This window comes from Choloepus didactylus, chromosome 19 (genome assembly GCF_015220235.1).
Source record: "Choloepus didactylus isolate mChoDid1 chromosome 19, mChoDid1.pri, whole genome shotgun sequence".
In the NCBI taxonomy this organism is placed as follows: domain Eukaryota; kingdom Metazoa; phylum Chordata; class Mammalia; order Pilosa; family Megalonychidae; genus Choloepus; species Choloepus didactylus.
This window is the reverse complement of record NC_051325.1, coordinates 37,711,496-37,783,584: the sequence shown is the minus strand read 5'-3', so window position 1 is coordinate 37,783,584 and position 72,089 is coordinate 37,711,496. Positions and strand designations below refer to the sequence as shown.

The 72,089-nt window shown below is 41.6% G+C and overlaps 1 protein-coding gene across 1 annotated transcript; it reads right to left on the bottom strand.

Annotated features, from left to right (window-relative positions):
* Positions 1-37,800: 37,800 nt before the first annotated feature.
* Positions 37,801-71,346, bottom strand: LOC119515379 (agouti signaling protein). Its single transcript, XM_037811268.1, has 4 exons — positions 70,297-71,346; positions 47,850-48,019; positions 40,265-40,326; positions 37,801-37,977 (listed from the first exon to the last, which is right to left on the bottom strand). Exons 2-4 carry the CDS (start codon positions 48,007-48,009, stop codon positions 37,801-37,803), a joined length of 399 nt encoding a protein of 132 aa, XP_037667196.1. The 5' UTR covers positions 48,010-48,019; positions 70,297-71,346.
* Positions 71,347-72,089: the final 743 nt, after the last annotated feature.

Sequence of the window (72,089 nt, the reverse complement as noted above, 5' to 3'; positions counted from 1 at the left end):
AGAGGTTTTTGGATGCTATAAGCCATCCTTCAGTGAGGGTACCCTGTTGTTGATGCCTTACCTTGGATACTTTATGGCCTTAAGACTTAAGACTTAACTGTGTAACCAAATAAACCCCCTGTATAAAAGCTAATCCATTTCTGCTGTTTTGCATAATGGCAGCATTAGCAAACCGGAACAGACCTATACATAGAAAATTACATAACTTTACTAAAAGAAATAGAAGGGGAGCTAAAAATATGGAAAAATATTCCGTGTTCATGGATAGGAAGGCTAAATGTGATTAAGATGTCAATTCTACCCAAACTCATCTACAGATTCAATGCAATTCCAATCAAAATTCCAACAACCTACTTGCAGACTGGGAAAAGCTAGTTATCAAATTTATTTGGAAGGGAAAGATGCCTTGAATTGCTAAAACATTCTAAAAAAGAAAAAGTGGGAGGACTTACACTTCCTGACTTTGAAGCTTATATAAAGCCACAGTAGTCAAAACAGCATGTTACTGGCACAAAGGTAGACATATTGATCAATGGAATTGAATTGAGAATTCAAAAATAGACCCCCAGATCTGCGGTCAACTGATCTTTGATAAGGCCCCCCCAAACCACTGAACTGGGACATAACAGTCTCTTCAACAAATGGGGCTAAGAGAGCTGGATACCCATATACAAAAGAATGAAAGAGGACCCCTACCTCACACCCTACGCAAAAAATAACTCAAAGTGGATTAAAGACCTCAATAGAAGAGACAGCACCATAAAACTCCTAGAAGATAATGTAGGGAATCATCTTCAAGACCTTATACTAGGAGGTCGCTTCTTCTACCTTACACCCAAAGCACAAGCAACAAAAGAAAAAATAGATAAATGGGAACTCCTCAAAATTAAAAGCTGCTGTACCTCAAAAGAATTTGTCAAAAAAGTGAAGAGGCAGCCAACTCAATGGGAAAAAAATTTTGGAACCATGTATCTGACAAAAGACTGATATCCTGCATAAAGAAAGAAATCCTACAACTCAATGACAATAGTACAAACAGCCCGATTGTAAAATGCGCAAAAGATATGAAAAGACGTTTCACTAAAGAGGAAATACAAATGGCTAAAAAAACACATGAAAAAAATTTCGTCTTCACCAGCTATTTGGGAAATGCAAATTAAGACCACAATGAGATATCATCTCACACCAATTAGAATGACTGCCATTAAACAAAAAGGAAACTACAAATGCTGGAGAGGATGTGGAGAAATTGGAACCCTTATTCACTGCTGTTGGGACTGTATAATGGTACAGCCACTCTGGAGGACAGTCTGGCGGTTCCTTAGAAAACTAGATATCAAGTTACCCTTCAATCCAATAATTTCACTTCTCAGTATATACCCAGAAGATCTGAAATTAGTGACATGAACAGATATTTGCACACTGATGTTTATGGTGGCATTATTCACAATTGCCAGGAGATGGAAACAATCCAAATGTCCTTCAACAGATGAGTGGATAAACAAAATGTGGTATATACACATGATGGAATACTACGCAGCATTAAGAAGGAATGAGGTTGTGAAACATATGAAGACATGGATGAAACTTGAAGACATAATGCTGAGTGAAATAAGCCAGACACAAAAAGAGAGATATTGTATGTTACCACTAATGTGAACTCTGTGAAAAATGTAAAATAAATATTTTATATTGTAGGATGTAGGGGACCTAGAGACAGCAACTAGTGAAGGGGAAACGGTAATCTAATAAGAACAGATAAACCATTCAGGGTAATCGCAATGTTATGGAATGCTCAGGAATGATTATGGTTTGTAAATTTTCTTGGGTGTGGTAGGAACATGTTGGAAGCCATGTAGTTATTCTAGGTTATTTGTTTTTCTTATTCCTTTGTTTTGTTTTGTTTAATTTTTTTTTTAGTTTTCTGATAAAGTAAAAAAAAAATATATTGAATTAAAAAATTAGCTTCAATGTAAAAAAAAAGAGGTTCTCTTGAGGTGACTCTTAGGCATAATTATAAGTAGGCTTAGCTTCACTATTGCAGAAATAAGTTTCATAAGGGCAAGTCTCAAGATTGACGGTTTGGCTGATTAAATTGGGAGTCCCTAATGCTTGAGAGAATATCAGGAATTCCCTATGTGGGGAAATTTTAATAGTTCCACCTTTTTCCCCAGTCCCTCAAAGGGACTTTGCAAATACTTTTTTTATTTTCCACCCAAAAATAGTCTGGAATGTGTTGAGGTATTGCATTAACCTGTACAGAATAACAAGGACTCATTCCCTAGTCTAGATTCCATGTAATTGTGTTGTTTCAATAAACTGCCCAGACAGGTTAAGTTAGTGTACTACAGAAAACTTAAATTTTGGACAAAATAAACATCTCTTCCTTTGGTCTCACACAGAAGTTGAAGTTTTAAAATACAGACAATATCATCTTTTACCCTGTATTCTGATTTACCTTGGTCCTAATCAGGTCTGTTTCATTCACAGCTGTAACTGAAGTCTGATCTCTTTTGACAGTTGCTGTATGGAATAATGCTGACCTTCAGAGCTGCAGAACTCTTAACTCTGAGTCACAGGTGTAACACAGATACCCAAAGTTCCAGGGATCTACCAGGTTATACACAAAGAACAAAGCATCTCAGAATTTAGAAATAACAGTTAAAACTCAGGAACAGATGAACTGCTTGCTATAAGAGCTTACAATCTAGGAACCTTTACAATGAGCCTTATTGAAAATTCTGTATTCCTTAATCATTGATTATACAATCTCTGCTCACTTTTTATCCCTATAACATACGCTCTCGAATTCAATTCTCAGAGTTTGCTCGTTATAGCTAGTTTATATTAGTGAGATTTTCTTTTTTTTTTTTAATCATTTTATTGAGATATATTCACATACCACGCAGTCATACAAAAGAAATCGTACTTTCGATTGTTTACAGTACCATTACATAGTTGTACGTTCATCACCTAAATCAATCCCTGACACCTTCATTAGCACACACACAAAAATAACAAGAATAATTATTAGAGTGAAAAAGAGCAATTGAAGTAAAAAAGAACACTGGGTACCTTTGTCTGTTTGTTTCCTTCCCCTATTTTTCTACTCATCCATCCATAAACTAGACAAAGTGGAGTGTGGTCCTTATGGCTTTCCCAATCCCCTTGTCACCCCACATAAGCTATATTTTTATACAACTGTCTTCGAGATTCATGGGTTCTGGGTTGTAGTTTGATAGTTTCAGGTATCCACCACCAGCTACCCCAATTCTTTAAAACCTAAAAAGGGTTGTCTAAAGTGTGCGTAAGAGTGCCCACCAGAGTGACCTCTCGGCTCCTTTTGGAATCTCTCTGCCACTGAAGCTTATTTCATTTCCTTTCACATCCCCCTTTTGGTCAAGAAGATGTTCTCCGTCCCACGATGCCGGGTCTGCATTCCTCCCCGGGAGTCATATTCCACGTTGCCAGGGAGATTCACTCCCCTGGGTGTCTGATCCCACGTAGGGGGGAGGGCAGTGATTTCACCTTTCAAGTTGGCTTAGCCAGAGAGAGAGGGCCACATCTGAGCAACAAAGAGGCATTCAGGAGGAGACTCTTAGGCACAAATATAGGGAGGCCTAGCCTCTCCTTTGCAGCAACCGTCTTCCCAAGGGTAAAACTTATGTTAGAGGGCTCAACCCATCAAACCACCAGTCCCCTATGTCTGTGGTCATGTTAGCAACCATGGAGGTGGGGTAGGCGAATACCCCTGCATTCTCCACAGGCTCCTCAAGGGGGCACTACATCATTTTTTTTTCCTTGTTTTTCTTTCTTTTTTTTTTTTTTTAACTTTCCCTTCTTTTTTTTTTTTATCATCATTTTATTGAGATATATTCACATACCACGCAGTCATACAAAACAAATCGTACTTTCGATTGTTTACAGTACCATTACATAGTTGTACATTCATCACCTAAATCAATCCCTGACACCTTCATTAGCACAGACACAAAAATAACAAGAATAATAATTAGAGTGAAAAAGAGCAATTGAAGTAAAAAAGAACACTGGGTACCTTTGTCTGTTTGTTTCCTTTCCCTACTTTTCTACACATCCATCCATAAACTAGACAAAGTGGAGTTTGGTCCTTATGGCTTTCCCATTCCCATTGTCACACCTCATAAGCTATATTTTTATGCAACTGTCTTCGAGATTCATGGGTTCTGGGTTGTAGTTTGATAGTTCCAGGTATCCACCACCAGCTACCCCAATTCTTTAGAACCTAAAAAGGGTTGTCTAAAGTGTGCGTAAGAGTGCCCACCAGAGTGACCTCTCGGCTCCTTTTGGAATCTCTCTGCCACTGAAGCTTATTTCATTTCCTTTCACATCCCCCTTTTGGTCAAGAAGATGTTCTCCGTCCCACGATGCCGGGTCTGCATTCCTCCCCAGGAGTCATATTCCACGTTGCCAGGGAGATTCACTCCCCTGGGTGTCTGATCCCACGTAGGGGGGAGGGCAGTGATTTCACCTTTCAAGTTGGCTTAGCCAGAGAGAGAGGGCCACATCTGAGCAACAAAGAGGCATTCAGGAGGAGACTCTTAGGCACAAATATAGGGAGGCCTAGCCTCTCCTTTGCAGCAACCGTCTTCCCAAGGGTAAAACTTATGTTAGAGGGCTCAACCCATCAAACCACCAGTCCCCTATGTCTGTGGTCATGTTAGCAACCATGGAGGTGGGGTAGGCGAATACCCCTGCATTCTCCACAGGCTCCTCAAGGGGGCACTACATCATTTTTTTTCCTTGTTTTTCTTTCTTTTTTTTTTTTTTTAACTTTCCCTTCTTTTTTAAATCAACTGTATGAAAAAAAAAGTTAAAAAGAAAACAAACATACAATAAAAGAACATTTCAAAGAGACCATAACAAGGGAGTAAGAAAAAGACAACTAACCTAAGATAACTGCTTAACTTCCAACATGTTCCTACTTTACCCCAAGAAAGTTACATAATATAGCAACCTTTCTGTGAACTTGTTCCTACTATATCCATCAGAAATTAACAGACATGCCTCACGACTTCATTCCTTCCTACAGCTGCTCAGTATTCCATTGTATGTATACACCTGAGTTCACCCTTCCGTTCATCATTTGGTGTACCCTTAGGCCACCTCCATCCATTGCAAATCGTGAATAATGCCACCGAAAATACCAGTGTGCAAATGTCTATTTGTATCCCCGTGCTTTTAGTTCTTCCAAGTATATAATAACGGGGATGCAGGATCACATGGCAACCCTATACTTAGCCTCCTGTGGAACCACCACACTGCCCTCCAGAGAGGCTGCACCATTCTACTTTCCGACCAACAGGGAATAGGTACATCCCCTCTCTCCACAATTTCTCCATGCACTTGTATCTTTCTGTTTTTTTTTTAATCAGTTTTATTCACACACCATAAAATCCATCCTTAGTGTATAATCAATGGCTGTCCCAGTATAATCACATAGTTATACATTCACCACCACAGTCTATATTGAGAACATTTCCATTTCTTCTGCAAAGAAAGAAGAGAAAAGAGAAAAAAGAAGAGAAACAACAACAACAAGAATCCCTTACCCCTCCCTAAAATCCCCCTCTTACTGACACTTAGCTTTGGTAAATTGCCTTTGTTACAATTAATGAAAGAACATTACAATGTTACTGTTAACTATAGACTCTAGTTTGCATTAATTATATATTTTCCATATACCATCCCATTTTAACACCTTGCAATGATGATATTCATTTTTTCTCTCTCATGTAAAAACTTTCTTATATTTGTACATTTAATCACCATCATTGTCCACTCTAGGTTTCACTAGGTTAGTTATACAGTCCCAGTTTTTATCCTCTATCTTTCTGTCTGGGGTCATACATGCCTCTTTCCTTTTACTTTCAACCGTACTCATACTCTGCTTTGTTCACTATACTTACAATATTGTGCTACCATCACACAGTATTGTGCTATCAATTTCTGAATGTTTACAATCGATCCTGTTGAACATTCTGTACTCCTTCAGCATCAAATGCCCAATCACTACCCTCTTTCTATCTCTTGATAACCTCTATTCTCAGCTTTAACTCTTGGAGTTTGCTCATTATGGTTAGTTCATATTAGTGAGACCATACAGTATTTGTCCTTTTCTTTCTGGCTTATTTCATGCAACATAATATCCTTAAGGTTCATCCACATTGATTCATGAGTCATGACTTTATTCTTTCCGCTGCGTAATATTCCATCTTATGTATATACCACAGTTTGTTTATCCATTCATCCATCGATGGCCATTTGGGCTGTTCCATCTTTTTGACAATCGTGAGTAATGCCACAATAAACATAGATTTGCAAATGTCTATTCGTACTCCTGCTTTCAGTTCTTTCAAGTATATACCTAGTAATGGGATTGCTGGATTATATGGCAATTCTATACTTAGCTTCCTGAGGAACTGCCAAACTGCCTTCCAGAGTGGCTGTATCATTCTACATTCCCACCAACAGTGAATGGGTGTACATATTTCTCCACATCCTCTCCAGCACTTGTAGTTTTCTGTTTTGTTTTGTTTTGTTTGTTTGTTTTGTTTTTTGATAATGAACATTCTAGTAGGTGTGAGATGATGTCTCATTGTGGTATTGATTTGCATTTCCCTAATAGCTAGTGAAGTTGAGCATCTTTTCATATGCTTTTGAGCCATTTGTATTTCCCAGATCCACTTTCTACCAATTCAGCAGAGATGAGCATGATCCTCAGAGGCATTCCTGACCGCAGAGATTCCAACAAGCATGTTGATATGGTGTAAAAAATGGCGCCATCACCATCAGAGCAGACAATATGACTCCTGACTAGCTCACCCACACAGAGAGCTGCATCCTGAATGCAACATCATGAGGGCCCACGCAGAAGTGTCTCCTGGAAATACTATGCATTGGGTCAGCAATTCATAGTTTTTAGAGATAGTTCACAAACATCTCCTCATGTCTTCACAACTCTGTGACATGCCTTTTTGACCTTGGAGAACTTCTCACTGCACACATTAGAATTTGCCTGTTTGATAGTACGGGTGCAAACGGCAGAGTAGGAAGTTTAACAAATCACTCCCTCCACTAGAAAAATGAAACAGCTGAAAAAAGAGACTGGAATTAACTAGCTGGTAACCCTGGAACCAAAACGAACATTGAGAACAACTACAGGAGTGCCAGAGGAAGTGAGACGCTGCTGAAAGTTCAATCTTTTGTTAGGGAAAGCACGAATCAGTGACCAGTGTTCATTGTTCACCCCTACAACGGCAGCTGCAAATGGCTGCAGGTACAGCAATGCAAGCCAGGTTCCAGGAGAGTCAGCTGGGGCCAGGGCTAGCAGAGGAAACCTCCTCTAAAATTTGGGGTTGAGGTTCAAGATGGGTCTGGCAACCCCTGAAGGACCAGTATGGAAGCTGGCCTCAGTTTCGGCCCCCTGGCAGCAACACTTTCAGCCTCCCACCAGCATCCACCTGGGCTGTTCCTGACCTGGCAGATCCCTGAGAGCACAGCATAGACTCAAGCCTTGATATCAGCCCTCTCAGCCAGCAGCAGCTTCTGGCCTCACATGCAGCATCTACCAGTCTTAAAGACAGAGTGTACTTTTTCACTGGTTAAGTTTCTTCTTTCTCTTTCTTGTGTTGTTTAGTCTGGCAGAGCCCTGAGGGCCCACTGCAGATGCTAGTCTCAGTTTCTCTCAGGGACAGCATCTTCTAACCTTACACCAGCACCTACAGGGACATAAAAAGCCAATACAACTGTTTTCTTTTGATTTTTTGGTTGATTGTTTTTTGTTTTTGTTTTTTCTTTCTCTGTTTTTTTTGGGGGGGTTGGCAGATCCCTGAGAGAAAAGCAAGCACACTGGCCTAGGTTTTGGCCTCTAAAGCAGCAGCTTCTGGCTTCTCACCAGCATATAACAAGAGACTTGGAAAGGCAATGTTCATTATTTTTTTCATTGTTTTTTTTTTGGGGGGGGGGGGTTGGTTTCTTAGTGTTTTTCTCTTTTTTTTCCCCTTCCTCACTCTCTTTCTTTCTTTCCTATTTTATTCCATCTCTCTTTCTTTTATTTTTTTTTCTTCTTGTTCTTAGTCTTGTGAATGAAGAGTGAGAGAACTAGGTTTCCAGAGTGACCAAAACATAATGCTCAGAATGTCCAGTTCTCAACAAAAAATTACAAAACATACAAGGAGACAGGAAAGTATGGCCCAGTCACAGGAAAATAAGATTTGAGGGAAAGTATTCCAGGGGCGCATAGTCTCTGGAATTACTAATCATAGATCTTAGAAGAACTCTCATAAATAGAATCAATTAACTGAAGGAAAACCTAAAGAAGTAAAGGAAATCAGGATAAACAATATGAACAGAATGAGAATTCCAATAATAAGATGGAAATTATAAAGAAGAACCAAGTGGAAATTCTGAACTCAAAAGTACAGTAACTAGAGTGAAGAATTCAATAGAGGGGTTCAAGAGCAGAATGGAGGAGGCAGAAGAAAGGATCAGTGAACTTGAAGACAAAACAATTGAAATTGTCCAGGTTGATGATCAAAAGAAAAAAGAATGAAAAAATAAATAAATAAACAGAGCCAGAGAACCTGTGGGATACCATCAAGTTTACCAATATATGCAGTGGATTCTTTGCCTGATACGCTCAAACGACCAACTCCTGAGACACCATGGTTTCAAAGAGAAATGGAGTTTTCTTGCTAGGCACAAAGCAGGAGAGTAGATGACCTATCGGCCCAAAATCTGTCTCTTCGGTCTGCAGTAATTCTGATAGTTTCATAGCATCAAAAGATAGGCAGGTTTGGGGATAATGAGCACAATGGCCCCAGATGATGTTGTTGGAGGTGATCTAATTATTGAGCAGGCACAAATTGATTATGTGCTTAGTCACAGAACATATGTAAGAAAATGGCAGCCTTAATATGATAATGGGATGATTTTTAATATTATAATGAGGTATAAGTGACTTAGAGGTTAAAGTCTAACCTCCTGCACATGTCAGGCAGGCCCATTTTGGTTAGATCTAGCTTTGTTATCAAGATAACAGATGAGACAATGGTGTTCAGGTAGTTTATGTGGCTTTCCCAAGATTACAGAGAAAATGTAACAGCTAGAACTGGAATCCAGATCCTCTGCCTCCTTTTCATATCTCTTTCCAGTTGCCCATGTCTCTACAAACCACCAAAAATAAGGATAAATCTTTGGAGGGCTGTGCCACTCTCCTACCCCACCCCTCCACTCCTATCCCTACCAAACAGGCAATGCTTGCTGCTTCTTTCTGCAGAGACTCGAAGCTTTACATCACCCGTTGGTCATAAATTGTAACCCTATGAATTCTAGTTGCTTCAAGTAACACCTTGGTGAGTAAGGAGAAGAGAGTAGCCTCAGCCTAATAGCTTACAGGGTTAGCAGAAGGGCAGTCCCTTCAACTGGTGAAAATTTATAGAGAAATCTGGAAATTATGAGACAACATTGCAGAAAGTCCCCAAAGAGATTTTACTAACAAGACAGGCTGCGCCTCAGCAATCTGCCCATCTATGATTTAATTTCTCCACCAAGTGCTCCTTAGCCCACCCAGAATTTCTGAAAGAAGCAGAGTTAAACCCTTCTCTGGTAGGATTTGTTTTTCGAGGTTGACCCCCTAGGCCAAAACTTCTGTCTCCTGGGATCCATTCTGAATTAAATTTGTCATTGAATCCTGCCCATGGAGTATCCTTAACATAAGCACTTCCCCTCCGCCGCTTCTAACCTCGGTGTCAACACCAATTCTAATTCAAAGACTGGGGAGAAATATAGGGAGAACACCACAAAACTTATTGCCACCAGGAGAATATGAAGACACAAGTTTTGCTTGGCTGAAAGCGAAGAGATGAGACGGGGAATCTAGCTGCTCGGAGTTCCTGTGGTCTTTAAAATGTGTCGCAGCAACACACCTTGCCTCTGGACAAGAAAAGACGTCTAAGGACAGGAAAGACGCTGTGCTCTGGCTTTCCTTGGAAAGGCTGATAAAGGGCATAGTCACTTGAGCTGTAAGTAGGATGCAAACAATTTTATTTTCCTCTGCTACCTACAGAGATACTATTTCCTTCTCTAGCTTTATGTTTCAATATACCTGGGTTGCTAGAAATTCTCTTTGTAAAATAAAGACTCCCCTTTACTTTTGCTTTTTTCTGAATCAGAAAATTCTGTATTGAGCTTTGAATATCTGCTGTCCTGCTTACCTGCTGCTTTTGAGCTGATGAAACATTTCCTCTTTTCACTGTGGATTTGTGAAAAGCTTCCTGCCCATGAGACGGAGTGAAGTTTGAAGTAATATTTGTAGTATGGTTTGTTGTTTTCATGCTCTTGTCATTGAAATTATAGACAAGCAGCAAGCCTCCTCTGTTGCAAGGTGAGAAACAAAGTTCCTTTGGCCTCTGTTCTTTTGAGAGAAGCATGTGAGTTAGTTGGCAACTTCAGTTTGCTTCCGAAATGAATCAATCGGCTGCTACTTGGCATGTTTAAAGAGTTTGCCAGCCATTCCTCATTTCTTGGTATTCAGGAAAGTTAAACAGATTTGTTTCACCTGTGAGTCAGCATAGTTAAGAGGACTTTAGCATAAAGAGAGCAATCTTTCTTTTTCTAACTCGTGGCTTCTTGTTTCTTTTTACTCTGGTTTTTCCATTTCTTTGCAGTTAAAAAACAAAATGGTCCTAAGAAAGAAGTGCTCCAAAGTATCAGCCCTGACCCCAGAGGCACATTTTAGTGCCTCTTTAAACATCTTCATATTTCAATCAGATTCCTATGACTCTCAGCGAGCAGAATTTAGGATTTGGGGTCAGTCTGCATGTATAGCAGACTATATATTTTGTACTTACTGAAGGCAAAACAGATTACTAAGATTCCCTTTATTGGAAAACCTCCTTTTCCTTCCTAAGTGTGCTTATTTTAATTTTTCATAGTGAGTGCCCATGTCAACACATTTTAATGCCCATTAGGGGAAAGCTCAGATTAATGTTTTTAATTGTGAATGAGTTTGTTCTGCTTCAGTGACATTCAACATGACATGTCCATTGGAGAGGCTCAGGAGGCTAAATGGATGGTACATTTGAGTCACTTTTGATTTTCTTTGGTTATTTGGGGGGACTTAGTGAGATCAAGAGATCGACCTACTCCAGGAAAAAAAAAAAGCACTTTCATAGGTGTCTGTCTCAAAACCTCTTTTACTTTCTCTAAACAGAACTAATTCATAAATAAGTTTAAGATTCGCTCAGCTGTATTTTCTTGGTTCTGCCTTGATCCTCCTCTGCAGAAAATTTTATCTGACATCACAGTCTCTTCCCTTCTTTCTTCTGTAAAGTTGTTGAGAGCTGTAGCAGACAATCTAGTCAGTTTCATAATAGGCTTAGTGAATGCAAAATGTACTCCAAGCAAAAGGAATTCACAAAATCAAAAGATAGCATATTTACTGGGGCAAAGAAAAGGAGAGCAGTGGTTTCTAAAGGGCAAAAACAAAATCAATCAAGTACCCAAGAAGGCCTTTGGTGATTGATAACTAAATCAGTCCCAAGAAAAAAACACAATGTCAATAGATAAAAAGTAATCATTTTAGCAGCTCCTACCAACATGTATTCCTTGTACTCTGTGGGAATGAATATCTGGGAGGCCTGAACTCTGATCCCAGATTCAGTGGGATTGGGAGACAGATTTCATACTGATAAACAGCTGCCCCGAAGATTCTCTCCTTTTGCTTCTTGAGGAGGGACACAGACTCAAGGCTACTCAAATTCTATTCAGGGGCCCTAGGCAGAGCCTAGCCTGCGACATGATTCTTGGTCTTACAAGAAGAGTCCTAAAGCAGGCTGTCTCCAAAAGACTCAAATCACCCGTTAGAATATTTGTTCAATTTGGCACTTGTTAGTCATAAGTCAAATGGGTGTGTGTGTGTAATACTGTCCAAGAAATCAAATCATTTTGGTATCCACAAGCTTTTATCTCTTCCCTCTTTTCTCGTCCTGCTCCCCCAATCCAACCACCTACAAAAGAGAAGTTTCCAATTCCTTCCGCTAGTCCCCTCCCTTTTATCTTCCAGACTCTCTCATGATCAAAAAATATAGAATGCCAGACTCTCACAGCTCTAGGTCCAGCCTCTCAATTAGCAGATGTGTCTCTGATTGATTCCAGTCCCTGATTGCTAGGGTCGGTTTTGTTCACTTCCTGATGAAAGAGTCAGGGCCCTCCCTGCTTTGGGAAACTTGCTCCCCAGATGTGGGAAGCCAGGCATGACAGACCTACTGGCAACATTTGCAGTTCTCACCCCTAGGGAGAGACATGTCTGTAGAGGAGGAGGAGCTAATAATTAAGCAAACATACCACCCTCCCCTTGGCTGGCATGTTTTTAGTTAATCAGACAGTCAACAACTTTCACTGGTGGAGCACTGTGTGTACAAAACTGAGAGGTTCTAAAACCAGGGCTTGAGAAGTAGGGTAAATACTGTTTATTTTTTCTACCATAGCAAGCTGGACTGGGCTGGGATGCCAGGACCCATTGCCCAGGCCTCCAAGCCAAGGAGATAGTCTTCTTCCTTTTTATTTCAGGGAAAGTTACAGTCTTCTTGTGTGCTCTGAAGTTAGGCAGACCTGGGATTGACCCTCTTTCTGACACTTACTATCTCTATGACCTTGGGCTGCTCTGGATTTCATTTCCCTCAGCTGTAATATGTAGCTTATTAAGAGGATGTGCCTAGAGCAGAGCCTGGCACATAATAGGCATTCAATAAATGGAAGCTATCATGATTTGTCTCTGGCTTTCTCACTAATTAGCAGTTTATCTTGTCTTACAGTGGAAAAAGTAGAATACTAGAAGAGGTTCCAGTCTTGAGTCTTAGTGATTTGTCTGCTTGGGTTTACTCTGGGTCTCAGTTTCTTAATCTGTAGTATGAAGATGGATGGACCAAATCAGTGTTTTTCACCCATGCTGTACATCACAATCACCTGGAAGCTTACTACAAATATATCTCCTGGGCTCTATCCCTGGAGATTCAGATTCTGTGTGTCTAGCAGGCTTTGGGATTTATATTTTGTAAAAGCTTCCCTAAGAGAATAGATGTAGAAATGTGTAAATTCCTATAGAAGAACACTACTTAGCAATAAAAAAAAGAACAAACTATGAATGTAGTCTGTTGAGCAAAAGAAGTGAGAGGCAAAAGACTACATTCTGTTCTATTCCATTCATGTGACGTGCAGGAACTGGCAAAACTAATCTGTGGTGGTGGGAGTCAGAATAGAGGTTACCTTTGAGGAGTACAAAGGGGTAATTGGCCAGAAAAAAGGGCACAAGAGAACTTTCAGAAGTGAAAGAACTGGTTAATGTCTTGACCTCAGTGGGGCTACCCAAGAGTACACATAGGTTGAAATTCTTCAAGCTGGATACTTAAAATTTGTACATTTTACTGTATGTAAATTATATCTTAACAAAGTAGTGTCAGCATGGGAGAAAAAGCTTCCCTGTTTGCTTCGTTGCATAGCCAGGTTTAAATTCCCTGGACAAGATGATCCCTAAGGTCTTCCCAGTCACTTGTCAGGCACTTTTATCCACAAATTATCTTTTTTTACCATTCTTGGTCAAAGATGTGATCAAAGATGTTAAGAAAAGCCAGAGTCCTAAACCTATGCTAGGAATCAGTTGCATACTCCATATAAGGGATGCTAATGAAACCTAAGTATCTTCCAAGCCATGGTATGGCAGGACAAAGGCCAGGGAAAGGACATTGAATCACCACCAAATCTGACTTGTAACCTGTCCTGTTATCCCGAAGAAGCCAACAAATCTGAGGATTTTTCCATTGCTGCTTTTCTTTTCTACCCATTCACTCATTCACCAAATATTTATTGACTGCCTGCTTTGTGCCTGGCATTGCTTGTATTTGGGATAGCAAAGTAAACATGACAACAAGGCCCCTATCCTCATGGAGTTTAGATCTACAGTTGAGAGAAAGCCAATACAAAGATAGACAGAGATAATAAGGAATTGTGATAAGTGCTATAAAAGAAATAAAATGATGGGATAGTGAGAATCTGTGGAAGGAGACTTTTAGATAGAATCTTCAAAGAAGGAGATGGTATCCGTGCAAAGACCCAAAGGTTGCCTATGATCCAGTCTTGTGAAGAGTTGAGGAAATCAAGTTTGAGGACAGGTAAAAAACATTTAAGGTCAAGGGGGCAGCAGGTGTAAAAGCCCTGAGATGAAGAGTTTGGCATATTCAGAGAACAGAATGGAATGCAATATTTCTGGAATGTAGTGATTGAGAGGGAGAGTCTATCAGATGAGGTCTGAGAGGATGGCAGGGCCTCACAGGAAATTTGGATTTTATTTCAAGAACAATGGGAAGTTGTTAAAGGTTTTAAGCAGGGAGTGACATGATTTAAATTGTGTTCCGGGGGGTGGGGGTGGGGGGAATCACTCTACTATATGGAAAATGAATAGAGCAGGAGAAGATGGGGGCAGGGATGTCAATTAGGAGACATTTACAGTTTTCCCTGGAACAGTGATGGTTGCTTGGCCTAGGGTCGCTGTAAGCCTTTGGTCAGTGGTTCAGCAGAGATTCTGAACCTCTGGGTCTAAGTAAAACAAAGACAGAGAGAGAACTACCAACTTCAGATGTTGGTGGATTCCTCATGCTCGCTTGACCTTGTCTTTCTAATGTTTTCACCCACACATGTCATGGATGAGGCTGATTAAAGGATCCCTTGGAATGTTGCTCAGTCCCTGAAGTACCTTTCTTCAGACCTATTCACAAGGAGGAAGTCTTGAGAGGCGAGCCAAATTTATGACCAGGTCTTCTTCAGACTAATTTTCATCGATCCCTTCTTCCTTTTTGATATCCTCTCTTCAGCCTCAGCAAAATCCACCCTTCTACCCCATGCCCCAAAGCTCTGTAACCGAGAAGTTAGGATTTAGGGGATGATTATGATTACTGAATCATTAGATAGCTATTCCTTTTACTTTCTGGTATATTAGAATAGACAGAGAAATGCCTGAAATCTCTGACTGTAATCCAGCTGCCTTGATCTTTGATAAGGATTGTATGGCCTTTATCTTGTGCCCTTGTGATTGCTAAAACCTTGTGACTAGCCTTCACTTCTTTTATCCGTTTTTTCAACTTTAGAGTCTTATGATCACTAAAGACAGCCCCTAATGTTTATTAATGAAGATTCTTGGGTCAGACCAGAACTAACCCACCCCAAGTCCAAAGTTACCTTGATAACTGAAGCTGGATCTAACCAAAATGGGCGCACCTGACATGCACAGTAGCTTAGACTTTAACCCACAAGTCACCTGTACCTCATTATAATACTAAAAATCACAACCATCATCATAATAAGGCCACCGTTTTCTCACATACATTCTGTGACTACGCATGGAATCAATCTGCGCATGCTCAATAAATAGATCACCTCTAATTACATCATCTGGGGCAACTGTACTCATCCTAAAACCTGCCCATCTTTTGATACTATAAAACTATTAGATTTATTGCAGTTCGGGGAGATAGATTTTGGGACCAATAGGCCATCTGCTCTCTTGCTTAAACCCCGATGTCTCAGGAATTGGTCATTTGAGCACATTGGGCAAAGAATCCACCACCACTGTCTGGCAAAAGCTCTTTAGACCTTTCTTTCTTTGCTTCTCCCTCTCCCTTCTCAGAGCTCAGCCCTTTGGTTGGAAAACAAAATTAATCCAGTGTATTAGTTAGGGTTCTTCAGGGAAACAAAATCAGTAAGAGATATCTATGAATATAAGATTTATAAAAGTGACTCATGCAACTGTGGGTATGCACGAGTACAAATTCCGTAGGGCAGTCAGCAGACTCGCAACTCCAATGAAGATATTCCATGAACTCCTCAGTAAATCAACTGGCAACTTTGACGAACTCCTCAGGAAATGAACTGGGATCTTCAGTGAATATCTTCGATGAACTCCTCAAGAAATGAACTGGCAACTTCGATGAACTCAGGAAACGCTTCACTGGGCAGCTGAAGAAGTGAAGATCCTCTGTCTGTCTTGCTTAAAAGTCTTCAACTGATTGATTGGATTAAATCCAGCCAACTGCATTCTCTCATTGTGGAAGACACACCCTTAGTTGAGTCATCAGTCACAGCTGCAGCCAACTGACTGACGATTTAATAAACCAGCCTGTTGGTTTATTAACCAGGCACAAACGTCCTCACAGCAATGGTCAGGCCAGTGCTTGCTTGACCAGACAGCTGGGTACCATCACCTGACCAAGTTGACAGATGAACCTAACCATCATATCCAGTAAGACTAATTGCTACCAACCTCATCATGACTGAGAACATTTGTACTATTACCCTAGTGGCCTGTAAAATATTCTGGCAGAATTAAGTAGGTGATATTACTGCTTTATCACCATACCTGGATAGTGAGGGAGAGATATTTTGATGCAGAGTGTGGCTTAAATCCCATTTTGTAAATTATATTTGCTGTCTTCCCATAGAACTTGGGTGAGCGAAGAGAGTTTGTCTAAAGAAAAGCATTAACTGGAGACATTGCTTATTTTGAACCTTTGTGGCTTGGGTCAGCAGGTAGGGGGATTTGGGATAACACAGGAAGCAACTGTCCCTTGCAGCCCTTAGGCAGATACTCCTGTTGTCTTGCAAAGACAAAAAGAACTCAGCAGTAGGTTAGAGAACAGCAACCTGAAGCAGGCTCCTGAAGAGGGAAGGGTAGGATGGGGAGTAGTAGATGCAGAACGGCAATGGCATTCAACAAGGTAAAAAGAAACTTATTTGCAAACTGGAAACTTCAAGTCCAGAACTGCACAACTCGGACCTTATCTTGTACCGTGATTATGGAGAGGTGTGCTGAAAGTCAGAGCAGAAGCTCGTGTTTCACCAATTCTGACTGATGCTCATGGGGCTGTGTTTTCCTTCCCTCACACCTCTCACCACCTGGGCAAGCTGGTGCCCACTTAGGTATGAGCAACACCAAGTCAAAATCCTGTTCTTGAGGATGGGGTGAGCCATGATTTTATTTTGGTTAAAAAGAGTCATCCTATTCAGAGAGAAAAAGAACCTCAGCCTTGGCTTGGCTATAAATAATTGCCTCACTCTTGAAAAGACTTAAGAACTCTGAACCCCTAATCAACATTTCAAAGGGCCATAATCTACCACAAACACAAAGCCAGAACAGAGTACAATTTACCTCTTCTTTTTATTTTGTGTTTTTTTCCTTTTTTAAATTGTGAGGATTTTTTTTTATTGTGAACTTCAACATAAACACATAACAGTGATAACTTTCAAAGCACGAGTCCACAAGTTGTTAGAGAGCAAATTTCAAAGAATGTCATGGGTCACAGTTGCACAACTTCAGCTATTTCCCTTATGGTAAAAAAATAACATACAAGGGTGGGGCAAGATGGCGGACTGGTGAGCTGTATGTTTTAGTTACTCCTCCAGGAAAGTAGGTAGAAAGCCAGGAACTACGTGGACTGGACACCACAGAGCAATCTGACTTTGGGCATACTTCATACAACACTCATCAAAACGTGGAACTGCTGAGATCAGCGAAATCTGTAAGTTTTTGTGGCCAGGGTACCCGCACCCCTCCCTGCCAGGCTCAGTCCCCTGGGAGGAGGGGCTGTCAGCTCCGGGAAGGAGAAGGGAGAACTGCAGTGGCAGCCCTTATCAGAAACTCATTCTGCTGATCCAAAATCCAACCATAGATAGACGGAGACCAGACACCAGAGAATCTGAGAGCAGCCAGCCCAGCAGAGAGGAGACAGGCATAGAAAAAAACAGCACAAAAAACTCCAAAATTAAAAGCAGAGGATTTTTGGAGTTCTGGTGAACATAGAAAGTGGAAGGGCAGAGCTCAGGCCCTGAGGCTTATATGCAAATCTCGAAGAAAAGCTGATCTCTCTGCCCTGTGGACCTTTCCTTAATGGCCCTAATTGCTTTGTCTCTTAGCATTTCAATAACCCATTAGATCTGTGATGAAGGCCCTTTGTTTGGTTTTGTTTTGTTTAATCCTTTTTTCTTTTTCTAAAACAATTACTCTAAGAAGCCCAATACAGAAAGCTTCAAAAACTTGCAATTTGGGCATGTCAAGACAAGAGCAGAACTAACAGAGCTCCGAGACAAAATGCAATAATCCAGTGGCTGAGAAAAAACACTAAACACCACAAGTTCCCAAGAAAATGGGGCTGTCCGCTCACAGCCATCATCCTGGTGGACAGGAAACATTCCTGCCCATCGCCAGCCCCATAGCCCAGAGCTGCCCTAGACAACCAAGTGTGACAAAAGTGCTTCAAATAACAGGCACACACCACAAAACTGGGCGTGGACATTAGCCTTCCTTGCAACCTCAGTTGATTGTCCCAGAGTTGGGAAGGTGGAGCAGTGTGAATTAACAAAGACCCATTCAGCCATCGTTTCAGGAGACTGGGAGCCTCCCTACACAGCCCAGGAGCCCAGAACTGCCCTGGGGGGACAGCACTCACCTGTGACATAGCACAGTCATCCCTCAACAGAGGACCAGGGGGTGCACGGCCTGGAAGAGGGACCCACTCACAAGTCACAGGAGCCATACGCCAATACCAAGGACTTGTGGGTCAGTGGCAGAGACAAACTGTGGCAGGACTGAACTGAAGGATTAGACTATTGCAGCAGCTTTAAAACTCCAGGATCACCAGGGAGATTTGATTGTTAGAGCCACCACCCCTCCCTGACAGCCCAGACACACGCCCCATTTACAGGGCGGGCAACACCAACTACACACGCAAGCTTGGTACACCCATTGGACCCCAAAAGACTCACTCACCCACTCACCACAAAGGCAAAGCAGGGGAGAACTGGCTTGTGGAGAACAGGTGACTCGTGGACGTCATCTGCCGGTTAGTTAGAGAACGTGTACTCCACGAAGCTGTAGATCTGACAAATTAGATATAAGGACTACAATTGGTCTACAAATCCTAAAAGAACCCTAACAAGTTAAGCAAATGCCAAGAGGCCAAAAACAACAGAAAATTATAAAGCATTTGAAAAAAACAGACGATATGGATAACCCAAGCCCAAGCACCCAAATCAAAAGATCAGAAGAGACACAGCACCTAGAGCAGCTACTCAAAGAACTAAAATGAACAATGAGACCACAGTACGGGATACAAAGGATATCAAGAAGACCCTAGAAGAGCATCAAGAAGACATTGCAAGACTAAATAAAAAAATAGATGATCTTATGGAAAATAAAGAAACTGTTGACCAGATTAAAAAGATTCTGGACACTCAGAGTACAAGACTAGAGGAAGTTGAACAACGAATCAGTGACCTGGAAGATGACAGAAAGGAAAATGAAAGCCTAAAAGAAAGAATGGGGAAAAAAATTGAAAAAATCGAAACGGACCTCAGGGATATGACAGATAATATAAAACATCCGAATATAAGACTCATTGGTGTTCCAGAAGGGGAAGAAAAGGATAAAGGTCTAGGAAGAGTATTCAAAGAAATTGTTGGGGAAAACTTCCCAAATCTTCTAAACAACATAAATACACAAATCATAAATGCTCAGTGAACTCCAAATAGAATAAATCCAAATAAACCCACTCCGAGACATATTCTGATCACACTGTCAAACACGGAAGAGAAGGAGCACGTTCTGAAAGCAGCAAGAGAAAAGCAATTCACCACATACAAAGGAAACAGCCTAAGACTAAGTAGTGACTACTCAGCAGCCACCATGGAGGCGAGAAGGCAGTGACACGATATATTTAAAATTCTGAGTGAGAAAAATTTCCAACCAATGATACTTTATCCAGCAAAGCTCTCCTTCAAATTTGAGGGAGAGCTTAAATTTTTCACAGACAAACAAATGCTGAGAGAATTTGCTAACAATAGACCTGCCCTACTGGAGATACTCAAGGAGCCCTACAGACAGAGAAACAAAGAAAGGACAGAGAGACTTGGAGAAAAGTTCAGTACTAAAGAGATTCGGTATGGGTACAACAAAGGATATTAATAGAGAGAAGGGAAAAATATGTATGACAAACATAAACCAAAGGAAGATGGCTGATTCAAGAAATGCCTTCACGGTTATAATGTTGAATGTAAATGGATTAAACTCCCCAATTAAAAGATATAGATTCGCAGAATGGATTAAAAAAAAAATGAACCATCAATATGTGGCATACAAGAGACTCATCTTAGACACAGGGACACAAAGAAATTGAAAGTGAAAGGATGGGTAAAAAATATTTCATGCAAGCTAAGCCAAAAGAAAGCAGGTGTAGCAATATTAATCTCAGATAAAATAGACTTTAAATGCAGGGATGTTTTGAGAGACAAAGAAGGCCACTACATACTAATAAAAGGGGCAATTCAACAAGAAGAAATAACAATCATAAATGTCTATTCACCCAATCAAGATGCCACAAAATACATGAGAGAAACACTGGCAAAACTAAGGGAAGCAACTGATGTTTCCACAATAATTGTGGGAGACTTCAACACATCAGTCTCTCCTATAGATAGATCAACCAGACAGAAGACCAATCAGGAAATTGAAAACCTAAACAATCTGATAAATGAACTAGATTTAACAGACATATACAGGACATTACATCCCAAATCACCAGGATACACATACTTTTCTAGTGCTCATGGAACTTTCTCCAGAATAGATCATATTCTGGGACATAAAACAAGCCTCAATAAATTTAAAAACACTGAAATTATTCAAAGCACATTCTCTGACCACAATGGAATACAATTAGAAGTCAATAACCATCAGAGACTTAGAAAATTCACAAATACCTGGAGGTTAAACAACACACTCCTAAACAATCAGTGGGTTAAAGAAGAAATAGCAAGAGAAATTGCTAAATATATAGAGATGAATGAAAATGAGAACCCAACATACCAAAACCTATGGGATGCAGCAAAAGCAGTACTGAGGGTGAAATTTATAGCACTAAACGCATATATTAAAAAGGAAGAAAGAGCCAAAACAGCAAAAAGAACTAATGGATCAACTGAAGAAGCTAGAAAATGAACAGCAAACCAATCCTAAACCAAGTACAAGAAAAGAAATAACAAGGATTAAAGCAGAAATAAATGACATAGAGAACAAAAAAAAAATAGGATAAATATCACCAGAAGTTGGTTCTTTGAGAAGATCAACAAGATTGAGAAGCCCCTAGCTAGACTGACAAAATCAAAAAGAGAGAAGACCCATATAAACAAAATAATGAATGAAAAAGGTGACATAACTGCAGATCCTGAAGAAATTAAAAAAATTATAAGAGGATACTATGAACAACTGTATGGCAACAAACTGGATAATGTAGAGGAAACGGACAATTTCCTGGAAACATATGAACAACCTAGACTGACCAGGGAAGAAATAGAAGACCTCAACCAACCCATCACAAGCAAAGAGATCCAATCAGTCATCAAAAATCTTCCCACAAATAAATGCCCAGGGCCAGATGGCTTCACAGGGGAATTCTACCAAACTTTCCAGAAAGAACTGACACCAATCTTACTCAAATTCTTTCAAAACATTGAAGAAAATGGAATACTACCTAACTCATTTTATGAAGCTAACATCAATCTAATACCAAAACCAGGCAAAGATGCTACAAAAAAGGAAAACTACTGGCCAATCCCCCTAATGAATATAGATGCAAAAATCCTCAACAAAATACTTGCAAATCTGTCCCGGCCGGCGGGACGTTCAACGGAAGCTCCAAATCCTGTGAGGGAGGAATGGTATGGGACAAGAGATGCGAGGAACGACAGCAAGACAGGTTTCTGATCAAGCTGTAAAACTTTATTGAAGAGGCAGGGTATATATACTCTAAGGTAGAGGGAGTGGCTAGTACGAACGAGTGGCGGCCTAGGATTGGTGGCTGCAAAGGCAGGTGGCAGTCTAGGATTGGCTGCTGCTGTTGCTAGGGCAGATGGCAGATGTAAGGCTAGCACAGGATTGGTGGCTACTGTTGCTGGGGTAGAAGGCAGGTAGTAAAGCTAGCATTCTGGGTGCAAATCTTAGGCGCGAATGGCTATCACTTCCGTAGAAGGCTGAGGGCAACTTAAGCCGCTATTGCATCAGTCCTAGCGGTCATGTTGCATATCTCCGGCATCGCTGAGGGTGGATTTTATACATGCTACCTTAATCGTCCCCAACATCTCCTCCCTTTGTTTTTCAAAAGGATGGAGGAAGAATGCTGATCGAGCACTCTTTTGGCATTAACCTGCTGGGGGAAATAGAGGCCTCATTCCCCAAGTTGTTTGTGGCTCTGTTTTTCTGGGGAGGGGAGTTTTTGGCAGAGCAAAACCCCTATGCAAATGAGGCATATTTCTCAAGGAGCTCGAAAATGGCCTTTAATTGCTTTGGCCCTCCTTTGCAGTGCTTTGCCTCGCACCCAGCGGTACCAATCATAGCATACGCTAGAAGCATACTTTCGAGTTATATGCTGCTCCCGTAGGAGGGGGTTTCTTACCCGTAAGGGTGGGTAGCAGTCAGATGATCTGGATCCAAACCCTGGTCAGCGAGGTGAAGCCGGTGATAATGCACTTGAATAGGCTTGCTTAGGGCAGAGTCAAGTTGATCCTTAACTAGCTGTATTATTCTTTTTATGGCCCAAGGAGCAAAAGATATTATAAGGATTATGGTTACTAAGGGGCCTAGTATAGGGAGGAGGTAAGGGAGGATTCCATTAAGCCCCCAGGAGATACCCCCTTGGGTTTCTCACTCACGTTTGCGATTTTCAATTCCTTCCCTAAGTTTGGTCATGGAATCCTTAACTATGCCAGAATGGTCAGCGTAAAAGCAACATTTCTCACCTAGCGCAGCACAAAGCCCTCCTTGCTTAAAGAAAAGCAGATCTAAGCCTCTCCTGTTCTGGAGAACAACCTCCCATAGGGACATAAGGGATTTTTCAAGATGGGTAATGGAGGTTTCAATGCGGGCTAAATCTTCGTCTATAGCAGCTCTTAGGTGGAAGAAGCCTTGGTTTTGGAGAACGATAGAGGCGATTCCGGTGCCTAGGCCAGTAATACCTAAAAGAGAAGCAATAGTAACAACCGTAACAAGTTCTCTTTTCTTTCTCAGCGTGGCTGGAGATTGCGCGACCAAGTGGTGATAAAGGTCTTCCTCTGTGTGAAAGAGGACATGGGGTAACACAGCCACTAAGAGGCACATTTCCCCTGTTTCAATTAGGGCTTTTGCTGATACGCAAGGAGTAAGCCCCGTGGAAGAGCACAGCCATTTTGCCCCTGTTGGGGGGATATAGAATTTACCAGGCGATGGAAAGGACGACTGTGCACAGACTGTTTTTAAGGAGGCAGAAATATTACCAATACAATGCCCAGAGTGAAGAACGGATTGCATAGTGAGACCGATTTTTCTTGCATTCCAAGGGCATTGGGAAGGATTGTCTTCATTAGAAGTATTAAATGTAACATTAAGAGCTATAGCATCATAATAAGGAGGCTTGGCAGAGAAACACAGCCAACTACTACGAGTAAAATTAGGCTGGGAGGAGTTTAGAGAGAGAAAGGTGGCTTGGAGTAGTGACCAAAGCGGGCTGTCAAATGATATGGACGGGCTTGAGGACGACAATATTGGGATGCTAATAAAAGGGGGAGTAGTGGGGTGAATTTTGGAAAGATTTTTGCTTGGCGTGCTTGGGATAGGAGGGGTAGCTGGAGGCATGGGTTCTATATTTGGTCCAATGGCAGAAGGTTTTTCCTGTACTGCTTCCTTCTTTATTAGAATAAGGCTTCCTGGGTCGGTCCCTTTCATGTAAATCTTAAAGCCCCAAGTTCGACCGAGGAGCCAAGAGGGATCAGCAGGGAGCTGCACGGTGAGATTTAAATGTGAGCAGCTACCTGTAGGTGCAATGTGGTGATGACTTCCATAGATACCACAGGTAATGGGTTCTTCAGGTGGTTTGCAGTTTAAGGGGGCCCATTTCAGAGTTAGGTAATGATTAGTGGCGTAAGGCTTCCAATGAGTGGCTAATGTTTCACATCCCCAATATGCACAGTAGTATTGGTTGGGAGCATTACAGTACGGTTTTCCGGGGTTTGAGGATGGGCACATGTAATATTGGGCTTGATTCCAACCAGTGGGGCGTACGGAAGGAGTGGGAAATAGATCAGTTGCGTTGACAAGAAAGGAAGGTCGCCCGGCTGTAACTTGGGTTTGTATAACTGTGGAATCTTCCCATCGTGCCAAGGTCCATTTCCAAGGCTGATGGGGGTTGGAGTTGCCGAAGGTGGCATGCACACTTTGCAGGAGAAAATATAAGGTGGCAACTTTAAATGGCAGTAGGCATAACAAAGCCATACTAATAGAGGCTATAGGTTCTTCCCTGTTAAGGGAGACAAGCTAGCAAAGTAATACACCCTACAATGCACAAATATGCTATAACAAGCAGGGATCTTTCTAACGGATTCCAATCTTTTGGGGCAACGGTTGCTAATCCGGCTGCAAACAGCAAAGCCAGAAGACCAATTAAGAAAAGCCAATAGTAATTTAAGTGGTAATTCATGTGATTAGTGATGGAATAAACCTGTAAGCAGGATTTCTTTCCACTTCCGGTTGTGTGCGGGCTGGTCGTCTCCGGATGGGTTGCATGGAGTTATTGATGCGCTGGAAGAGAAAAGAAAGACATTTTTCTCAGGGAGAGGCTTCTACCCTGGAAAGGTTATTATTAAGAGGAGGGGAAGGAAGTGTCTCAGGGGTTTGTTTCGGCAATGAAGAATTAATATGTTTTATCAGCCGTTCTGGAAGCCAGCGAGGACCTTCCCTCTTTTGATTGTATATGCAAGCAGAGCCTCGTCCCCAAATAATCACGGGGTCAGGCCCATTCCATTCTGACGTTAAGGGGTCACGCCACATAACAGTGGCTTGTTGCGTTTGTGTTTTGGGATGCCAATGTCTGTCAGCTGCAGATTGTCCTTCATCATCCAGAGTTAGGAAGTTAAGAACAAAAAGAGCATGATGTAAAAGGTCTCGAGGTCGTTGTTTGGTGAGATTGAGAGTGCTTTCGACTAAGCGGCACAGGGCATTTTTTAAGGTGCGATGTGCTCGTTCTACTATTCCTTGCCCCTGGGGGTTATATGGTATTCCCGTAGTATGCTTAATTTGTAATTGTTGACAGAAGGTTTGAAAATTTTTTCCAGTATATCCAGGCCCATTGTCTGTTTTAATGATTTTAGGTTGGCCTAAAATAGCGAAGCAATGTAGTAAATGAGAAATAACATGCTTCGAAGCTTCTCCTGTTTGCAAACTAGCTTGAATAAATCCACTATATGTGTCAATACAAACATGGATATATTTAAGTTGCCCAGAACCGGCAAAATGGGTGACGTCCATTTGCCAGATTTCATTTGGGATGAGTCCTTTTGGATTGACTCCCAAATGAGGGACTGGCAGTTGGATCACACAATTTTTGCAGGTTTTAACAATTTCCCTTGCTTGTTCCTTTGTAATATTGAATTTTAAGCGAAGGGTATTTGCATTTAGGTGGTGTTGAGCATGGGCTTGAGAAGCTAAAGTTAGAGAATTAGAAAAATTGGGACATATTAATTGGGTGGCAGCATCTGCCATTGCGTTGCCTTCTGTTAGAGGGCCTGGCAGGTTTTGGTGGGCACGGAGGTGTCCTATAAAAAAGGGACGCTGTCGTTTAAGAATTAGTTTTTGTAACCTTGAGAATAAGGGAACTGCATTGGTGGATGGTTTGATAAATGGAGTTGTTTCCAATAGCGGTACAGACTGAGCTATATACGCGCTATCGGTGTATAAATTAAAAGATCGGTCTTGGAGATGGGAAAAGACCTGCAGTACTGCATAGAGCTCCACAAGTTGAGCGGAGGTATAGTGAGAGGGCATGGAAAATGCCTGGCCTTGGATGACATATGCTGCGGTCCCATTTGCCAAACCGTCAGTAAAGACCAAAACAGCAGGGTTTATTGGTTTTGTTTTGGTGACCTTTGGGAAGGTGAATTGATGAATTTTAGCAAATTGGATTAACGGATCGCTGGGATAATGGTTATGAATATCACCCAGAAATGAAGAGCATGCGATAGCCCATTCGTCGTCGGTTTGGAAAAGCCAATGGATTTGATCTTGGGTGTACGGGACGATAAGGGAATCAGGGTCTTTTCCAAACAACTGGCGACTAGTTTGTCGGCCTTTAGTTATGAGGGCAGCTATAAGAGAAATATACGGTGAGAGCACCTTTGTTGGAGTAGCAGGGAGGTGAACCCAAAGCAATGGGTGACCTCGCCCGTTTGGTGATTTTAAATTAGATTGCCAGGAAGACACCTGTAGGTGTGTGGGTTGTGGCAAAGAACTATAAAAGGTCTAAAGGCTGGGTGGTAGCTTATTTGATAGCAAATTTGATTTTGGATAGCCCTGATTGAAGATGGGTGAGCGCCTCTGCCTTGCTTCTGGAGTTACGTTTCTGGGAGAGGAGGGGTTTTTGCATCTCCTCTTTAGAATATTATTGAGCGGCACAAGAGTTTCAGTGGGTAGCTTTAGATAGGGGCGAAGCCATTGAATGTCTCCTAAAAGTTTTTGGAAGTCATTTAACGTTAATAGATGGGAGATTCACAGTTGAATGCGGGGTGTTAAAACTTGCTGGTGCCAAAGTTCGAATCCTAGATAGGAAAAGGGATCTGAAGTTTGTATTTTATTAGGGGCTATTTGAAGACCTTTTTCTGTTAGATGTTTAAGAAGGTTCTGAAAGCAAGAATGCAGTTTAGATATGTCCTGGCCAGCTAATAGAATATCATCCATATAATGGAGAATGTAAATTTGTGGCCATAGTTGTCTGACAGGGTGTAACGGCTGTCAGCAACAAATTTTTTGACATAAAGTTGGACTGTTGGCCATGCCTTGCGGTAAAACCTTCCATTGAAATCGAGGCATAGGGCCTTGAAAATTAATTTGGAGGAACACTAAAGGCAAAATATTGTCTATCTTCCGGGTGAAGGGGTATGGAGAGAAAAAACAATCTTTTAAATCTATAACTATTTTGTGAAAAGTAATAGGGATAGCAACTGGCGAAGGGAGGCCAGGTTGCAGTGCTCCCATAGGTGCCATAGCTTTGTTTACGGCTCGCAAATCTTGCAACAATCTCCATTTACCTGATTTCTTTTTTATAACAAAAATAGGAGTGTTCCAAGGGGACTGAGTAGGTTCAATATGTCCGGCATTAAGCTGTTCCTGTACTAACTTTATAGCCGCTAGGGTCTTTTCCTGAGTCAGAGGCCAGTGATCAACCCACACTGGTTCCGTAAATTTCCAGGAAATTTTTTCAGCATGGGGTACAGGGATGTCAATGGCCGTTAGGATAAATTTTGGGAGAACCCAAGTCCTGTTTTAGCTATATTAGGTGTTACAGAGATGGGCAGTTTTATCCCTTGATTAGTCTTGCCCAGGCCTTTGCCAGGGAGAAAATTCATTTTAAGCAATTTGAGCAGTAACTGTATCACTAGGGCTGCACATAAAAACTTTCATTTGAGTTAGGATATCTCTACCCCATAGATTAGCGGGGAGATGGGGGATAACATATGGTATAACTGTACCAGTGTTTCCTTCCTCATCCTCCCATTTTAGGGTTTGTGAACTCTGTAAAGGATTTGCGGTTTCGCCTATTCCTTGTAAGTAGGTGGCAGCGGCTGTAAGAGGCCAGGATTTAGGCCAGTGATTTGAAGATATAATTGTGGCGTCAGCCCCTGTGTCTAAGATACCTTCGAATGATTTACCATTTAATTTTAATCGCAGGATGGGCCGATTATAGGATATTGGCTGTGCCCAAAAGATATCGGAAGATCCAGGGGCCTCTGTAGGGCGCTGGAGTTTCTTGAAGTTCGAGTTAACATGCTGAGCGGGGAGTATGATAAGTTGCACTATTCGAGTGCCAGAAGGAATAGAGATAATATTGTTTGAGGTGGCTGCAATTATTTGTATTTCACCTCTAAAGTCATTATTTAGCACACCTGGGATGATTTGAACTCCACGCAGGGTGACACTAGCTCTTCCTAGAATAAGACCAAAAGTATTAGGGGGTAAAGGTCCATAGACTCCTGTTGGTATGAGGAGAGGACTGTTTTCTGGGGTTAATATTGATTCGGAGGCGGTACAGAGGTCCATTCCTGCGCTCCCTGCTGTTGCTCTCCATAAGTCTGAGATATAGCAGCGTGGTTTATGATTGGGAGCGCAGGTACTGCGACTGGGGATGGCTGAACAAACCGTACTGCCCCTGGGTTCGTTCTGGTTGGGGCCTGGGGCCGGCCCCATTGGAAGTTTCCCTGAGGCTTAGGCTTAAGGGGTTGGCCGTTTATGTCTGTCTGAGAATGGCATTCAGACGCCCAGTGAAACCCTCTTTTACAGCGGGGACAAATAGAGGGCGGCAGTAGGGGTTTGTTGATAGTGGGTAAGGGGGAATTAATCCGTGGCACAGGGCAATTTTTTTGAGAAATGGCCAGGTTGCTTACAGTTATAGCATGTTGGAGGCCTTGCTTGTGCCGCAAAATTTTTGTGCTGCACTGCAAAATTTTGAAGAGCGGCGCCAATAGCTATTCCAAGGGTTTGAGTGGGCCCGATGCCAGAACAGAGCTTTATATAATTATTAAGATTAGTATTACGAAAGGGACGGATTGCTGCTTGGCAGGCAGCGTTAGCATTTTCATAGGCCAGGTGTTTAATAAAATCACTTTCGTTTTCGCTAGCCCCAAATAAGCGCTCAGCCATGTTTTGCAGGCGGCTAAGGAAATCGGTATATGGCTCATCAGGCCCCTGTCTTAATTTAGCGAGAGAGGCAGTGGCAGCGCCCTTTTGCGGAAGTTTTTTCCATGCTCTAAGCGCGGCCGTTTGTATTTGCGCTAAGAGACCTGGGGGGAATTGAGCCTGCTTATCACTTTGATGGTAGGGACTTTGACCTAAAAATTTATTTAAGGTCCAAGTTTTAGAAGTGGCCTTACGGGCATTGCGGGTGGCATATTTTTTACAATGCTCCTCATAATCAGATTTCCATAACAGGAAATCACCCCCAGACAAGGCAGCTCTGGCTAGCTGGAACCAATCGTTAGGAATAAGTTCCTTTTCACTAAGGCTTTCCAGCAGGGCGAGCGTGAAGGGAGCGGTAGCGCCATAATCACTCACTGCCTTTTTTAATTTCTCTAGATATTTTAGACTAAGTTTTTTATATTTAGCTGTTGAGGTGGAACTAGCTTCCTCCTGCTCTCCTTCGCTAGAGTCGGGGGAATCTGATTTATTATTCTCCTCGCTTTCACTACTAGAATCGCCATTTTTGGAGCCGGCAACACCATGTTGAGAACCGGCGGCGCCCTTTTGGGAGCTGGCGACGCCATTTTGAGAATCTCGAGTCTGACTACGCGTAACTGGAAAAGCATAGGCGCGGCGAGTACAATGGAGGCGCGATGAGCGGGCATTTTCTGGAAGCGAAAGGGCTGCAATGCTTTGAGTTGCCGACCGGAGGTCGGTGAGCAGATCGGCAGTATGCTGCCGCTCCTGTTTAAAAGTTTCTCTAAAATTATCGGCGTGTAGCCGGAGATTTTCTGTGGCTTCTTCTAAAGCGCGAAACTGAGATAAGGGCGTGACTGGATAAGAATGAGAATATGGTTTGAGAAAATCGGGTGCGTAAGGGGGTGGCCGAAACGGAGGAAGGGAGTTATTTTCTAAAGAGGGAGAAATTTTAACCTCCGGTTCCTCCAAAGAGGGAGAAATTTTAGCCTTTGGTTCAATTTCGTGCTGATCGGGTGACAAACTGACTTGACTGGTTGGGGTATTTGGCCTATCCCTGTTAGAATTTTCGTTTAAGGGATATTCAGGCATGTTAATGACTACTGAGCCGCACGCTGAAGCAGGGCGAGAGTGCTCTCTCAAAGCTTCCTCTCCTAATTTACAGAGGTTTTGAACGTCTGGAGCTGACGAGTGGACTTTTAGAATTTCATTAATTAGGTTCCAATAAGAAAAGGCAGTAACCGGGACCTTTTCAGGACCAAAGGTTCGAAAATAATCTCTTAAACAATCTCCAACTCTTAGCCAGCACTGGTGATCTATAGTACCTTCTCGAGGGAACCAAGGGCAGGTTTGTAACAGGAAATTAAAAAAGCGCGTGAGATCTTTTTTCTTAACTCGTGTTCCTCGTGCCTTGAGTGATTGCTTAACTTGACTAACATATAATTCGTGTTGGGAAATTCCTTGTCCCATGATGAGGGTGGGGGCTTATCTTTCGTTGCTTTCTTTCCTTCTTCTTCTTTCCTTTCGCCGGCACTGATCGACTGCTGAACGGATCTGTCTCGCGAGCGCGCTTCCCCGCGGCAATCCCGGGTGCGGTGAGTGTGAGAGGCCTCTCTCTCCTTGAGTGCGGCGTTCCGTCTCTCACAGAACTTTGAGCCCCACGTTGGGCGCCAGTTTGTCCCAGCCGGCGGGACGTTCAACGGAAGCTCCAAATCCTCTGAGGGAGGAATGGTATGGGACAAGAGACGCGAGGAACGACAGCAAGACAGGTTTCTGATCAAGCTGCAAAACTTTATTGAAGAGGCAGGGTATATATACTCTAAGGTAGAGGGAGTGGCTAGTACGAACGAGTGGCGGCCTAGGATTGGTGGCTGCAAAGGCGGGTGGCAGTCTAGGATTGGCTACTGCTGTTGCTAGGGCGGATGGCAGATGTAAGGCTAGCACAGGATTGGTGGCTACTGTTGCTGGGGTAGAAGGCAGGTAGTAAAGCTAGCACTCTAGGTGCAAATCTTAGGCGCGAATGGCTATCACTTCCGTAGAAGGCTGAGGGCAACTTAAGCCGCTATTGCATCAGCCCTAGCGGTCATGTTGCATATCTCCGGCATCGCTGAGGGTGGATTTTATACATGCTACCATAATCGTCCCCAACACAAATCGAATCCAAAGACACATTAAAAAAATCATACACCATGACCAAGTGGGGTTCATTACAGGCATGCAAGGATGGTTCAACATAAGAAAATCAATCAATGTATTACAACACATTAACAATTCGAAAGGGAAAAATCAAATGATCATCTCAATAGATGCTGAAAAAGCATTTGACAAAATCCACCATCCATTTTTGATTAAAACACTTCAAAAGGTAGGAATTGAAGGAAACTTCCTCAATATGATAAAGAGCATATATGAAAACCCCACAGCCAGCATAGTACTCCATGGTGAGAGACTGAAAGCCTTCCCTCTAAGATCAGGAACAAGACAAGGATGCCCGCTGTCACCACTGTTATTCAACATTGTGCTGGAAGTGCTAGCCAGGGTAATCCGGCAAGACAAAGAAATAAAAAGCATCCAAATTGGAAAAGAAGTAAAACTGTCATTTTTTGCAGATGATATGATCTTATATCTGGAAAACCCTGAGAAATCGACGATACAGCTACTAGAGCTAATAAACAAATTGAGCAAAGTAGCGGGATACAAGATTAATGCACATAAGTCAGTAATGTTTCTATATGCTAGAAATGAACAAACTGAAGAGACACTCAAGAAAAAGATACCGTTTTCAATAGCAACTAAAAAAATCAAGTACCTAGGAATCAACTTAACCAAAGATGTAAAAGACCTATACAAAGAAAACTACATAACTCTACTAAAAGAAATAGAAGGGGACCTTAAAAGATGGAAAAATATTCCATGTTCATGGATAGGAAGGCTAAATGTCATTAAGATGTCAATTCTACCCAAACTCATCTACAGATTCAATGCAATCCCAATCAAATTACAACAACCTACTTTGCAGACTTGGAAAAGCTAGTTATCAAATTTATTTGGAAAGGGAAGATGCCTCGAATTGCTAAAGACACTCTAAAAAAGAAAAACGAAGTGGGAGGACTTACACTCCCTGACTTTGAAGCTTATTATAAAGCCACAGTTGTCAAAACAGCATGGTACTGGCACAAAGATAGACATATAGATCAATAGAATCGAATTGAGAATTCAGAGATAGACCCTCAGATCTATGGCCGACTGATCTTTGATAAGGCCCCAAAGTCACTGAACTGAGTCATAATGGTCTTTTCAACAAATGGGGCTGGGAGAGTTGGATATCCATATCCAAAAGAATGAAAGAAGACCCCTACACAAAATTAACTCAAAATGGACCAAAGATCTCAATATAAAAGAAAGTACCATAAAACTCCTAGAAGATAATGTAGGAAAACATCTTCAAGACCTTGTATTAGGTGGCCACTTCCTAGACTTCACACCAAAAGCACAGGCAACAAAAGAAAAAATAGATAAATGGGAACTCCTCAAGCTTAGAAGGTTCTGCACCTCAAAGGAATTTCTCAAAAAGGTAAAGAGGCAGCCAACTCAATGGGAAAAAATTTTTGGAAACCATGTATCTGACAAAAGACTGATTGATATCTTGCATATATAAAGAAATCCTACAACTCAATGACAATAGTACAGACAGCCCAATTATAAAATGGGCAAAAGATATGAAAAGACAGTTCTCTGAAGAGGAAACACAAATGGCCAAGAAACACATGAAAAAATGTTCAGCTTCACTAGCTATTAGAGAGATGCAAATTAAGACCACAATGAGATAGCATCTATCACCGATCAGAATGGCTGCCATTAAACAAACAGGAAACTACAAATGCTGGAGGGGATGTGGAGAAATTGGAACTCTTATTCATTGTTGGTGGGACTGTATAATGGTTCAGCCACTCTGGAAGTCAGTCTGGCAGTTCCTTAGAAAACTAGATATAGAGTTACCCTTCGATCCAGTGATTGCACTTCTCGGTATATACCCAGAAGATCGGAGAGCAGTGACACGAACAGATATCTGCACGCCAATGTTCATAGCAGCATTGTTCACAATTGCCAAGAGACGGAAACAACCCAAATGTCCTTCAATAGATGAGTGGATAAATAAAATGTGGTATATACACATGATGGAATACTACACGGCAGTAAGAAGGAACGATCTCGTGAAACATATGACAACATGGATGAACCTTGAAGACATAATGCTGAGTGAAATAAGCCAGGCACAAAAAGAGAAATATTATATGCTACCACTAATGTGAACTTTGAAAAATGTAAAACAAATGGTTTATAACGTAGAATCTAGGGGAACTAGCAATAGAGAGCAATTAAGGAAGGGGGAACAATAATCCAAGAAGAACAGATAAGCTATTTTACGTTCTGGGGATGCCCAGGAATGACTATGTTCTGTTAATTTCTGATGGATATAGTAGGAACAAGTTCACAGAAATGTTGCTATATTATGTAACTTCCTTGGGGTAAAGTAGGAACAGGTTGGAAGTAAAGCAGTTATCTTAGGTTAGTTGTCTTTTTCTTAGTCCCTTGTTATGGTCTTTTTGAAATGTTCTTTTATTGTATGTTTTGTTTATTTTTTTTTTCATACAGTTGATTAAAAAAAAATAAAACAAGGAAAAAAATATGTAGTGCCCCCTTGAGGAGCTGGTGGAGAATGCAGGGGTATTGGCCTACCCCACCTCAATGGTTGCTAACATGACCACAGACACAGGGGACTGGTGGTTTGATGGGTTGAGCCCTCTACCAAAGGTTTTACCCTTGGGAAGACGGTTGCTGCAAAGGAGAGGCTAGGCCTCCCTATAACTGTGCCTAAGAGCCTCCTCCCGAATGCCTCTTTGTTGCTCAGATGTGGCCCTCTCTCTCTAGCTAAGCCAACTTGAAAGGTGAAATCACTGCCCTCCCCACTACGTGGGATCAGACACCCAGGGGAGTGAATCTCCTTGGCAACGTGGAATATGACTCCCGGGGAGGAATGTAGACCTGGCATCGTGGGACGGAGAATATCTTCTTGTCCAAAAGGGGGATGTGAAAGGAAATGAAATAAGCTTCAGTGGCTGAGAGATTCCAAAAGGAGTCGAGAGGTCACTCTGGTGGGCACTCTTACGCACAATTTATACAACCGTTTTTAGGTTCTAAAGAATTGGGGTAATTGGTGGTGGATACCTGAAACTATCAAACTACAACCCAGAACCCATGAATCTCGAAGACAATTGTATAAAAATGTAGTTTATGAGGGGTGACAATGGGATTGGGAAAGCCATAAGGACCACACTCCACTTTGTCTAGTTTATGGATGGATGAGTAGAAAAATAGGGGAAGGAAACAAACAAACAAACAGACAAAGGTACCCAGTGTTCTTTTTTACTTCAATTGCTCTTTTTCACTTTAATTATTATTCTTGTTATTTTTGTGTGTGTGCTAATGAAGGTGTCAGGGATTGATTTAGGTGATGAATGTACAACTATGTAATGGTACTGTGAACAATCGAATGTACGATTTGTTTTGTATGACTGCGTGGTATGTGAATATATCTCAATAAAATGAAGATTAAAAAAAAAATGTTACCGTTGAGGAAAACTGGATAAATGTATATTATTTCTTTCAAATGCATGTGAATGTATAACGATTTCAAATAAAAATCACTGAATAGCAAAAAAAAAAAAAAAAAAATTTCAACTGAGGAAGAGGTTTAAAAGCCACTGACTCAGATTATGTTGCAGAATTTCAAGTGCTGGAAGGACCCTCAGAGTAAATCCAGCGTCCAGCCTACTCATAGTGACTGGCTGTGGATTTTGGCCCTATTCAGCAACTGTATCCCTTGTTCTGGTAATAGCTTCTAGTAGTTCTCTTAGAGAATTACCCCTCCCACTTTACCAACAGACTTTGTGGGAATGCCAATCAAGATGCCCCGCCGTTTCCTAGGCACCAAGTCAGGTCATTTAAATTCTCTGGGAATTTTGAATGGCCTAATGCAGGGACTGAGGAGTTTGGAGCTGACTTAGCCCCATGGCCTCATACTGAAATGATTAGCTTCTTTGACCTGGCTGCTCTAGTGCCTTGCAGGGTCCTGTCCTTTCTAATATCTCTTGTGTAACCTCTCATTTGATTCTGTGAGGTCTCCAGACCTCTCTGGTAGGACTCCCCTGCCACACACACACACACACACCACACACACACTTTTTTTTTTTTTCTGACTAGCCAGAGTTGTTTCTTTTGCTTACAACCACAAAATTCTGATTAGGGCAAACATTTAAGACCATGCCCTATTTAAAGAAATGATCCTGAATCAATAACCACGGTGAGAGGTAGGGAGATTTGCCTGCTTATTTCTTATTTCACATATGAAAAAGTTTACTGGTTGTGGTATAAAAAGATTCATTCTACAAATCTTTCTAAGACAAAGTTCACCCCTTCCCCGTGTGACAAAAAGACAAATAGAGAATGAATAATGGTGGTGGAGGTGGGGAATTCCAGACCTTTGTAATCCTGGAACCATAACTTTGAGCCACAAATGTGGATTTCAATTCTGGTCACCCAGGCAGAATTTTGCAGAGGCCCAGAACCATGCTCTAAGCATCCTGGAATTTGTGAAGGAAAAGGCAGAGGAATTTCAGGATCAGAAACTGAAGGGAATCTTGGGCAGGTAAATACCTAACCAAAGATTTGAGTCAACACAAGCAAGAACTGAGAGTCCAAGGGAGTAGACCACATATGCTAACAATGGTTCTAGCCTCTGACAAGGTCCAAGGTCATGGCCCACTGGATCATAAGCTCCATCAGGAGGGAAGCCATGTTGGACTTGTTCACCATAGCACCCAGCACAATGTCTGGCACATAGTAGATCCTCAAAACACATTTGTGGAATGAATGAATGAATGAATGAATGGGTTTCTCTTCCATGTGATTATCTGGACCCAGCAACCAAGTAGCTTTGTCACTAACAAAGCATCCCTAGCCTCACCCTTAGGGGCCAAATGATGCTTGTTTGGTGAGCAGTATCTGGAAAACACAGGAGCAGTGGCTGCAATATGTTCCCAATATTCTCTTTATTAATGACATTTACTCAGCAACAGTTGTGGTACAAGGAACAAAAGCTTCGTGGCCTCTGGGCTTGCAGCCTAAATGGCAGAAAACAAAACAAGCAACTGGCAGTTTTTCTCTTTCTCTATGTGTGTATGTGTTTTTCTTGTGAGAAAATTATTTCTCATTTTATAGACAAGTAAATGGAAGCCCAGAGAGACATAGGGACTTGCCTAGTGTGCAGAATTGTGTTGACAGCCTAGCCATCTTCTCTTCTTGTACTCTGACCTGGTGGTTCCTACTCTATCCAGTCTGGGGTCTGGTACTTGCCTCCTTGACTCCATACTGGCTGTTACTGCAGGTACAAGCTGGGTCTCCATTTGGGAAAATGTGCTTGGAAAGGAAGGAGTTGAAAGGGATTTAAAACAGCAAAGGTTGCCAAGTGGGCAAGTGAGTCAGGGGAGGTGGCCTCACTTGTGCTGGCCCTTGAGCCCCACTGTCCTCACCCTCAAGAAACAGAGATACATGGTGGTTATCAGGGTTGAGGTAACTGCTCCACATTTTTCTGTCTTGTAGTCTCTCTCTGGAACCTTTTCTGGTACCACCTTTGTTTGCAGTTTCCTCCCTCTTGCTTGGATGTGATTCCTCAGGGAAAAGCTCCAGCTGCTGGAGTGTACTGACAGGTGGCATCTTCACTTTTCTCCCTACTGGCAGAGATGCCTCCAGCCAAGTGGTGGAAGTAGCTGAGGTTGTTTAGAGCCCTTCCCCTCAAGGCACTGGGTGTTTCTTTGTGACCTCCTAGTCTGGCCCTTCCTCACAGACCCTGCTCCCAGCTCTTCCTTTCACCCCACAAGGCAGTTTTTCAGGTGCTCCCCCTCCCAAAGTCCTTCCAAAGATATAATGCAGCCCTCAGCTTCTCACAGATTCAGAGCGTCTCTAATGATGGAACGTCAGGCAACATCTTGGAACATTTTGGTGACAGCATTGTCATAATCCAGTACAAAGGCTGGTGCCGACTCACACCAAGCCCAGGCCCACTGCTTCTACTGACCTACATAGCTGGGCTGGGGGTGAGGAAGGACCCCTGAATTCTTGCTTCCTATGTGAGAGCCCAACCTCTAGGCTATCAGAGTTTTTTAAAAACCTGGGGGCCAATGGCCAGTGTTCATATAGCCTGGAGGGGAGAAATTCCTCCCAGGCCTCAGCACCTCTGTGAACCTCTGGGGGAGAGAGGAGTGAGCAAAAGTGGCACTTTTGTTTGGGAGAGTCCTAAGGCACTAGGCTTCCGGGCCCAGACCCTTCTGGCTGTAGGGACCCACGGCAACGTCCCTTCTAACCTGCCACCTCAATCTTTATCCTCACAGTGCAGACCCTCGAGAACAGACAGCCCAGTGAGAGTGCGTATGGAGCTGGAATGTTTCTTTTCTTTTCTTTCTTTTTTTTTTTAACGGGGGCAGGGCCTTTTAGGAGGGGGATGAAAGTGAAAGACTGAAAGGTTCCTTCACGGCCCCTTTTTGCCCAGCTGGCCTGCATTCTCTGGTTTTGGAGGCAACCTGGGGTGTTCTCAGCTTTAAAAATAGGAGGTAGCAGAGTCCCGGGCGGCTGGATGCGGAGAAGCGATTACCGCGAGCGCAGCCACTGTAGGTTTCACTCCGTGAAAGGGACTCCGCGAAGGGAAAGAGATCTTTAAAGAAACAATCAGAGATCTTAGAGCAGTCTACATGTATTTAGATTTTAGCCCAAGCCCTCTCCTTGAACTCCCTCCTCCCGAAAGCTCCGCCCCAACCCCAGTAGGACGCCCTTGCCCAGGCCTAGGAAGCCACACCTACCCTAGAAGCACCCCCAGTCCCCAGGGAGCCCCGCCCGCCTCTCCCCGCCGGCGGCCAGCAGGCGGGGCGCACTCAGCAGTTGGGGTTGAGCACGCGGCAGGAGCAGACGCTGCGGAAGAAGCGGCACTGGCAGGAGGCGCAGGGGTCGCAGCAGGTGGGCGCCGGCGGCCTGCAGCTGTAGCGGGTGGCCACGCAGGGGGCTGGCGGCGGGGATCGGGGCCGCGCTGCCTTCTTCACCGAAGCCTTTTTCTGCGGGGGAAACGCCGGGGCTGCCCGAGCCGGCCACTCGCCTTCCACCCGTCCCCACCTCTGCCTGGGAGCTCCTCGGTCTACGGAGAACCCGGGCCGGACACTCCCACCTAGCTGCCAGCGCCCTCTCGACTCATGCCCTCAGGGCACCCAGCAGGTTACTGTCCGCTCCCCCAATCATGTCCCCGCTGCTTCCATCCCCATCAAAACTTAGGCTCCTGCCTCGCCCTCTTCTCCCCTTAGGGGGCCCCATTCAATTTTACAGCCGTTAACTACTCTACCGCAATTCCTGTCGACTTTGCCTTCAAAGTAGATCCGGAGACCAACTCACTTCTACCCCGCCACTACCCTGGGGCAGATCACCATCTCCCGTCTACCGCATTGGCCCCGGTACAGTTAGTTCTTCCTCTAAAGCATCAACGGGACCTCTTCGAAGACCTGTGATTGCACCCACCTCTGCTCAAAGGCCCCCAAACCCCGTGGTTTCTTTTCGCCCTCCGAATAAAACATGAACTTTACTTTGGCCCCCTGTCTTTACCACACTGCCCCATTGGCTTTTCTGTGCACTGAACCCAGCAAATGAGTTCCTGCCGCAGGACCTCTGAGCCTGCTACTCCTTCTGGGGACATTCTTTGCGCTGACCGAAACAGGTAGTCCCTAGCCATATGTGACTACTGAGTACTTAAAATGTGTAGTGCAACCGAGAAACTGAATTTTCAAATTTTATTTTAGTTTTAATTTTAATTTAAAAACTTAAACCTCAAGCTGTGTAAAATATTTATTTTTCTGTTAAACACAACTTTATTGTTTTGGTAGGACTGTATTATACTTTGTTGAAAATTTAGTGTCAGAATTGATGTGCTGTAAGTGTAAAATACCTGCCAGAATTCAAAGACTTAGTAATGAAAATGTACAATATCTCAGTACATTTTGTATATTGATTTATGTTGAAATGAGAATGATTTCCATGTAATGAGTTAAATAAAATATATTATTAAAATTAATTGCACCTGTTTCTTTTTACTTTTCAAAATGTGGCTACTACAAAATTTTTAAATTACACTTGCTGTTCACATTGTATTTTTATTGGACATTGCTGCTCTGGATTCTTCTGAGTTTTCCAGTCCTCTGTGCTGCTTCCTTGGAGAGGCCTTCCCCTGACCACTCTTCCCTTTGCTCACTCTCTCCTCACCATGCTTTAATTCTGTCTGAATTTATCTGACATATTTATTGGTTTACTTGTTCACCTGTTTTCCCCACAAGGACGTAAATTCCACAAGAAGAGGGATATATCCCTCTTGTTCACTGCTATATTCCCAGAGCCCAGCATGTAAATATGTACCTGCCAATTATATATTCTTATTTGTCAATCATCAGATCTGCTTGTTTACTGTACAGCTAGAGCAGCAGGCCCAGAGAGGAGCAGGGACTTTCTCACCATCTCACAGTGCCAGATCCTACCTCCTAATACCTAGTCTAGTGCTTCCTGCTCTCGTTACAGCTGATCTGGTAAACTGAGGCACACTAATGAATAATGTGTACGTTTCAACAATGCCTTAATCCAGTATTTCCCAAATTGTGGGAACATGTGCCATGGCAGTATGATTTTAGGTAGTGCATGAATACTGAATGACCCTGAACCACATAGTGAGAGAGCATTCATTTTTCAATCTTTCAATTTGAAAGGCTCAGTTTGGTGCGAGTATGTTGCTAATGCCTCTCCAACACTTGCTAATCTGCCTTTTAACACAGAACAGACTTCAGATTTAGAGCCTTTAGCAGGCAACACCATCCAACTAGAATTCACTAACAGTGTTTTAATTTTATTTAGTTTTCATTTTAGTTAGTTTTATGGTTACCTTCTATTCATGGCAAGTGATACTGGTTTTCTATTTATCATAGTGATATAATCTTTAAAGTTTTAATTTTAAATAAAAATATTCAATAAATAGGTGAAACTCAGGTACGGCAAAAGTTGTGAAAGTGGTTTTGAAATGACTGAGGTTCGGGAAACATTGCGTTAATCCAAAAGAACGAATAATGGTGAAATTTCAGGCAGGGAGTTAGTATAGGAAGATTTTTTTTTTAGCAGCTTAAGCTATTTTGTTCAGTAAGACTCAGCCTCTCGGCTTCTGTGGAGGTCTGGCTGAGGACTCTAGAACAGGAAGCCTGCTTTTTTTTGTTAACATAGGCCCAGAAAATCTTTCGTTTAGTTACCAGTGAAAGCTTGGGAGTCCTCCCCTTTTAAGTCCTGTCTCACTCCCACAATGAAAACTCCTAGGCCTACCTTGGAAGATCTCTTCTTTTCAGCTTCTTTTCTGCTGATCTGTTTGGATTTCTTGTTCAGCGCTTCAAAAAGAGACAGAAGGAGCAAAGCCAGATGTTTCTAGGGGTCCTTAGCTGTGGCACAGTCAGGGGCAGAGAAGGGGTTCTGGGGAGTCTGAGATGGGAGGGATGGGGGCAGTGCAGTTGGCTGGACGTATCGCATCTTGGGACTCAGGACAGCAGGTTCTTGGCAGCCTGGCTGCTGACCTGGAGCCAGAGGTCTGAGAGCAAGTGGCCCCTGAGACAAGGCAAATGAGAAGTCCAAGGAGGCCCTGGGATCTTCCTGTGGCATCTAGGAGGGGCCTGTTCCTTTGAGCTAGTTGGCCCTGGTCATTGAAAGTCAACCTAGAAGCCCATTCTTCAGACTCCATCTGGCATGGGAAAGAGCATTATGATACCCTGAAAATGGATTTGGTGTTTAGTGCATCAGTGGAACCAAGTTTCCTGTACTCCTACTTTCCCTTTCAAGTGCTTTGGAGGCAGGCAGACCTGATTTGAATCTGACGTATAACAGCCTTGGGTTGTTGGCCTTAACCTCGAGATTCAATTTTCTCATCTGCAACCTCCACAGGAGTGTGTTTACAAGGTGAAAAGTCTGGCACATCAAAGGTGGTCAATGAAGGTTGATATCCCCCTCTTCCTGCCCTAGCTTCGCTGATATGTGTAAGAAAGGGATAAGTTTAGTTTTCACATAGAGACAGCATGGAATAAGGGAAATGGAGGCAAAACCAGTTTAAACAAGCCCCGTGATAAAGAGAAGAATCTGCCAGCCCCTTATATGGAAAAGTAACCATGGTTACTGGAATGTAAAGAAATATGAAGTAAAATCAGAGGCAGGAACTCACAGCAAAAAGAAAAACTTTTTTTAAACTAAATGAACTCTCTGGGATTGGCTGTACAAACTAAAATCTCAAAAGATGAATTAGTTAGTGTTCTCGGATAGGCTGTAACCTCTGTAGTACCCAGTCAATGGGGAAACAGGGGAGGGACTTGCGAATTAGGAGTAGGAAATTTAAAGATCGCCATTCTCTTCCTCTGGCGCGCCAGTCTTCCATGTGTTTGGCTGGACACCCTATCTTGCAAGATTGTAAATAAATTCTTTTCTCCTCCAGAACCGAGAGAGCGTTTATTCCCTTACAGGTACCGCTTTATTTCCGACAACTTGGGGGCTCGTCCGGGATCCGAAGCTTCGGAGGGGGACCCCCGAGGTGGACAAAGGGAAGGCGCGCCCCGCTGATTGAGCGGTCTCGGACTCCACCATTGGGGGCCCATCTCCGGCAGCTAAAGGGCTCGAGACCAGATGCTTGGATCTGCCGGTTGTGGATGAGAAAAGGGGGAAATGAAAAGGCCTGCCTCTGGTTAACCAGGCAACTCCGTGCACGGACCAAGGTAAGGAAAGAAATATTATATTACCTTGGTGGTTAAAGCATTCTGAGAGTCTGGGGCTGATCCTGAGGGAAAGATGCCCAAACAAGACTCAGAATGGGGACATTCTGATGAGCCTAGAGCTGATCCTAAGGGAAAGATGCTCAGGCAAGACTCAGAATGGGGAATAGAGGCAGTCAGCCGGCCGGGAATAAAGGGAAGGGGGTACCTTTAGGGTCCCCGGGGAACATTCCTCTAAATAATTCATTGGGAAACATGTTAAAACATTGAGCTAAAAGTAATTGGACCAAGGGAAAGGGTAAAAGAAAATGATCAAATATTATTGTTATGTTTAGACAAAAAAAAAAAAAAAAAATGGCATTTTGCTGCCAAATATATTCTGGCCAAAATATAAGGCAGATAAGAGTTGGCTTTGTGCTGACCTCGTGTGTCATGTTAATAAAAATAAACCTTTTTCCAAGGCAGAATTGAACTGTGCCATGTGCTGGCTGCAGGGAAAAAAAAGAAACTAAAACCTGGGATAAGCATTCCCCCACCTTATGGTTTCCCCTCCCCCACTGGGGCGGGAACCATTAAAGCCTGAGGTTTTGGTGGAAGCAGTCTATGCCCCCAGGCAATTGGAGAGCCAGTTAATGCTGACTGCTCCAGTAATTACAACCCACCAAAAGTTAAGGAAAAAAAAAAAAAAAATGGAGAGATTTCCAAAAGTTTCCGTTTCTAAAGGCTCTTAAAGAAAGGAAGGTAAGAATCATTAATAAAAAGCCTAGCAAGGCTAGCTGAATAACAATTAACTTGATTCTTAAACTCTGGTTTATGTAAATATCCCTTTCTTGGGAGAAGAAAGGGAAATGGGAAAGAGGGCGGCTATGAGAGAAAGAGAGAGACTGCATCCACCTAAAATAAAATTGGCTGTACCCATATCCCCAAAGAACGATGAAAGTTGAGGTCTGAAGTCAAGTGGTCTCAGGCTGGGAGAGTGGAGTGGCCCACATGCATGAAAAGGGTGAGTTTGCCCTGGGGGTTGAGGGTGGGCCTTCCGCCTCAATGCTCTAGAAAAGTTTTGCCGCCTCAGGACCCAGAGGGTGGAGCACATTCCCAGGGGAATGGGAAAAGCCTGGCCGCCACCCCACTGTTCAGAGAAGGTAGAGCCTTTACCCCGAAGAGGCAGAGTCTGGGTGGCACCCCGATGTTTAAGAAGGGTGGGGCCAAAAAGGTAATCTCCCCCATCACCCCAGACTTTGAAAAGAAAAGGGCTGCCACAAAAGCCTCTAAAAAGGGTTGGACTCCCACTCCCTCAAGCCCCAAGAATACAATGTCATTCTGTTAATAACTCAGACTTTAAAAGGTCAGCTATATAAAGGAATTTTAGCCTAATATTCAGAGAAGATCCAAAAATCGATGAATGGCTGAATAAGCCATTGGAGGAAATATTCAGAGAGTCAACAAGCGAGGGAGGAAACAGACAAAAGAGAGATAGAGAAGTAATTGGAGCAGTTTAAAAAAAAAAAAGGAGGAAAGGAATTTGTAGCATGGGGTTTGTGTGATTCTCTATTCATATGCTTATGTGGGGCTAAACAGGTATTAATAAATACATTTACATATTTTAGTGTGCTGTGTAATTAAGTCTAAGGCATGTGGAAGCTACATTTAAAGTCCCTTAATGTGTGTATCAGGGTATACAGGAAGTTATATGCACATTTTTTAGGACTGTATTTGGATGCATTCTGAGAGTTAAAACTTCATGAATCTAATGGGAGTTTAAGTTGTATGTTTACACAGGAATGTGGGATAGTTGTATTTGTATGTAATAAAAGCATGTAATATAATTACGTAGGAGTCTTTCAAACTGTGAAAGTTTGTCAGTGTGTAATTTAAAACTTGGCAAAAATTTCCTGTGTACTCATCTATAGTAAACTGAAGCTATTTCTTTGTGTCTTTATAGCGTATACTAGTTTGTGTGTACTCTAAAGCTGGGCAATTGTGTGCAGTTTCACAATAGTGTGAAAAATGAAAAAAAAAAGTGAGAAAAACTGTAAAAGTTTTCTATGTATGTGTAACAGTAGTGTATTGACTATACATGCTTGTAAATGGGAATGTTTGTCTGTTTCGTATGTTTATGAGTGTGTATATAAGTTATATGTGTCTGTGTTCCAGATATATGAGACTGTGTATTCTTGTAAAAAGCAGAATAATTTTTCTGATATATTTTGGGCAAAAGCAAAAGGTCCATACTCAAAGTGCAAGTAAATGTTCCTATAAAAGGGTTTAAGGTTCACTAAAGCTGAATTAAACAAACTTAGAACAGTAAATGGTTCATATCTCTTCCCAGGTCTCCATTTGGTGATGCCAGGTTGCTATCTTAAAATTGAGTCTAATAGGAATAAAGACACCACATATATTGTCAAATACTACACACCAAGGCTTGTCCTCCTCTCCCTGGAGAGTGGGTTTTTACTCATCTAACAGTAAAACTTGTGTGTATGTTCAGGGTATGCATATATGTGAATCACGCATATTCAAGCATCACTAAACTAGGTGTACTAAAAACTGAATTTTAAGTTGGCATTTAAGAGTGGTAAGCCTTTTTATGTTCATTAATCTTAGGTTATTGTAAATTATTGTTGTCCTTTAGTCTAATTGTTCCAGCCCGAAATGTTGGTAAGTTCTTGCTGCTCTTCGTGCACATAACTTCAGGAGTATCTGTACCTAAAGCAGGTATTAGTAGTTTTACACTAGGGGAGTCATTAGAGGGGTGCAAGCCATGTGTAATTTAGTACTTAGGCAATTACAAGGTGTAGGCCTTTGGTTTTTGGTTTGCCTTTCCCCAGGAGGACTGGAGAGCTCCCCTCCCTAGACACAAAGGATCTTTTTCTTAAGAATTATATACTGGCCTTGTCTTCTACTTTATCATCTCTCAGGCACCGTGGACTATTGGCTCAGACCCCGCCTTTTGAATTTGCTGCCCATCGACATCAGCCTGGCAGCTGGATTCTGATCCAGTCGTGGAAAGAATCCAAACTTCAACCGATCTGGGAAGGACCCTATCAGGTCTTGCTGACAACTGAGACGGCAGTCCGAACGGCAGTCCGAATGGCAGAAAGAGGCTGGACTCATTACACATGAGTGAAGGGACCGGTGCCTGAACCAAACGATAAGTATCCAGCAACTCAACCTAAATCCTGGAAAGTGACTCCCACCTCAGATCCCCTAAGGATCACTCTAAATAGGCAGCCGTTGAAAGAACATACTAGGAGGGAGAAAAGGCTGAATTAAACCCTGTGTTTGCATTGTGCTCTGTGTATAGCTTAATAATGAAATTGCTTGTACTGATCATAATGTTCTATATTCAAGGAGTAACAGGTTCTGCTAAGCTGGTTACAAGTGTAGTCAAAGGCTTAAAGTCTCAAACTGTACAATTTGATGGTTGTCAAGTAATGAGCTGTAAAAATCTAAAACATCAGCAACAACTGAGGGAGGAATATAAGCATTTATGTAAGCAGACTGTTCAAATAGAAAGCAAGATTGTTGGGGGGCGAACATTTGAGAGTATAACTTATGAGACACCTAACCCCTGTTTTTCTTGAAACACTGCTTGGTGGACCACACAGTATGAGGGATGGGTCTTACCCAGGTTGGAGGAAAAACCATTAAGGGAAACTTGGCTGGAATTTAACTCTCCAGTTCAAATTGACCCCAAGGTCATTAGAATACTTAAGGCCAAAGACTTAAAGCAAACCATAGAAATAGAGACAGGTTATGGAAATACAAATGCCTGGGTAAAATGGGTCAAATATACCATCCAGAGTCTAAACAGAAGTGACTGTTATGCTTGTGCAACCAAACAACCCACTGTTCAGATTATGCCCTTCCCCTTGGGGATGAAAAAGCATGAAAGGGAGTTTAAATGTATAACACTCCTCTTTCAAAATGCTACTCCTGGTGAAAGTTGTAGTACATTGTCCTCCCTTTTCCTTCCAGTCCAGAAGGGAAGTGTCAAAGCCATACCAGCATCTCACCTTGGTCCCGGAAACCACTCTGCCTGTCTCTCCAGATGGGAAGAAGGGCTCCAGGATCCTGGTACCATGGCTTTGTGTACACAGGTGTGGAATGTGAGCAAGGATAGTACTGGCAACTTCTCCAGCCTAACTATACCCCGAGCAGACCTCTGGTGGTACTGTGGGAAGGGCATCCTCTGGCCAACACTACCTGAAAGGTGGGGAGGAACCTGTGCTCTGGTTCAGTTGGCTGTCTCATTTACCCTGGCATTTGAAAGTAATAAGAAAGTACCAACCCAAGGCAAAGAAAAAAAAAAAAATGTACAAAATGTACCCGGTTCCTTCAATAAAAAAATTGTTTGTAGATAGTATAGGGGTCCCCCGGAAAGTTCCTAATAAGTTTAAAGCTAAAAATCAAGTAGCTGCAGAATTTGAATCGTCCTTATTCTGGTGGGTCGCCGTCAATGAAAATGTAGATCATCAGCTAAAATTTATCAACTATACCAGGAATGCCATTAAAGAAATAGCAAAACAGTTAAATGCCACTAGCTGAATGGCATGGGAAAACAGAATGGCCCTAGACATGATGCTAGCTGAAAAAGGAGGCGTCTGTGCTATAGTTAGGGGAAATTGTTGCACATTCATCCCCAATAATACTGCACCTAATAAAACTATCACCAAAGCCCTACAAGGCTTAACAGCCTTATTTCAGAAACTAGCAAAAAAATTCTAGCATTAACAACCCATTTACAAAATGGTTGGAAAATTAGTTCGAGATTTTAATTTTCCTTATCATTCCAGCCAAAATGTTTATAACAGCTGAGTGCTACATCATCCCATCAAAACCCATCAAAACCACTCAAATCAAAAATAAGAAAAATCCCTATAATGAGAAATGTGAAAAAGCCCTTAACAAATTTGAGAATCTAAAATGTTTTCACATAGAGACAGCATGGAATAAGGGAAATGGAGGCAAAACCAGTTTAAACAAGCCCCGTGATAAAGAGAAGAATCTGCCAGCCCCTTATATGGAAAAGTAACCATGGTTACTGGAATGTAAAGAAATATGAAGTAAAATCAGAGGCAGGAACTCACAGCAAAAAGAAAAACTTTTTTTAAACTAAATGAACTCTCCGGGATTGGCTGTACAAACTAAAATCTCAAAAGATGAATTAGTTAGTGTTCTCGGATAGGCTGTAACCTCTGTAGTACCCAGTCAATGGGGAAACAGGGGAGGGACTTGCGAATTAGGAGTAGGAAATTTAAAGATCGCCATTCTCTTCCTCTGGCGCGCCAGTCTTCCATGTGTTTGGCTGGACGCCCTATCTTGCAAGATTGTAAATAAATTCTTTTCTCCTCCAGAACCGAGAGAGCGTTTATTCCCTTACAGGTACTGCTTTATTTCCGACAATATGTCTACAATATCTTCATTTCCTAGTGAGAGGCAAGGCAGTAAGGAATATTAGTTTTGAGCTTAGGTTCTATAGTTAAACACCTGGATTTGAATTCCAGCTCCACCACTTAAGAACTGTGATTTTATGTTAGTCACTTAACTTTCCTAAGCCTCAATTTCCTCAACTGTGAAATATGAATTACAAACAGTAGTCACCTCACAGGATTGTTTGAAGATTAAATGAAGAATAAATGAGATAAATAGGCATAGTGTCTAGTACACAGTATGTATGTTATTACTACTATTACCAAGTGAAGTCAAACCAGAAGGTCTCCTATGTCAGGCTCCAGTGCCACTAATAATTTCAACCCTGAGCAGTTATTCTCAACCCTGGCATGACAGGGCTGGTTCATTCCAGATTTGGTTATATTCTGCAGTATTTCCTAAAGTCTATTACTGTTTGATAGGGGTTCTGTGATTCAATAAGTTTCAGAAACGGTAAGTTAAACCAAGTTCATGAAGTGTCTTGACTTTGGGCTTTCTCTAACATTCTAATCTGCTTATAGATTGGTGGCTGTAGTATGCAGGGCTTCCCAAAACCAAATGAATCAAGGAATATGTGATTCTCTTAGGATTATTTCATGGAATGAGCAAGAGGAAGCTGACCCCATGGCAGTGGGTCCTGGTATCAGACTAGGGAGCAGGCTTGACATCCTGTAGTCCCCTTTTGTGGGCCAAAGCCCAGAAGCTGGGCCCCACATTGGGCTACTTACCCACAATAGAGACAGAAGGGAAATCCAACAGGTTCATGGAGGAATTGCTCCTCAGTCTTCTATCATCTTTGGGCTTCTCCTCGGGTGCCAGGTGGCTATAGGAAGCAAGGAAGCACTGGCAGACCAACAGGGTGGCCAGGAGCAGGCAGGTGACATCCATTCTGGGAGGCCTGCGTGAAACAGGGAAGGTAGTCAGGTGGGTGGGCTGAGGGTGGTGGCCAGAAGAGGTGCTCTCCTGCTTTCTTTGTGTTTCTTTGAGCTAGAGCTCTGACCCCATTCAAAAAGTGCCCAGTGGAATTAGAGGACTAGCAAAGCTTAGGACAGGGAAGGGGGATTAATGAAGGAAGAAGAGAGAAAAGGAGAGATGGGAAGAGGAAAAGAAAAAGACAAAGAAGGGAGGAAGACTGAAGAAAAGAGAAAAGGAATGCACTACACTGGTCTCTGCTATCAAGAAGATGGATAGCAATTTTGGCTTTTTTAAAGTCAATGGCCCAGGAGACCCGGGCAGAAATGGTGAGAGGCCCCTAATAGTGGCTTCAGAGGGACCTCAGAGTGGAAGAGGTTACTAAGGTGCAGAGAATAAGGCTAATAAGTTAATAAGACTCAGTGAGAAAGATGAGAGATGGTAGGATCCTTCAGACAGTCCCAGTAAGTCATCTCATACACTATATTCCCATGCCCAGAGAGAATAAAGAGAATGAATGGCAGGTATGGTTTGTGTCAGGAGGAGAGACAGACCTGGGAACATAGGCTAGCTGGATTTATTGATAGATTGGCTTTTGATGGAAGCAGATAGATTCCAAAGTGGATTTCTTCCCCTGAATGCCTGGGGTTGCCTCAATCATGGTTTAGAGCTGCAGCCACATCTTCACCTTCTCTGAGTACAGGATACCTACCCCTACCCACCATGTCCATGTTCTCTCTAGTCTGGAAAAAGACTGAGGCTGCTTTTCCAAGGTTCCCAACAACTAGGATGCCCTGCCTCCACCCTAGCCATAAGGCACTGCAGGAGAAAAGAGGGAAAAAACAGTCTGCTTCCATGGGTCCTGACCATCCCTGCACTCCTCTTGCAGCAGTTTGGCTAATGTCTAGCCTGCTCCTTCCAGCCCTCAGTTTGGTTGGGAACAAAATTTTCTGCATGTCAGCTGCATTCCAGGAGGAGGGAACTCAAACAGCTAGTCTCCACCCTCCTAAGTTTCCTCAAGTGGAAGGAGACAGTCCCTTTCTTTTGACATTCGTCCTCTGTTCCTCTCCACCTCTTTGGATCCCCTATATATGGTTGCAGTGGGTTGGGGAGAAGCTCTGATTAAAGCAAGTCACAAGAGTCGTGTCATTGATTGGGAGACAGTATGTGTACTTATTATATTTCTCTGGGTTTTCCTTATCATAAACAGCATAATTTTGGCCAAAAGTCATGCTAGAAATTCCTACAAAGAGGTGAAAAGGTGGGTGGAAAATCAGAGTTAGAAAAGGAGTAAATGGAGTTCTGGGAAGATTAACTGAGACACAGAGGTAGACCTCATGGGGGTAGACAGAGGACAAAGGGATTGTATCAACAGTCTAATCCAATATCACATATCCAAAGGATAGTGGGACAGCTTGCAACCTATCAGGCAGGTGACAATATCCATGGGACTGAACACCCATGGGGTGGCCATGTTCATCACTTGCTCCGAACACCTAACAATGAAGGAAGAGGATCACTTCACCATCAGAGCAGTCAGAAGGTGAAATATAAATATTAGCCCTGTCACAGCAAGTAGGGAAGGAGATCTCACAAGGTAACATCCATAGGCTAGCTCAGGATGCACAGAGAATCCCAGGATTTAATTAAAAATACATAAATAAAGTTATTAGTTGCACAAACAGCTTTTATAGGAGAAACATAAAATAAAATTTCTTGAACCTAAATGACTTGGTGGAACTATAAAATTGGACTGAATCTGGGAAGGATGGAGGCTCAGTGGAATTAATCTTATTTAGCTTTGGGGAGAGAGTTGGGAACCAGTATTCTTTACTCCAATTCTGGGGAGATAGATGATAGATACATAGATACAGATTTCTAAAATGTAACACAGGTTCATAATATCTAGCTGTATTATGACCCTTGGGGTCAGAAACTTTTTAGAACTCAAGATTTTGTAGATTTTAGAAAAACAACGTGGTCTTTACACCATATTAAACTACATATGAGGGGTCTGGGAGTGCCCCATAATAAAAATATTGACACTTCTACAGCAAAAAAAAAGTGTGAATAGTCATAATAAGCAGGATAAATAAAGACTATGAATTGATTCAGATAAATTCAGAACATGTGTTTCTGCCAAATGAATTACAAATGAAAAAAAATCTTTCATTTTTCAGAGTTTTGGGATTTTGTAATTTCAGGTAAAGGATTATGAACTTGTGCAAACTTTCATTGCTGTTATTACTCAACAAGGGACACACTCACTGCTATTAATACAGGATAAAAATGATGACAGCAATGACTACACGTGCAGTGTGATTCTCAAGACTAATTTGTCCTTCCACCTGTTGTGGTGAAGACTGTCCTTTGATCTGTGACATCAATGATAACAATTCCTCCTCTTAAACTCATCATCTGCTTTAAGTTATTGCTTAACACTTATGATGAGTTTCTTTTCAGCATGGTGGATATAAAGAATCCAGAAAGAGGTGTCAGATCACTTCTATGCATCTGTCATTTAAGTGACTATGTGACCCTTTCCCCTCATTTGTAAAATGAGGGAAAAGGACTACATGACTACAGTACAGAATATGAGGCATAGAGCAGAAACTCGATAAGGATTTGTTTAATGAATGAAAGACTCTAAGGATTCTTCTGTTCTAAAATTCTATGAATCCTTAATTTCTGATTATGAACAATATCCTCCTGAGCATTGTTCCATTGGGGCAGAAATAAGGAAAGATTTTATAATGGCTGCTTATTGTTTGTCCCTAAGAATTGGGGATTTACATATGCAGGACTGTGATTAAATTAAATCTCACTAAGCTCTGGAAAAAAGGGCATGAAAAGTCACGGTTAAATGCAATTGGTTTATATGCCCCAGCAATCTTGCTGATGCGTGTGTGTGTGTGTGTAGCCCTGGTTCTGTGGGAAGCAGTGTGTGAAACAGTGGCCAGAATCAGGGGTACAAACGCCAAGTTCCTGATCTTCTCCTAAGGGATGATTCCATTAGGCATTTCATTACCTTCCTCCAGATAGAATGGGGATAACAATTTCTTCCTCCTTCCCATCTCCCAGGATGCAAAGTTACAGGAAGGCTACCTAATTTGTGCAGTCCATATGTGACAGAAAGTTAGGATTTAAGAAATGATTATGATTACTGAATCATTACATAGATATTTATTTCTACTTTCTAGTGTATTTGAATAGCCAGAGGGAAATACCTGAAATTGCTGAACTGTAATCCAGCTACCTTGATCTTTGATAATGATTGTATAACTATATAGCTTTTATCTTGTGATTGTAAAAACCTTGTGACTGACACTCACTTCTACCCCTTTATCCTGTTTTTTAACTTTCGAGTCTTATGATCACTTAAGACAGCCCCTAATGCTTATTAATGAAAGACCTTGAGTCAGCCCAGAATTAATGCACCCCAATTCTAAAACTATCTTGCTAGATGAAGCTGGATCTAACCAAAACTGGCCTGCCCAACATGCACAGTAGTTTAAACTTTAACCTATAAGTGACCTATACCTCATTATAATACTAAAAAAATCACACCCATCATCATATTAAGGCCACCATTTTCTTACATATGTTCTATGACTAAGCATGTAATCAATCTGTACATGCTCAGTAATTAGATCATCTCTAACTCGTCATCTAGAGCCATTGTGCTCATTATCCCAAAACCTGCCCATCTTTTTTTTTAATTCAGTTTTATTGAGATATATTCACATACCATACAATCATCCATGGTGTACAATCAACTGTTCACGGTACCATCTTACAGTTGTGTATTCATCACCCAATCTATTTTTGAACATTTTCCTTACACCAGAAAGAATCAGAATCAGAATAAAAAATAAAAATAAAAAAAAGAAACCCAAATCATTCCCCCCATCCCACCCCACTTTTCATTTAGGTTTTGTCCCCATTTTTCTCCTCATCCATGTATACACTGGATGAAGGGAGTGTGATCCACAAGGCTTTCACAATCATACTGTCACCCCTTGTAAGCTACATTGTTACACAATCATCTTCAAGAGTCAAGGCTACTGGGTTGGAGTTTGGTAGTTTCAGGTATTTAGTTCTAGCTATTCCAATACATTAAAACTAAAAAGTGCAATCTACATAGTGCGTAAGAATGTCCACCAGAGTGACTTCTCGACTCCATTTGAAATCTCTCAGCCACTGAAGCTTTATTTCGTTTCATTTTGCATCCCCCCTTTTGGTCAAGAAGATGTTCTCAATCCCAAGATGCTGGGTCTAGATTCATCCCGGGAGTCATAACCTGCTTTGCCAGGGAGATTTACACCCCTGGGAGTCAGGTCCCATGGAGTGGGGAGGCTTGCCTATCTTTTGATACTATAAAACTATCAGAATTACTGCAGTTTGGAGAGACAGATTTTTAGGACAATAGGCCATCTGATCTCCTGCTTTGTGCCTAGTAATAAACTCTGTCTCTCTTTGAAACAGTAGCATCTCAGGAATTGGTTGTTTGAGCACATTGGGCAGAGAACTTCCCACTTTTGATTGCTATCACATGCAAAATAAAAATGTGGGGCTTACTGTACAAAAATCACTATCATTTCAGGGGAGCATTAAACCAAGAATGTGACCCTCTAAGCATAGGGCCCTGTGCAACTACACAGGTCAAATGCTCATGAAGCCAGCCCTGGTTACAGGATTGAGGAAGATGATACTGATGAAGTGGCATGGTGGCTCTGGAGAAGTTTGTGGATTGAGAGAAATATTAAATTGCACTCAGCAGAGTTTCAGCTGTAAGTTATATAATAGTGACACTGCTTCTGGACATCACATGTAGTTCTCTAGTGCTCCAGGTGACAGACACCTCAATGGAGCAGTGCCCAAAGAATGGACCAGCATCTGAGACTGGGTGCTAGATCGAGCACTGCCAATAACCCACTGTACAAATACCAACAAGTTACTTTCTCTCTATGGGCATGTATTTCTGTATAAGAAAGGATTTGGTTTAGATTTTTAAGTTCATTTCTACTTAGGCCTTCATGGGATCCCAAATGAGCAGCATCTTTTTCAGAGAGGCTGCAACACAGTCTACTGATAGTTCATTTTGATGGCAACTATTTGCCCTCTGAGAGTATATCTGATTTCTGGAAATAGAAGAGGTAATTGTAGCCAAGTCTGGTAAGGATAGCAATGTTTTTGGTAAAAAATGAGACGTGACTTAAATCATAGGATTTTATAATTTAAAAATATTTTAAATTTTTAGCTGACATAACCAGAACTGAGACAGCCAGTTGAGTATTCTTCCTCATAGTTGTAACCTTGAGAGGCCATAAATTTATTCTAATGCTACAAGTTGCTTAAAATATCTTTAGAGCTCTAGAAGTGCCTTTGGAGACAATTTAAAAGTCATTCAAGGAAAAGAGCCATCTTACTTAATAATCACAACTTTTATATTGGGGTGAGACCTGTTTCATTTGAGGACCACCTATGTACCCGAAAAATCATTCAAGAACCATACTGAAATAAATATCAATTTAAATTAGTCTTTTATAGGAGGAAAAAAAACCTAGTTAGGAGAGCAGCATATAAAATGTTAGGCTCACTAGACTTTAGAGTTAAAGAAAGGAGAATAAAACAGGCAGGAAAGGAAAGGGGAAAGAAGAAAGACAAATAAGGAGGAGAATAATAAGAAATAGAAGATTTATGGGGATTGGAGCTGGGGAACTTCATCTTTTTCTGTAATCTTTTTTTAACAAAAAATACTTGAAGCAAATATGGATGATAATAAATATGGACTATCTGCATGGAGGGCACATGAAATATTCTGTATTTAAAAATATTCTCACATTGTACAACAAAGTGAAGATAATGTAAGAAACTGACCATTTGTCTTGGGATAGAATATAGATTAAGTTAAGAACCCACTACTCAATAAATCAAGCCCTTGAGGCTTTTTTCTTGTGAAATTTAGGGGTGTAAATAGGAGGCTGAGCCCTTCTATAATTATGCCTAAGAGGCACCTCCAGAGAACCTCTTTTGTGGCTCAGATGTGGCCTTTCTCTCTCTAAGCCCAACTTGGCAAATAAATTCATTAACACCCCCCACACACACCCTCACACAAGGGACATGACTACCAAGGGAATGAATCGCTCTGGCGACGTGGGACATGACTCCCAGCAGTGAACCTGGCCCTGGCAGTGAGGGATTGAAAATGCCTCCTTGACCAAAAGGGGGAAAAAAAGAAAGGTAACCAGCTGAAATCACAGTGGCTAAGAGATCCCAAATAGAGTTGAGAGGCTATCCTGGAGGTTTCTCTTATGCAAGCTTCAGCTTGACATCCCAAATGGCCACAGTATGCCATACCCTTACTTACCAAAAGTAGTTCTCAAATACCTAGTTCCCTACCTGAGATTCTATAAAAGATTCACTCACTAAGTTTATCTTTCAGAAACTTAAATCCACCAGAGTGTTCCTATGCCAGACAAGTCCTGATACCCAGAGGCAATAGCCTCTTTAAGATCAGCGAGCAGATGCAACCCCCTTCCCCATACTTTCAACACCCCCTTTAATATGAACAATTTAGGGTGGTCACTGCCTAGACACCCCTAAAGATGGAGAAAGAGATTAAGTGAGAGGAGGGGGTAGCAGCAAACAAGAAAAGATTTAACACATGTCTATGAATACTGAAACATTATATAATTATATATATATTTTTTGGATGCTGGGGTGTTGGAATGGCTAGAAGGAGGTAAATGGCATGGTTGAACCAAAGCCTATAGCATTCTTTGGGATTTATTCTATAGCTGCTTGTTGAATTGTGCCTTGAAGGTCTTCACCTTTCTGTATATATCTTGCATTACATAATAGGGAAGGGACTGAGACTGTGGAACTGTAACCCATAACAATTTTTGAAACTACCTATATAACTGCTTGTTGAGCTATATATTGAGAGTTGACACGTTTCTGTATGTATGTTATTTTTGTATGTATTTTTTTAAGATTTATTCACACACCATACAATCATCCAAAGTATACAATCAATTGTTCACATTACCATCATATAGTTCTTCCTTCATCACACCAATCTATTTTTTTATCTTCATTTTATTGAGATATATTCACATACCACGCAGTCATACAAAACAAATAGTACATTTGATTGTTCACAGTACCATTACATAGTTGTACATTCATCACCTAAATCAATCCTTGACACCTTCATTACCACACACACAAAAATAACAAGAATAATAATTAAAGCGAAAAAGAGCAATTGAAGTAAAAAAGAACACTGGGTACCTTTGTCTGTTTGTTGTTTGTTTCCTTCCCCTATTTTTCTACTCATCCATCCATAAACGAGACAAAGTGGAGTGTGGTCCTTATGACTTTCCCAGTCCCATTGTCACCCCTCATAAGCTACATTCTTATTCAATTGTCTTCGAGATTCATGGATTCTGGGTTGTAGTTTGATAGTTTCAGGTATCCACCGCCAGCTACCCCAATTCTTTAGAACCTAAAAAGGGTTGTCTAAATTGTGCGTAAGAGTGCCCACCAGAGTGACCTCTCGGCTCCTTTTGGAATCTCTCTGCTACTGAAGCTTATTTCATTTCCTTTCACATCCCCCTTTTGGTCAAGAAGATGTTCTCCGTCCCAGGATGCCAGGTCTACATTCCTCCCCGGGAGTCATATTCCACGTTGCCAGGGAGATTCACTCCCCTGGGTGTCTGATTCCACGTAGCGGGGAGGGCAGTGATTTCACCTTTCAAGTTGGCTTAGCTAGAGAGAGAGGGCCACATCTGAGCAACAAAGAGGCATTCGGGAGGAGGCTCTTAGGCACAATTATAGGGAGGCCTAGCCTCTCCTTTACAGCAACTGTCTTCCCAAGGGTAAAACTTATGGTAGAGGGCTCAACCCATCAAACCACCAGTCCCATATGTCTGTGGTCATGTTAGCAACCATGGAGGTGGGGTAGGCGAATACCCCTGCATTCTCCACCGGCTCCTCAAGGGGGCTCTACATATTTTTATCCTTATTGTTTCTTTTTTTTAATCAACTGTATGGAAAAAAAAATTAAAAAAAAAAGCAAAACATACAATAAAAGAACATTTCAAAGAGACCATAACAAGGGAGTAAGAAAAAGACAACTAACCTAAGATAACTGCTTTACTTCCAACCTGTTCCTACTTTACCCCAAGAAAGTTACCTAATATAGCAACATTTCTGTGAACTTGTTCCTACTATATCCATCAGAAATTAACAGACATAGTCATTCCTGGGCATCCCCAGAATGTTAAATAGCTTATCTGTTCTTCTTGGATTATTGTTCCCCCTTCCTTAATTGCTCTCTATTGCTAGTTCCCCTACATTCTACATTATAAACCATTTGTTTTACATTTTTCAATGTTCACATTAATGGTAGCATATAATATTTCTCTTTTTGTGCCTGGCTTATTTCGCTCAGCATTATGTCTTCAAGGTTCATCCATGTTGTCATATGTTTCATGAAATCGTACCTTCTTACTGCCGTGTAGTATTCCATCGTGTGTATATACCACATTTTATTTATCCACTCATCTGTTGAAGGACATTTGGGTTGTTTCCGTCTCTTGGCAATTGTGAATAATGCTGCTATGAACATTGGCGTACAGATATCTGTTCATGTCACTGCTCTCCGATCTTCCGGGTATATACTGAGAAGTGCAATCACTGGATCGAAGGGTAACTCTATATCTAGTTTTCTAAGGAACTGCCACACTGACTTCCAGAGTGGCTGAACCATTATACAGTCCCAACAACAATGAATAAGAGTTCCAATTTCTCCACATCCCCTCCAGCATTTGTAGTTTCCTGTTTGTTTAATGGCAGCCATTCTAACCGGTGATAGATAGTATCTCATTGTGGTCTTAATTTGCATCTCTCTAATAGCTAGTGAAGCTGAACATTTTTTTCATGTGTTTCTTGGCCATTTGTGTTTCCTCTTCAGAGAACTGTCTTTTCATATCTTTTGCCCATTTTATAATTGGGCTGTCTGTACTATTGTCATTGAGTTGTAGGATTTCTTTATGTATGCAAGATATCAGTCTTTTGTCAGATACATGGTTTCCAAAAATCTTTTCCCATTGAGTTGGCTGCCTCTTTACCTTTTTGAGAAATTCCATTGAGGTGCAGAAACTTCTAAGCTTGAGGAGTTCCCATTTATCTATTTTTTCTTTTGTTGCTTGTGCTTTGGGTGTAAAGGCTAGGAAGTGGCCGCCTAATACAAGGTCTTGAAGATGTTTTCCTACGTTATCTTCTAGGAGTTTTATGGTACTTTCTTTTATATTCAGATCTTTCATCCATTTTGAGTTAATTTTTGTGTAGGGTGTGAGGTAGGGGTCCTCTTTCATTCTTTTGGATATGGATATCCAACTCTCCCAGCCCCATTTGTTGAAAAGACCATTATGACTCAGTTCAGTGACTCTGGGGGCTTTATCAAAGATCAGTCGGCCATAGATCTGAGAGTCTATCTCCGAATTCTCAATTCAATTCCATTGATCTATATGTCTATCTTTGTGCCAGTACCATGCTGTTTTGACAACTGTGGCTTTATAATAAGTTTCAAAGTCAGGGAGTGTAAGTCCTCCCAATTCGTTTTTCTTTTTTAGAGTGTCTTTAGCAATTTGAGGCATCTTCCCTTTCCAAATAAATTTGATAACTAGCTTTTCCAAGTCTGCAAAGTAGGTTGTTAGAATTTTGATTGGGATTGCATTGAATCTGTAGATGAGTTTGGGTAGAATTGACATCTTAATAACATTTAGCCTTCCCATCCATGAACATGGAATATTTTTCCATCTTTTAAGGTCCTCTTCTATTTCTTTTAGTAGAGTTATGTAGTTTTCTTTGTATAGGTCTTTTACATCTTTGGTTAAGTTTATTCCTAGATACTTCATTTTTTTAGTTGCTATTGAAAACAGTATCTTTTTCTTGAGTGTCTCTTCAGTTTGTTCATTCCAAGCATATAGAAACATTACTGACTTACGTGCATTAATCTTGTATCCCGCTACTTTGCTCAATTTGTTGATTAGCTCTAGTAGCTGTATCGTCGATTTCTCAGGGTTTTCCAGATATAAGATCATATCATCTGCAAACAATGACAGTTTTACTTCTACTTTTCCAATTTAGATGCCTTTTATTTCTTTGTCTTGCCGGATTGCCCCAGCTAGCACTTTCAGCACAATGTTGAGTAACAGTGGTGACAGCAGGCATCCTTGTCTTGTTCCTGATCTTAGAGGGAAGGCTTTCAGTCTCTCACCATGGAGTACTATGCTGGCTGTGGGGTTTTCATATATGCTCTTTATCATATTGAGGAAGTTTCCTTCAATTCCTACCTTTTGAAGTGTTTTAATCAAAAACGGATGTTGGATTTTGTCAAATGCTTTTTCAGCATCTATTGAGATGATCATTTGGTTTTTCCCTTTCGAATTGTTAATGTGTTGTAATACATTTATTGATTTTCTTATGCTGAACCATTCTTGCATGCCTGGAATTGAACCCCACTTGGTCATGGTGTATGATTTTTTTAATGTGTCTTTGGATTCGATTTGCAAGTATTTTATTGAGGATTTTTGCATCTATATTCATTAGGGAGTTTGGCCGGTAGTTTTCCTTTTTTGTAGCATCTTTGCCTGGTTTTGGTATTAGATTGATGTTAGCTTCATAAAATGAGTTAGGTAGTGTTCCATTTTCTTCAATGTTTTGAAAGAGTTTGAGTAAGATTGGTGTCAGTTCTTTCTGGAAAGTTTGGTAGAATTCCCCTGTGAAGCCATCTGGCCCTGGGCATTTATTTGCGGGAAGATTTTTGATGACTGATTGGATCTCTTTGCTTGGGATGGGTTGGTTGAGGTCTTCTATTTCTTCTCTGGTCAGTCTAGATTGTTCATATGTTTCCAGGAAATTGTCCATTTCCTCTACATTATCCAGTTTGTTGCCATACAGTTGTTCATAGTATCCTCTTATAATTTTTTAAATTTCTTCAGCATCTGCAGTTATGTCACCTTTTTCATTCATTATTTTGTTTACATGGGTCTTCTCTCTTTTTGACTTTGTCAGAATAGCTAGGGGCTTGTCAATCTTGTTGATCTTCTCAAAGAACCAACTTTTGGTGATATTTATCCTCTCTATTGTTTTTTTGTTCTCTATGTCATTTATTTCTGCTTTAATCCTTGTTATTTCTTTTCTTCTACTTGGTTTAGGATTGGTTTGCTGTTCATTTTCTAGCTTCTTCAGTTGATCCATTAGTTCTTTAATTTTGGCTCTTTCTTCCTTTTTAATATATGCATTTAGTGCTATAAATTTCCCCCTCAGTACTGCTTTTGCTGCATCCCATAGGTTTTCGTATGTTGTGTTCTCATTTTCATTCGTCTCTATATATTTAGCAATTTCTCTTGCTATTTCTTCTTTAACCCACTGATTGTTTAGGAGTGTGTTGTTTAACCTCCAGGTATTTGTGAATTTTCTAAGTCTCTGATGGTTATTGACTTCTAATTGTATTCCATTGTGGTCAGAGAATGTGCTTTGAATAATTTCAATCTTTTTAAATTTATTGAGGCTTGTTTTATGTCCCAGCATATGATCTATTCTGGAGAAAGTTCCGTGAGCACTAGAAAAGTATGTGTATCCTGGTGATTTGGGATGTAATGTCCTGTATATGTCTGTTAAACCTACTTCATTTATCAGATTGTTTAGGTTTTCAATTTCCTGACTGGTCTTCTGTCTGGTTGATCTATCTATAGGATAGAGTGATGTGTTGAAGTCTCCCACAATTATTGTGGAAACATCAATTGCTTCCTTTAGTTTTGCCAGTGTTTCTCTCATGTATTTTGTGGCATCTTGATTGGGTGTATAGACATTTATCATTGTTATTTCTTCTTGCTGAATTGCCCCTTTTATTAGTACGTAGTGGCCTTCTTTGTCTCTCAAAACATCCCTGCATTTAAAGTGTATTTTATCTGGGATTAATATTGCTACACCTGCTTTCTTTCGGCTGTAGCTTGCATGAAATATTTTTTTCCATCCTTTCACTTTCAATTTCTTCGTGTCCCTGTGTCTAAGATGAGTCTCTTGTATGCCACATATTGATGGTTCATTTTTTTTTTAATCCATTCTGCGAATCTATATCTTTTAATTGGGGAGTTTAATCCATTTACATTCAACGTTATAACCGTGAAGGCATTTCTTGAATCAGCCATCTTCCTTTGGTTTATGTTTGTCATACATATTTTTCCCTTCTCTCTATTAATATCCTTTGTTGTACCCATACCGAATCTCTTTAGTACTGAACTTTTCTCCAAGTCTCTCTGTCCCTTCTTTGTTTCTCTGTCTGTAGGGCCCTCTTTAGTATCTCCAGTAGGGCAGGTCTCTTGTTAGCAAATTCTCTCAGCATTTGTTTGTCTGTGAGAAATTTAAGCTCTCCCTCAAATTTGAAGGAGAGCTTTGCTGGATAAAGTATCATTGGTTGGAAATTTTTATCAGTCAGAATTTTAAATATATCGTGTCACTGCCTTCTCGCCTCCATGGTGGCTGCTGAGTAGTCACTACTTAGTCTTATGCTGTTTCGTTTGTATGTGGTGAATTGCTTTTCTCTTGCTGCTTTCAGAACTTGCTCCTTCTCTTCCGTGTTTGACAGTGTGATCAGAATATGTCTTGGAGTGGGTTTATTTGGATTTATTCTATTTGGAGTTCGCTGAGCATTTATGATTTGTGTATTTATGTTGTTTAGAAGATTTGGGAAGTTTTCCCCAACAATTTCTTTGAATACTCTTCTTAGACCTTTATCCTTTTCTTCCCCTTCTGGAACACCAATGAGTCTTATATTAGGACGTTTTATATTATCTGTCATATCCCTGAGGTCCGTTTCGATTTTTTCAATTTTTTTCCCCATTCTTTCTTTTATGCTTTCATTTTCCATTCTGTCATCTTCCAGATCACTGATTCCTTGTTCAACTTCCTCTAGTCTTGTAGTCTTAGTGTCTAGAATCTTTTTAATTTGGTCAACACTTTCTTTAATTTCCATAAGATCGTCTATTTTTTTATTTAGTCTTGCAATGTCTTCTTTATGCTCTTCTAGGGTCTTCTTGATATCCTTTGTATCCCGTACTATGGTCTCATTGTTCATCTTTAGTTCTTTGAGTAGCTGCTCTAGGTGCTGTGTCTCTTCTGATCTTTTGATTTGGGTGGTTGGGCTTGGGTTATCCATATCGTCTGGTTTTTTCATATGCTTTATAATTTTCTGTTGTTTTTGGCCTCTTGGCATTTGTTTAACTTGTTAGGGTTCTTTTAGGATTTGTAGACCAATTGAAGTCCTTATCTCTAATTTGTCAGATCTACAGCTTCATGGAGTGCACTTTCTCTAACTAACCAGCAGGTGGCGTCCATGAACCACCTGTTCTCCACAAGCCAGTTCTCCCCTTCTTTTCCTTTGTGGCAAGTGGGGGAGTGAGTCTTGTGGGGTCCAATTGGTGTACCAAGCTTGCATGTGTAGTTGGTGTTGCCCACCCTGTATATGGGGCGTGTGTCTGGGCGGTCAGGGAGGGGGGGTGGCCCTAACAATCAAATCTCCCTGGTGATCCTGGAGTTTTAAAGCTGCTGCAATAGTCTAATCCTTCAGTTCAGTCCTGCCACAATTTGTCTCTGCCACTGACCCACAAGTCCTTGGTATTGGCGTATGGCTCCTGAGACTTGCGAGTGGGTCCCTCTTCCAAGCTGTGCACCCCCTGGTCCTCTGTTGAGGGATGACTGTGCTATGTCACAGGTGAGTGCTGTCCCCCCAGGGCGGTTCTGGGCTCCTGGGCTGTGTAGGGAGGCTCCCAGTCTGATGAAATGATGGCTGAATGGGTTTTTGTTAATTCACACTGCTCCACCTTCCCAACTCTGGGACAATCAACTGAGGTTGCAAGGAAGGCTAATGTCCACGCCCAGTTTTGTGGTGTGTGCCTGTTACTTGAAGCACTTTCGTCACACTGGGTTGTCTGGGGCAGCTCTGGGCTATGGGGCTGGCGATGGGCAGGAATGTTTCCTGTCCACCAGGATGATGGCTGTGAGCGGACAGCTCCCTTTTCTTGGGAAGTTGTGGTGTTTAGTGTTTTTTCTCAGCCACTGGATTATTGCCTTTTGTCTCGGAGCTCTCTTAGTTGTGCTCTTGTCTTGACATGCCCAAATTGCAAGTCTTTGAAGGTTTCTGTATTGGGCTTCTTAGAGTAATTGTTTTAGAAAAAGAAAAAAGGATTAAACAAAACAAAACGAAAAAAAGGGCCTTCATCACAGACCTAATGGGTTATTCAAATGCTAAGAGACAAAGCAATTAGGGCCATTAAGGAAAGGTCCACAGGGCAGAGAGATCAGCTTTTCTTCGGGATTTGCATACAAGCCTCAGGGCCTGAGCTCTGACCTTCCCCTTTCTATGTTCACCAGAACTCCAAAAATCCTCCACTTTTAATTTTGGAGTTTTTTGTGCTGTTTTTTCTATGCCTGTCTCCTCTCTGCTGGGCTGGCTGCTCTCAGATTCTCTGGTGTCTGCTCTCAGTCTATCTATGGTTGGAGTTTGGATCAGTAGAATGAGTTTCCGATAAGAGCTGCCACTGCAGTTCTCCCTTCTCCTTCCCGGAGCTGACAGCCCCTCCTCCCAGGGGACTGAGCCTGGCAGGGAGGGGTGCAGGTACCCTGGCCACAAGAACTTACAGATTTCGCTGATCTCAGCAGTTCCACGTTTTCGTGAGTGTTGTATGAAGTATGCCCAAAGTCAGATTGCTGTGTGGTGTCCAGTCCACGCAGTTCCTGGCTTTCTACCTACTTTCCTGGAGGAGTAACTAAAACATACAGCTCACCAGTCCGCTATCTTGCCCCACCCTTGTATGTTATTTTTTACCATAACGGAAATAGCTGAAGTTGTGCAACTGTGACCGATGACATTCTTTGAAATTTGCTCTCTAACAACTTGTGGACTCGTGCTTTGAAAGTTATCACTGTTATGTGTTTATGTTGAAGTTCACAATAAAAAAAAATCCTCACAATTTAAAAAAGGAAAAAAACACAAAATAAAAAGAAGAGGTAAATTGTACTCTGTTCTGGCTTTGTGTTTGTGGTAGATTATGGCCCTTTGAAATGTTGATCAGGGGTTCAGACTTCTTAAGTCTTTTCAAGAGTGAGGCAATTATTTATAGCCAAGCCAAGGCTGAGGTTCTTTTCTCTCTGAATAGGATGACTCTTTTTAACCAAAATAAAATCATGGCTCACCCCACCCTCAAGAACAGGATTTTGACTTGGTGTTGCTCATACCTAAGTGGGCACCAGCTTGCCCAGGTGGTGAGAGGTGTGAGGGAAGGAAAACACAGCCCCATGAGCATCAGTCAGAATTGGTGAAACACGAGCTTCTGCTCTGACTTTCAGCACACCTCTCCATAATCACGGTACAAGATAAGGTCCGAGTTGTGCAGTTCTGGACTTGAAGTTTCCAGTTTGCAAATAAGTTTCTTTTCACCTTGTTGAATGCCATTGCCGTTCTGCGTCTACTACTCCCCATCCTACCCTTCCCTCTTCAGGAGCCTGCTTCAGGTTGCTGTTCTCTAACCTACTGCTGAGTTCTTTTTGTCTTTGGAAGACAACAGGAGTATCTGCCTAAGGGCTGCAAGGGGCAGTTGCTTCCTGTGTTATCCCAAATCCCCCTACCTGCTGACCCAAGCCACAAAGGTTCAAAATAAGCAATGTCTCCAGTTAATGCTTTTCTTTAGACAAACTCTCTTTGCTGGCCCAAGTTCTATGGGAAGACAGCAAAGGTAATTTACAAAATGGGATTTAAGCCACAATCTGCATCAAAATATCTTTCCCTCACTATCCAGGTATGGTGATAAAGCAGTAATATCACCTACCTAATTCTGCCAGAATATTTTACAGGCCACTACGGTAATAGTACAAATGTTCTCAGTCGTGATGAGGTTGGTAGCAATTAGTCTTACTGGATATGATGGTTAGGTTCATGTGTCAACTTGGCCAGGTGATGGTACCCAGCTGTCTGGTCAAGCAAGCACTGGCCTGACCATTGCTGTGAGGACGTTTGTGCCTGGTTAATAAACCAACAGGCTGGTTTATTAAATCGTCAGTCAGTTGGCTGCAGCTGTGACTGATGACTCAACTAAGGGTGTGTCTTCCACAATGAGAGAATGCAGTTGGCTGGATTTAATCCAATCAATCAGTTGAAGACTTTTAAGCAAGACAGACAGAGGATCTTCACTTCTTCAGCTGCCCAGTGAAGTGTTTCCTGAGTTCGTCGATGTTGCCAGTTCATTTCTTGAGGAGTTCATCGAAGACATTCACTGAAGATCCCAGTTCATTTCCTGAGGAGTTCGTCAAAGTTGCCAGTTGATTTACTGAGGAGTTCATGGAATATCTTCATTGGAGTTGCGAGTCTGCGGAGTGCCCTACGGAATTTGGACACGTGCATACCCACAGTTGCATGAGTCACTTTCATAAATCTTATATTCATAGATATCTCTTATTGGTTTTGTTTCCCTGAAGAACCCTAACTAATACACTGGATTAGTTTTGTTTTCCTACCAAAGGGCTGAGCTCTGAGAAGGGAGAGGGAGAAGCAAAGAAAGAAAGGTCTAAAGAGCTTTTGCCAGACAGTGGTGGTGGATTCTTTGCCCAATGTGCTCAAATGACCAATTCCTGAGACATTGGGGTTTAAGCAAGAGAGCAGATGGCCTATTGGTCCCAAAATCTGTCTCCCCGAACTGCAATAAATCTAATAGTTTTATAGTATCAAAAGATGGGCAGGTTTTAGGATGAGTACAGTTGCCCCAGATGATGTAATTAGAGGTGATCTATTTATTGAGCATGCGCAGATTGATTCCATGCGTAGTCACAGAATGTATGTGAGAAAATGGTGGCCTTATTATGATGATGGTTGTGATTTTTAGTATTATAATGAGGTACAGGTGACTTGTGGGTTAAAGTCTAAGCTACTGTGCATGTCAGGTGCGCCCATTTTGGTTAGATCCAGCTTCAGTTATCAAGGTAACTTTGGACTTGAGGTGGGTTAGTTCTGGTCTGACCCAAGAATCTTCATTAATAAACATTAGGGGCTGTCTTTAGTGATCATAAGACTCTAAAGTTGAAAAAACGGATAAAAGAAGTGAAGGCTAGTCACAAGGTTTTAGCAATCACAAGGGCACAAGATAAAGGCCATACAATCCTTATCAAAGATCAAGGCAGCTGGATTACAGTCAGAGATTTCAGGCATTTCTCTGTCTATTCTAATAAACCAGAAAGTAAAAGGAATAGCTATCTAATGATTCAGTAATCATAATCATCCCCTAAATCCTAACTTCTCGGTTACAGAGCTTTGGGGCATGGGGTAGAAGGGTGGATTTTGCTGAGGCTGAAGAGAGGATATCAAAAAGGAAGAAGGGATCGATGAAAATTAGTCTGAAGAAGACCTGGTCATAAATTTGGCTCACCTCTCAAGACTTCCTCCTTGTGAATAGGTCTGAAGAAAGGTACTTCAGGGACTGAGCAACATTCCAAGGGATCCTTTAATCAGCCTCATCCATGACATGTGTGGGTGAAAACATTAGAAAGACAAGGTCAAGCGAGCATGAGGAATCCACCAACATCTGAAGTTGGTAGTTCTCTCTACGTCTTTGTTTTACTTAGACCCAGAGGTTCAGAATCTCTGCTGAACCACTGACCAAAGGCTAACAGCGACCCTAGGCCAAGCAACCATCACTGTTCCAGGGAAAACTAAATGTCTCCTAATTGAAATCCCTGCCCCCATCTTCTCCTGCTCTACTCATTTTCCATATAGTAGAGTGATTCCCTCCCCCCCCCCCACCCCCGGAACACAATTTAAATCATGTCACTCCCTGCTTAAAACCTTTAACAACTTCCCATTGTTCTTGAAATAAAATCCAAATTTCCTGTGAGGCCCTGCCATCCTCTCTGACCTCGTCTGATAGACTCTCCCTCTCAATTACTACATTCCAGAAATATTGCATTCCATTCTGTTCTCTGAATATGCCAAACTCTTCATCTCAGGGCTTTTACACCTGCTGCCCCCTTGACCTTAAATGTTTTTTACCTGTCCTCAAACTTGATTTCCTCAACTCTTCACAAGACTGGATCATAGGCAACCTTTGGGTCTTTGCACGGATACCATCTCCTTCTTTGAAGATTCTATCTAAAAATCTCCTTCCACAGATTCTCACTATCCCATCATTTTATTTCTTTTATAGCACTTATCACAATTCCTTATTATCTCTGTCTATCTTTGTATTGGCTTTCTCTCAACTGTAGATCTAAACTCCATGAGGATAGGGGCCTTGTTGTCATGTTTACTTTGCTATCCCAAATACAAGCAATGCCAGGCACAAAGCAGACAGTCAATAAATATTTGGTGAATGAGTGAATGGGTAGAAAAGAAAAGCAACAATGGAAAAATCCTCAGATTTGTTGGCTTCTTCGGGCTAACAGGACAGGTTACAAGTCAGATTTGGTGGTGATTCAGTGTCCTTTCCCTGGCCTTTGTCCTGCCATACCATGGCTTGGAAGATACTTAGGTTTCATCAGCATCCCTTATATGGAGTATGCAACTGATTCCTAGCATAGGTTTAGGACTCTGGCTTTTCTTAACATCTTTGATCACATCTTTGACCAAGAATAGTAAAAAAAAAAAGGTAATTTGTGGATAAAAGTGCCTGACAAGTGACTGGGAAGACCTTAGGGATCATCTTGTCCAGGGAATTTAAACCTGGCTATGCAACGAAGCAAACAGGGAAGCTTTTTCTCCCATGCTGACACTACTTTGTTAAGATATAATTTACATACAGTAAAATGTACAAATTTTTAAGTATCCAGCTTGAAGAATTTCAACCTATGTGTACTCTTGGGTAGCCACCACTGAGGACAAGACATTAACCAGTTCTTTCACTTCTGAAAGTTCTCTTGTGCCCTTTTTTCTGGCCAATTACCCCTTTGTACTCCTCAAAGGTAACCTCTATTCTGACTGCCACCACCACAGATTAGTTTTGCCAGTTCCTGCACGTCACATGAATGGAATAGAACAGAATGTAGTCTTTTGCCTCTCACTTCTTTTGCTCAACAGACTACATTCATAGTTTGTTCTTTTTTTTATTGCTAAGTAGTGTTCTTCTATAGGAATTTACACATTTGTACATCTATTCTCTTAGGGACGCTTTTACAAAATATAAATCCCAAAGCCTTCTAGACCCACAGAATCTGAATCTCTAGGGATAGAGCCCAGGAGATATATTTTTAGTAAGCTTCCAGGTGGTTGTGATGTACAGCATGGGTGAAAAACACTGATTTGGTCCATCCATCTTCATACTACAGATTAAGAAACTGAGACCCAGAGTAAACCCAAGCAGACAAATCACTAAGACTCAAGACTGGAACCTCTTCTACTATTCTACTTTTTCCACTGTAAGACAAGATAAACTGCTAATTAGTGACAAAGCCAGAGACAAATCATGGTAGCTTCCATTTATTGAATGCCTATTATGTGCCAGGCTCTGCTCTAGGCACATCCTCTTAATAAGCTACATATTACAGCTGAGGGAAATGAAACCCAGAGCAGACCAATGTCATAGAGATAGTAAGTGTCAGAAAGAGGGTCAATCCCAGGTCTGCCTAACTTCAGAGCACACAAGAAGACTGTAACTTTCCCTGAAATAAAAAGGAAGAAGACTATCTCCTTGGTTTGGAGGCCTGGGCAATGGGTCCTGGCATCCCAGCCCAGTCCAGCTTGCTATGGTAGAAAAAATAAACAGTATTTACCCTACTTCTCAAGCCCTGGTTTTAGAACCTCTCAGTTTTGTACACACACAGTGCTCCGCCAGTGAAAGTTGTTGACTGTCTGATTAACTAAAAACATGCCAGCCAAGGGGAGGGTGATATGTTTGCTTAATTATTATCTCCTCCTCCTCTACTGACATGTCTCTCCCTAGGGGTGAGAACTGCAAATGTTGCCAGTAGGTCTGTCATGCCTGGCTTCCCACATCTGGGGAGCAAGTTTCCCAAAGCAGGGAGGGCCCTGACTCTTTCATCAGGAAGTGAACAAAACCGACCCTAGCAATCAGGGACTGGAATCAATCAGAGACACATCTGCTAATTGAGAGGCTGGACCTAGAGCTGTGAGAGTCTGGCATTCTCTATTTTTTAGATCATGAGGGAGTCTGGAAGATAAAAGGGAGGGGACTAGCAGAAGGAATTGGAAACTTCTCTTTTGTAGGTGGTTGGATTGGGGGAGCAGGACGAGAAAAGAGGGAAGAGATAAAAGCTTGTGGATACCAAAATGATTTGATTTCTTGGACAGTATTACACACACACAACCATTTGACTTATGACTAACAAGTGCCAAATTGAACAAATATTCTAACGGGTGATTTGAGTCTTTTGGAGACAGCCTGCTTTAGGACTCTTCTTGTAAGACCAAGAATCATGTCGCAGGCTAGGCTCTGCCTAGGGCCCCTGAATAGAATTTGAGTAGCCTGAGTCTGTGTCCCCCCTCAAGAAGCAAAAGGAGAGAATCTTCGGGGCAGCTGTTTATCAGCATGAAATCTGTCTCCCAATCCCACTGAATCTGGGATCAGAGTTCAGGCCTCCCAGATATTCATTCCCACAGAGTACAAGGAATACATGTTGGTAGGAGCTGCTAAAATGATTACTTTTTATCTATTGACATTGTGTTTTTTTCTTGGGACTGATTTAGTTATCAATCACCAAAGGCCTTCTTGGGTACTTGATTGATTTTGTTTTTGCCCTTTAGAAACCACTGCTCTCCTTTTCTTTGCCCCAGTAAATATGCTATCTTTTGATTTTGTGAATTCCTTTTGCTTGGAGTACATTTTGCATTCACTAAGCCTATTATGAAACTGACTAGATTGTCTGCTACAGCTCTCAACAACTTTACAGAAGAAAGAAGGGAAGAGACTGTGATGTCAGATAAAATTTTCTGCAGAGGAGGATCAAGGCAGAACCAAGAAAATACAGCTGAGCGAATCTTAAACTTATTTATGAATTAGTTCTGTTTAGAGAAAGTAAAAGAGGTTTTGAGACAGACACCTATGAAAGTGCTTTTTTTTTTTCCTGGAGTAGGTCGATCTCTTGATCTCACTAAGTCCCCCCAAATAACCAAAGAAAATCAAAAGTGACTCAAATGTACCATCCATTTAGCCTCCTGAGCCTCTCCAATGGACATGTCATGTTGAATGTCACTGAAGCAGAACAAACTCATTCACAATTAAAAACATTAATCTGAGCTTTCCCCTAATGGGCATTAAAATGTGTTGACATGGGCACTCACTATGAAAAATTAAAATAAGCACACTTAGGAAGGAAAAGGAGGTTTTCCAATAAAGGGAATCTTAGTAATCTGTTTTGCCTTCAGTAAGTACAAAATATATAGTCTGCTATACATGCAGACTGACCCCAAATCCTAAATTCTGCTCGCTGAGAGTCATAGGAATCTGATTGAAATATGAAGATGTTTAAAGAGGCACTAAAATGTGCCTCTGGGGTCAGGGCTGATACTTTGGAGCACTTCTTTCTTAGGACCATTTTGTTTTTTAACTGCAAAGAAATGGAAAAACCAGAGTAAAAAGAAACAAGAAGCCACGAGTTAGAAAAAGAAAGATTGCTCTCTTTATGCTAAAGTCCTCTTAACTATGCTGACTCACAGGTGAAACAAATCTGTTTAACTTTCCTGAATACCAAGAAATGAGGAATGGCTGGCAAACTCTTTAAACATGCCAAGTAGCAGCCGATTGATTCATTTCGGAAGCAAACTGAAGTTGCCAACTAACTCACATGCTTCTCTCAAAAGAACAGAGGCCAAAGGAACTTTGTTTCTCACCTTGCAACAGAGGAGGCTTGCTGCTTGTCTATAATTTCAATGACAAGAGCATGAAAACAACAAACCATACTACAAATATTACTTCAAACTTCACTCCGTCTCATGGGCAGGAAGCTTTTCACAAATCCACAGTGAAAAGAGGAAATGTTTCATCAGCTCAAAAGCAGCAGGTAAGCAGGACAGCAGATATTCAAAGCTCAATACAGAATTTTCTGATTCAGAAAAAAGCAAAAGTAAAGGGGAGTCTTTATTTTACAAAGAGAATTTCTAGCAACCCAGGTATATTGAAACATAAAGCTAGAGAAGGAAATAGTATCTCTGTAGGTAGCAGAGGAAAATAAAATTGTTTGCATCCTACTTACAGCTCAAGTGACTATGCCCTTTATCAGCCTTTCCAAGGAAAGCCAGAGCACAGCGTCTTTCCTGTCCTTAGACGTCTTTTCTTGTCCAGAGGCAAGGTGTGTTGCTGCGACACATTTTAAAGACCACAGGAACTCCGAGCAGCTAGATTCCCCGTCTCATCTCTTCGCTTTCAGCCAAGCAAAACTTGTGTCTTCATATTCTCCTGGTGGCAATAAGTTTTGTGGTGTTCTCCCTATATTTCTCCCCAGTCTTTGAATTAGAATTGGTGTTGACACCGAGGTTAGAAGCGGCGGAGGGGAAGTGCTTATGTTAAGGATACTCCATGGGCAGGATTCAATGACAAATTTAATTCAGAATGGATCCCAGGAGACAGAAGTTTTGGCCTAGGGGGTCAACCTCGAAAAACAAATCCTACCAGAGAAGGGTTTAACTCTGCTTCTTTCAGAAATTCTGGGTGGGCTAAGGAGCACTTGGTGGAGAAATTAAATCATAGATGGGCAGATTGCTGAGGCGCAGCCTGTCTTGTTAGTAAAATCTCTTTGGGGACTTTCTGCAATGTTGTCTCATAATTTCCAGATTTCTCTATAAATTTTCACCAGTTGAAGGGACTGCCCTTCTGCTAACCCTGTAAGCTATTAGGCTGAGGCTACTCTCTTCTCCTTACTCACCAAGGTGTTACTTGAAGCAACTAGAATTCATAGGGTTACAATTTATGACCAACGGGTGATGTAAAGCTTCGAGTCTCTGCAGAAAGAAGCAGCAAGCATTGCCTGTTTGGTAGGGATAGGAGTGGAGGGGTGGGGTAGGAGAGTGGCACAGCCCTCCAAAGATTTATCCTTATTTTTGGTGGTTTGTAGAGACATGGGCAACTGGAAAGAGATATGAAAAGGAGGCAGAGGATCTGGATTCCAGTTCTAGCTGTTACATTTTCTCTGTAATCTTGGGAAAGCCACATAAACTACCTGAACACCATTGTCTCATCTGTTATCTTGATAACAAAGCTAGATCTAACCAAAATGGGCCTGCCTGACATGTGCAGGAGGTTAGACTTTAACCTCTAAGTCACTTATACCTCATTATAATATTAAAAATCATCCCATTATCATATTAAGGCTGCCATTTTCTTACATATGTTCTGTGACTAAGCACATAATCAATTTGTGCCTGCTCAATAATTAGATCACCTCCAACAACATCATCTGGGGCCATTGTGCTCATTATCCCCAAACCTGCCTATCTTTTGATGCTATGAAACTATCAGAATTACTGCAGACCGAAGAGACAGATTTTGGGCCGATAGGTCATCTACTCTCCTGCTTTGTGCCTAGCAAGAAAACTCCATTTCTCTTTGAAACCATGGTGTCTCAGGAGTTGGTCGTTTGAGCGTATCAGGCAAAGAATCCACTGCATATATTGGTAAACTTGATGGTATCCCACAGGTTCTCTGGCTCTGTTTATTTATTTATTTTTTCATTCTTTTTTCTTTTGATCATCAACCTGGACAATTTCAATTGTTTTGTCTTCAAGTTCACTGATCCTTTCTTCTGCCTCCTCCATTCTGCTCTTGAACCCCTCTATTGAATTCTTCACTCTAGTTACTGTACTTTTGAGTTCAGAATTTCCACTTGGTTCTTCTTTATAATTTCCATCTTATTATTGGAATTTTCATTCTGTTCATATTGTTTATCCTGATTTCCTTTAGTTCTTTAGGTTTTCCTTCAGTTAATTGATTCTATTTATGAGAGTTCTTCTAAGATCTATGATTAGTAATTCCAGAGACTATGCGCCCCTG

Coding starts and splice junctions, on each gene's coding strand:
- LOC119515379 (XM_037811268.1), bottom strand. CDS start 48,009: ATGGATGTCACCTGCCTGCTCCTGGCCACCCTGTTGGTCTGCCAGTGC. Junction 40,327..47,849: donor CCCTTCTGTCTCTATTGTGG/GTAAGTAGCCCA, acceptor CTCTTTTTGAAG/CGCTGAACAAGAAATCCAAA. Junction 37,978..40,264: donor AAAAGAAGAGATCTTCCAAG/GTAGGCCTAGGA, acceptor TTTCCCCCGCAG/AAAAAGGCTTCGGTGAAGAA.